This window comes from Hyperolius riggenbachi, chromosome 8, assembly GCF_040937935.1.
Source record: "Hyperolius riggenbachi isolate aHypRig1 chromosome 8, aHypRig1.pri, whole genome shotgun sequence".
NCBI lineage: Eukaryota > Metazoa > Chordata > Amphibia > Anura > Hyperoliidae > Hyperolius > Hyperolius riggenbachi.
Window position 1 is genome coordinate 257965939 of NC_090653.1, and position 72089 is coordinate 258038027.

At 45.2% G+C, this 72089-nt stretch overlaps 2 protein-coding genes across 2 annotated transcripts; one reads left to right on the forward strand and one right to left on the reverse strand.

Annotated features, from left to right (window-relative positions):
• Positions 1–24638: 24638 nt before the first annotated feature.
• LOC137527469 (extracellular calcium-sensing receptor-like) lies at positions 24639–41493 on the forward strand. Its single transcript, XM_068247983.1, has 6 exons — positions 24639–24643; positions 25800–26088; positions 29222–30055; positions 35630–35854; positions 38661–38784; positions 40566–41493. The coding sequence occupies exons 1-6, from the start codon at positions 24639–24641 to the stop codon at positions 41465–41467; spliced, it is 2379 nt and encodes a 792-aa protein (XP_068104084.1). The 3' UTR covers positions 41468–41493.
• A 10440-nt stretch (positions 41494–51933) lies between these two features.
• On the reverse strand, positions 51934–52605 carry LOC137527470 (olfactory receptor 2C3-like). The gene has a single exon (XM_068247984.1). It carries the CDS (start codon positions 52603–52605, stop codon positions 51934–51936), a length of 672 nt encoding a protein of 223 aa, XP_068104085.1.
• Positions 52606–72089: the final 19484 nt, after the last annotated feature.

The window sequence follows — 72089 nt, forward strand, 5'->3', positions numbered from 1 at the left end:
TTTATGGCTAATTTTACTCTGGAAAAAGTGTACTTCTTATTTGTATATGTTTGCACATATTTTAAATTTTACAATTTTTCACCATAGTGCCCCTCGAACTGCACACTTGTTTGGCAGTTAAAGAGAAACCGTAATGTAACGATCGGTGTAACACAGAGAGGATCAGATTACCGGTGATCTGCAGTATCACTGGAAATACAGATATATACCTGATTATTGATGATCTGCAGTATCACCGATAATCAGATATACAAGCTAACCTCTGGACACCTGAGTAGAGTGTTTGGTGCAAACAGTAATAATGAGAGGACTGGGCCTCAGAGCAGTAAGGAGTACTGCTCAATTCCTTCTGGACTCTCCCGGAGGGAGGAGTCAGGCTGAGAGAAGGAGTGACAGAACGAGAGTGACACTCTAGAGGAAGTGTCACTATCAGGACTGGGAAACGCCTCTAACAGTAAGGTCGGTTCTCGAGGTCGGACAGATCAGGTCGAAACCACACGGACAGGCAAGGTACAGATTCAGAAGGCAAAGGCGGAGTCTAAAGCACAGGCAGGATTTGGCAACAGGGTATCAGAAATATCGAGGTACAAAATCAGAAGGCAGATGCAGAGTCTATGGACGAGCCGGGGTTCGGCAACAGAGTGTCAGAATGACAAGGTACAGGATCAGAGTTCAGGAGAATGGTCAGGCAGGCAGAAGGTCATAACAGATAATCACAATCAAACTAGTACTTTAAACTATCAACAGAATCTAGCTAAGTGTAGGATTACAGCTCCAGCTGGTCCCGGCAAACTTTCGGATCTGACTCAGGTCTGCGTGCTACCACGTAGTGATCACAACGCCAGACAACCAGCAACTGAACAGCCAGCAGTATATATACCAGAACACTCTCCAGGCCCCTCCCAAGTGCCGGACCAATGAGAGGTGTAACAACTGTCAGCTGACCGACCTGGTCAGCTGACTCACTTCTGGCTGTTATATAAGCTCTGCCTCTGTGCGCGCGCGCGTGTCACTCTGAATGTTGGTGGACTATCAGTCCCAGCCACACCAGTACTGTCTTGCAAAGTATCCATTAGACCGGGCGTGAGAGTCGCCGCACCGCTCACTACACCAGCGGCGGCTTCCCCACGCTCGGCCCCCTTGTCAGGGACACTGCCATGCGGCAAGTCCGCCGCCTCCAATGCGGATTCCGCCGCTGCCAATGCGGATTCCGCCGCTCTGCCTATGCGGCATGCAGCGGTTTTTCCGCGTTGTGACGCCATGCTGGACGCGGAAACAGCCGCCTCACCCTGAGAAGCGGCGGCTTTTCCGCGTTTCTTCACAGTACCCCCCCCCCCCTTCCCCCTGAGGAGTGGACTCCGGACAACTCCTCCCAGGCTTCTTGGGATGCAAGGCATGAAACTCCTTCCTTAACTCGTCCGCATGAATGCGAGTCCCCGGTACCCATTGTCTCTCCTCAATGCCATACCCTCTCCAATGCACCAGATATTGCACCGAATCCTGGACCATACGTGAGTCTAATATTTTCTCTACCTCATACTCAGGTCTCTCATCCACCATCACAGGAGGAGGAGGAGCGGGGCCCACATGGACTGCAGGTTTCAGCAGGGACACATGGAAAGATCTTACGCCCTGCATGCTGGCCGGAAGATCTATGGCATAAGTGACGTCGTTGATCTTCTTGGTCACTGAAAATGGACCCACAAACCTGGAGCCTAATTTGGCTGAGGGCTGCTTCAGGGTCAAATGACGTGTGGAAACCCAAACTAAGTCCCCTGGTTGAAACTTCCATTCCAGAGAACGTTTCTTGTCAGCTTGACCCTTTTGACTTAAAAACGCCTTCTCAAATTACTCTTAACAATTCCCCAATTGTCTCTGAGTGACTTCTGCCAAGCCTCCAGTGCTGGAAACGGAGTGGAGGCCACTGGCAATAGGGAAAACTTAGGCAACCTCCCGGTCACTACCTGAAACGGAGAGAATCCCGAAGAGGAACTTCTCAAATTATTGTGCGCAAATTCCGCGAACGGTAAAAACCTAACCCAATCGTTCTGCGCCTCAGCAACATAGCATCTCAAAAACTGCTCCAGTGATTGATTGACCCTCTCCGTCTGCCCATTGGTCTGTGGGTGGTAGCCCGACGAGAATGACAGCTCCATGCCCATTTGATTACAAAATGCCCCCCAAAATCCTGACACAAATTGGACTCCCCTATCTGACACAATGTTCTCCGGGATGCCATGCAGCCGGAAAACGTGATTGATGAACAATTCGGCCAGTTCCTGAGCTGAGGGTAGTCCTTTTAGGGGCACAAAATGGGCCATTTTGCTAAAACGGTCGACTACCACCCAAATGACCGACATGCCTTCAGACCTGGGCAGTTCCCCTACAAAATCCATGGACAGGTGGGTCCATGGCTCACTCGGGGTGGGCAAAGGCTGCAACCTTCCCACAGGTGCCAGCCGGGAGGGTTTACTTTTAGCACATACCGCACATACTCTGACATATTCCTTGCACTCTGTTGCCATAGAAGGCCACCAAGCACACCTGGCAACCAGATCCTGCGTTCTGGCAGCTCCAGGGTGACCAGCATTCTTATGGGCGTGAAACATCTGTAGAACCTGCAGACGAAACGGCAATGGGATAAACGTAACCCCCTCAGGTTTTCCCTCAGGGACATCCCGCTGAAAGGGACCCAAAACCTCTGTCCAATCCTCCCAGGTCTCTGTGGCTGCTAACACTAACCTCTGCGGGATGATGGACTCAGGAGCGGGCGGCTGTGCTGTCTCTGGTTCGAAACATCTGGACAGGGCATCTGCCTTGATGTTTTTGCTGCCTGGAGTGTACGTGATTATAAATCTGAACCTAGTAAAAAATAAAGACCAACGGGCCTGACGGGGACTCAGTCTCTTTGCCCCCTCGATGTATTCTAAGTTCTTGTGATCAGTGTAAACCGTGATAGTATGTTCCGCCCCTTCTAACCAATGGCGCCATTCTTCAAATGCCAATTTAATGGCCAGCAGTTCCCGATTGCCTATATCGTAGTTTTTCTATGCCGGTGAAAACCTACGGTAGAAATAAGCGCATGGGTGTAATATGCCCTGCAATCCTGACCGTTGAGACAGCACCGCCCCCACCCCAACCTCCGAGGCATCAACCTCCACAATAAAGGGGTAAGACGTGTCTACGTGTCTCAAAATGGGTGCTGAGCAAAACAATTTTTTCAGATGCGAAAAGGCTGCAACAGCCTCAGAGGACCAGTGGCCTCAGAGGAAGTGGCGAAAATCTCAGAATTCAAAAGATAAACACACCCTTGTCTCTCACCGGGAAAGCTACCAAAATGCGATCACCAAGAAAAAATCCTCCTACCTATCACAGGAGATCGCAAAGGCCGCCAACAGACCAGCCCAACTATTCCGCACAGTTGATAGACTATGTAATCCATCCTGTCTAAAACCCACTATAACTCCCTCAAAGGAGCTATGTGAGAAATTTGCCTGCTACTTTGCTGACAAAGTATCTTCTATTCGGTCTCTCATTCAGTCCACAGCACCCAAGACTCATGCAACTAATGGAAATAGCTGCAAAAACAACCTAACACCCTGGACTGATTTCAAAAGTATTAGTGAGGAAGAGATCTCAGACACCCTCTGTCGTCTCCACCAGACAACCTGTGACCTGGACCCTGGACCAACTAAACATATGCTGAAATGCCCTGACCTGCTTGGTCCAGCATTTCACAAAATAGTAAATTGCTCTCTGCAAGCAGGGAGGTTTCCTACCTCTTTAAAAGAAGGAATCATCAAGCCCCTTCTCAAAAAACCTTCCATGGATCCAGATGCTATGAGCAGCTACAGACCTGTCTCCAACCTCCCCTTCTTAGGTAAAGTTATTGAAAAGGCTGTCTATCTGCAACTTGAAACCAGGCTGTCAGTAAACAACATCCTGGACCCTCTACAATCTGGCTTTAAGAAACACCACAGCTGTGAAACAGCCCTCATCCAAGTCTGCAACGATCTGCTCATGGCAAGGGACAGAGGGGAATGCTCCATCCTAATCCTGTTGGATCTCTCAGCTGCTTTTGATACAGTTGACCATGAAATCCTGCTTGACAGACTGCAGGAGTACTGTGGCATCAGTGGATCAGTCCTCCAGTGGTTCAGATCATTCCTGACTGACAGAACACAGAGAGTATCCCTAGGACCTATAATGTCCAAACCTGCACCTCTACAATTCGGAGTGCCACAAGGATCAATCCTATCCCCTCTGCTGTTTGCAATCTACATGTTGCCACTCGGTACACTTATCCAACGACATGGCCTGACGTACCACTGCTACGCCGATGACACACAGCTATACCTGTCCTTCAAACCTGGTGGAACAGACCCTACCCCAAAAATAAACTCTTGCTTAGCTGAGCTTCAGGCATGGATGAATGATAACTGGTTGAAACTGAATGCTGACAAAACTGAGGTCCTGTTTGTCCAAAGCCAGTGCTCGCCATCAAAACAGCTCTATCCTAAAGCAACACCAATCAGGATTGGGAATTCAGACATAAACAGCTCCAACCTTGTGCGCAGCCTTGGCGTACTAATCGATGGGGAATTGAGTTTCAGAAACCAAATTTCATCTGTAGTTAAATCTTCCTTCTTTCATCTGAAGAACATTGCAAAGATTAAACATCTGATTCCCCCAGAGGATCTTCAAACCCTAGTCCACGCCTTCATCACATCACGGCTGGACTACTGCAATGCCCTTTATGCTGGCCTCCCCAAAAAAGACTTGCGTCGCCTGCAATTAGTGCAGAATGCTGCTGCCAGATTGCTAACAAACCAGCCTCGCCACTGTCACATTACACCGATCCTTCGCTCACTGCACTGGCTACCAGTAGAATGGAGAATACTCTTCAAGATTGGACTGCTGACATTCAAATCCCTGCACAATCTGGGCCCTGGATACATGAAGGACTTGCTGAAGCTGCACCACACCTCTCACAACCTCAGATCAGCAAGTTCTATAAACTTGGTCACTCCCAGAGTGCACCTCAAAAAATCTGGAGACAGAGCCTTCTGTCATGCTGCCCCTACTCTTTGGAACTCCCTACCACACCCAGTAAAGACAGCACCATCCCTGGAGCTATTCAAATCCAGACTGAAAAGCCACCTGTTTAGCCTGGCATTTCCAGATTTATAAAATTCTTCCCCTGTACCACGATGGTCGGAGCCATGCTTATGCGCTTTGAGTCCCACGGGAGAAAAGCGCTTTACAAATGTTATTTGTTGTTGTTGTTGTTGTTGTTGGTATCTGCCCCCTTTTTTGTGAGACTGGTAAGGGGGGCAATTATTGTGGAATACCCCTTTATAAACCTCCTATAATAGTTCGCAAAACCCAAAAATCTCTGCAAAGCCTTCAACCCCACTGGCTGTGGCCATTCCAAGACAGCTGTGACTTTGGCAGGATCCATCGACAGGCCAGAGGTGGAAATCACATACCCTAAAAACGTGACGGTGGTTACCTCAAAAATACACTTCTCCACTTTGGCATAAAGCATATTTTGTCTCAATTTGTCCAACACAAATTTAACATGCATCCTGTGCTCAGAGAGGTTGTTGGAATAGATCAGTATATCGTCGAGGTACACTAGTACAAATCTACCCAGCACCTCCCTGAAAACCTCATTGATTAATTCTTGGAAGATGGCTGGCGCATTGCACAACCCGAAGGGCATCACTAAGTACTCGTAATGCCCGTCGGGTGTGTTGAAGGCCGTCTTCCATTCATCGCCCTTTCTAATGCGGATCAGGTTGTATGCACCCCTCAGATCTAATTTAGAGAAGATCTTGGCATCTGTGACCATGCGTGAACAAATCGTCTATCAATGGTAACGGATAACGATTCTTTACCGTGATTTTATTCAGGCCACGGTAATCGATGCAAGGTCGGAGACCCCCGTCTTTTTTCTTAACAAAAAAGAAACCGGCCCCAGCAGGCGACCGGGAGGGGCGGATGAACCCTTTAGCTATATTGTCGCGGATGTACTCCTGCATGGCTATTTTCTCTGGTCCAGACAAGTTATACAGGTGACCCCGGGGGGGCATACAACCGGCACGGAGATCGATGGGGCAATCGAAGGGCGATGAGGAGGTAACTTATCTGCCGCCTTGGGACAGAATACGTCTGAAAATTCTGAATATTGCTCGGGAACACCCTCCACATGAATTTTAGTCTGCCCTAGTGTCACTTTCCCTAAACACTGCTGGGAACAGAAATCGGACCAACTGGTTAATTGTCCTGCAGCCCAACTGATCTGTGGTGAATGGAGCTGCAGCCAGGGCAGACCTAAGACAATCGTGAAGGTAGTCATGTGTAATACAAAAAAGCTTAAACTTTCCTTATGCAGGACCCCAATAGTGATTTCCACCTCTGATGTCTGAGACAGCGGACGGTCCCTTTGTAACGGGGAGTCGTCCACGGCAGTAACCTGAATAGGTGGTTTTACTGGGGTGAGTGGAACGCCCAACTTCTCTGCAAACTCGGAACTCATAAAATTAGCCGCTGAGCCTGAATCAATAAAGGGCTCTGTGGCTTCAGATTTGTTCCCCCATGTAATCGTACATGGAAGGAGCAAACGTTTTTCTTTTAAGGGTATGAGTTGGGCGCCTAGGGTGCTACCCTCCACAACTCCTAGGCGGTAGCGTTTCCCGGCTTATTAGGGCAGTTTCGTAACCTATGCCCTCCTTCAGCACAGTACAGACAGAGTTGCTCCGTCATTCTCCGTCTTCGCTCCACCTGGGTCAAATTTGACCGACCGATCTGCATCGGCTCAGGAGGAGGCAAGACCGGAGAAGATGAGGCAGAGGAGGATGGTGTTACCAAGGGTGCAGCGGGAGGTGCCGCGTAAGATGTGTACCTGACACGGTGACTACCCCTGGTCTGTCTCTGATGGCGCAGCCTGCGGTCGATACGAATGGCCGACGAAATGGCCTCATCGACCGTCTTGGGCTCGGGCTGGCTCAACATTAAGTTGGAAACCTCGTCCGACAACCCAGACAAAAAACAGTCCAAGAGGGCATAGGTGTCCCACCTGGCAGTGACTGACCACCTCCTAAATTCCGCCGCATAATCTTCGACTGGACCCTTGCCCTGCCGTAAAAGAAAGAGTTTCCATTCAGAGGTCGCGGCAAGGTCTGGGTCGTCGTAGATTACTGCCATGGCTTTAAAGAATTCCTCTACAGAGGTAAGAGCTGTGTCTCCGCGAGGTAGGCTATACGCCCAGGTCTGGGAATCACCTGATAATAAAGTATTAATAAATGTGATTCTCTGGGTCTCAGTACCAGAGGATCGGGGTCTCAATTCAAAATAGGATAACACTCTACTCCTAAAATTGCGGAAGTCAGATCTGTGGCCTGAAAACCTCTCGGGTACGGGCATCCGTATATCAACGCTAGGAGGGGATCGCACCTCATCCACTGAGTTCTGGAGGGTTTGTACAGAGCCTGACAAAGCCTCAATCAATGCTTTGTGTTCACCCAGTACTCGATTAACGTTATCCACCGAAGTGGCAAGTTCCCCCAGAGGACCAGTGCGTGCGTCCATTTTGGTTATGGTCTGGCATTCTGTAACGATCGGTGTAACACAGAGAGGATCGGATTACCGGTGATCTGCAGTATCACTGGAAATACAGATATATACCTGATTATTGATGATCTGCAGTATCACCGATAATCAGATATACAAGCTAACCTCTGGACACCTGAGTAGAGTGTTTGGTGCAAACAGTAATAATGAGAGGACTGGGCCTCAGAGCAGTAAGGAGTACTGCTCAATTCCTTCTGGACTCTCCCGGAGGGAGGAGTCAGGCTGAGAGAAGGAGTGACAGAACGAGAGTGACACTCTAGAGGAAGTGTCACTATCAGGACTGGGAACCGCCTCTAACAGTAAGGTCGGTTCTCGAGGTCGGACAGATCAGGTCGAAACCACACGGACAGGCAAGGTACAGATTCAAAAGGCAAAGGCGGAGTCTAAAGCACAGGCAGGGTTCGGGCAACAGGGTATCAGAAATATCGAGGTACAAAATCAGAAGGCAGATGCAGAGTCTATGGACGAGCCGGGGTTCGGCAACAGAGTGTCAGAATGACAAGGTACAGGATCAGAGTTCAGGAGAATGGTCAGGCAGGCAGAAGGTCATAACAGATAATCACAATCAAACTAGTACTTTAAACTATCAACAGAATCTAGCTAAGTGTAGGATTACAGCTCCAGCTGGTCCCGGCACACTTTCGGATCTGACTCAGGTCTGCGTGCTACCACGTAGTGATCACAACGACAGACAACCAGCAACTGAACAGCCAGCAGTATATATACCAGAACACTCTCCAGGCCCCTCCCAAGTGCCGGACCAATGAGAGGTGTAACAACTGTCAGCTGACCGGCCTGGTCAGCTGACTCACTTCTGGCTGTTATATAAGCTCTGCCTCTGTGCGCGCGCGTGTGTCACTCTGAATCTTGGTGGACTATCAGTCCCAGCCACACCAGTACTGTCTTGCAAAGTATCCATTAGACCGGGCGTGAGAGTCGCCACACCGCTCACTACACCAGCGGCGGCTTCCCCACGCTCAGCTCCCTTGTCAGGGACACTGCCATGCGGCAAGTCCGCCGCCTCCAATGCGGATTCCGCCGCTGCCAATGCGGATTCTGCCGCTCTGCCTATGCGGCATGCGGCGTTTTTTCCGCGTTGTGATGCCATGCTGGACGCGGAAACAGCCGCCTCACCCCGAGAAGCGGCGGCTTTTCCGCGTTTCTTCACACGTAAGGGCCTGTTTCCACTACACACAAATTGGATGCAGAATAAATGCAGATAAACTGACTCCAATGAATGTCTATGAGCCTGTTTCCACGATTTTTCTGATGCAGATTTTCCCATAGGCATTCATTGAAGTCAGTCTTTTTGCATCCATTCTGCATCCAAACTGCGTCCAATCTGCGTGTAGTGGAAACAGGCCCTAACCAAGAATTGAACTTAATCCCTTTGCCATGAGAAATCTTTTCCTTTTCACAAACGGATCATCAAGGGGCTCTACAGTATATGGCTGATATTGTGGGGAAACCCCTCCCACAGTGTGATAACTAGGACCATGGTCCTGACAGTTTCCTGTCTGTGAACCTCATTGCATTGTGGGAAATAGCCGTTTACAGCTGTTTCCAACTGCCAAAAAAGCAAGCAGCATCTCCTTCCACTGACATCACCTGCCAGCAGTAAAAATGTCACCATGTAATAAATGTCAGAATGTAAATCAGGGAGAGGAATGATTTTACAATGGGCAAACACTGACTAAATCATTTATACCTAATTATTGTAAAAATGAATCACTTTTTTTTATTACATTATTTTCACTGGAGTTCCTCTTTAAGCTCACGAGGGCCATTCATGTGTGATTAAAATGCAGCTGAATGGCAGCGTTTGCAACATCAGACAGTGGCAGTACCCGGTGGCGTAAAACCACAACTTGTCACGTCTGAGCATGGCTGTGGCCACACTCAGATGTGACTCAGAAGAGGCCTTAGTTCATTCGGATTTCAGGTCTGCTTTGGGTGCAATATTTCTGTGACTCCATCTTCTTCTATAAACCAGCAGAATTCAGTCTTCTAGAATTAAGATACATGCTTTAGTTTAGGATTTCTGCTGATGGCAGCCGTCTGTACCTGGTGTTTGCCGTTGGGATGAGAATCTAAGAACACCTGCTCATGTCTTGCATGCCACGCAGCCCATGTGTATTCAAAATAATTATATCTTCTTGTCAGAGACTCTCAGAGTAATAATTCAGTATGAAATAATTATAGGTCAGAATTGATAATGATGCATGTGGAGAGTTCAGGGCCGTCGAGGGAGGAAAAGATAACGGCACGAAAATGTATATTGCAGGAAATAGTGTAAGTAATAGAGAGATATCCCTGATGGCCGTAGTATAAATATCAGTCACATCAGGACCTCAGTCTGCTCCTCATACCTTGACCACATTGGGTGCTGCATGTCCTGTGGGGCTGTGACATCCAAGGCAAGTATTTTAAAAATATTATACATTTATTTTTACGACAACATTTTTAATATTATTGTGACTTATTACTGTGCTGCATGATCTGGTCTTTCTTGTATTCCTGTGTTGTCATTTTGCTGTATGTCACCCCTAAATATTGTCTGTAACCTAAACTATTGTCTAGCGCCGCGTAATATGTTGGCGTTTTACAAATACAATAAATAAATAATAAATAAATATTATATGAATCGCCTGGATGGATGCCTGTACTAACTTTAAGAACATTAAAGCGGACCTGAACTCAGAACTTCCTCTCTGCTCTAAGAGATACGCAACATCATAATAACATTTAAAGAAAAACATTTCTTTGTTACAGCTGATACAAATCCTGCAAAAAAAACTGCAGTGTGTCTACTTCCTGCTTTCATGTAAGCAGACATATTGTTGTTCCAATGAGTCAGCACCGTCCTTAGTAAAATTAGCTCTTTTATTGAATATCAAAAAATCCATGATGTACAGGCAAACAGCAGCGGCAGCTCCGCTGTTTCGGGCTATCCGCCCTTTCTCAAGCTCCAAAGCATGACATCCACTTTTAGTATTGACACACCATCAGTTTAAATTGCCAGCTAATCCTCAACAGCAAGGTCAAGTGACCAGCAGACATATTGTTAACAACCTGTGTTTACAAATTATCTGCTCTGCCGTGGCAGAGAAGATTCCTGAGCTGACACAGCTGAGAGATCAAATTACCAGTGGTGTAGCAATAGGGGAAGCAGAGGTTGCAACAGCAATGGGCCCCTGGACCAGAGGGGTCCCCCAGGAGCCCTCCTTCATCCATTTTATTAGCTGTCCATTGGAGCTTTGCTGGTAATGAACACTTCCATTTGTGCATTGCATGGCGGTAATCCTCAACAAACCATTTTCTTATCCTAAATACACCTCTCTGACACTGCAGCTGTCCTTGGTAGGTTTTGGGGCTCGATATCAATACAGTAGTTAAGGCCCCATGTAAAACTCGCACTGGGGCCCAAAGCTCCTTAGTTACGCCACTGCAAATTACAGTGATGATTAGTCACAGGCAAGGGGGACTTAAACAGGCTAAAGTCTCTAAATACATACAGGTTGCATTTTTCTAGGTTTTCCTTCTGTCCCGTGAAAGAGTTCAGGTCCCCTTTAAGTCTTGCTCCCCTTTTTTGGTAAAGTTGTGAGAGCTGTGCGTAGTGTGTAATATTCAGCTCCTGATATCTCGTAGGCTGGGCACCCACTTGCGATTGCAAAATCACTCTCAAAAGGATGAGAGCGATTTTGCAACTTAAAATGAAGTGATTTAGAGGAAATCGAATTTGGGCCCTGGCATTCCTCTATGAGATTGCTCCAAATTATGCTCCAGGACCAGGACCAGTGGTTGCAACTGCGGCAAATTGCAGTCGTTCCATTGACTTCCATTGGTTATTGCTGGTGATTCCAAAGCACAGCTAAAAGCACTGAGTGGGCCACAGCATTTAGATATGGATAACTTACACCCCCCCCCCGCCTCACTTTTTCTGGTTACTCACTCCTTCTGTCGTCACACCCATGTATGCAGACTGTCAAACCTTCTTCAGGTGTTGACCTTGCTTCCGTATAGTATATTCAAAAAGAGCAATGGACAAGCAACATACATGTATAGATCAAACAATTTGCTGAGGGTAATCGTCCAAAAAACAGGCATCCCTAATAACTGGGCACCTATTGTATAACAACCTCAAAGTACCAAAATGTGCTACGGGTAGAGCAGCAGATGATTTGCAAAAAGTACCTAAAACAGCACCAATCTGGTATAAAATATATATGAATTTTATTGAGAATAATAGTACACAATATTACAAGCAATTATAAACCACCACCAGGTGATAGGAATGATGACCTCAATATCAAAATATAAAAATATATATATATATGAAGTATATGAGATCCTCCCATTCCAAACTCACTAGGCCAGTATTACATCAACACACTTATCAAAAATTACCAATCCACTGTGAATAAATATTAAACAGTAATAACCTGAAAACAATTGTTTATACAAGATATACTGTATATGAAGTAATAGCTAAGACCAATACCTAGAACTTACTAGTAAAAAGCAATTAGCAGTTCTTAGGGTCCATAGAGGAGTCCAACAAGGCTGAAAGTTAAAGTGCAATAGAGTGCTGGGAACAAGTCCCACAATATAAAGAAGTCTTTTACATGCAATGTGCAAAACAGAGGAATGAGGGAGGACCAAGGGTCACCAGACCACCACAGCCTATAGGGGTGAGATACCGGTCAGTCATAACAAAAACTTTCAGGCACAGGAACAGCTCCTTCCCATTCGGCAGTAGCCATGCTTAAAGGACACCCAAGGTGAAAATAAACCAATGAAATAAACGATTGTATCTATCTTCCTTCTCCTAAAAATGACTTTTTAAGATATTCCACCGTTTTATTTTACGTTTAAATCTACTTTTTAAGTTTTAACTGTTTGATTATTTTTGCTCAATGACACATTCATTGAAGTATGCTAGAGCTAAAATCTATGAACTATTGACCCTTTTTATCTTTTTTTCCTGCTCTCAGAAGCCATTTTCTGCTAGGAAAATGTTTCATAGCTCCCAACTGTCCCGCTTTCGGAGCCCTGTCCCTCTGTCCCTGTTTCCTACTCATTTGTCCCTCTTTCAGGACTTTGTCCCTCTTTCTATGTAAACATATACATTTATCTACTAAAAATGTGTTTGATTGACTCTAAACTTTATTCCCATCCTTTAAATTGATATATTACTTCAATTTAAAATATTAAAATAAAGGAAAATGAACCAGGAGAGAAAGAACCAGTGTGGTTTGAATTATAAAACAACATATTTTTCTTATGAAATCTTTCTCGTATGGGTGACTAGGGGTGTGACGGGGGCATGATTGGGGGTGTGGCAGGTGTGTGGCTTAAGTGTCCCTCTTTCTCATCTCAAAAAGTTGGGAGATATGGTGTTTTATAGTTGGAATTTCTTATCAGTGAGGGTCACTCTGTAGTCACTTCCTGTCAGGTCTAAGTCAGCCACTTACATACCTGATATTTAACTCTTTCAGGCAGAGAAAGAAAAAAAGGAACACAGCATAGTTATTCGTGTGCTAGGCACTGTACATACCCATGTCTATCTCATCATGTCACTTGTCACTTCAGGTATCCTTTAATGCAGAACCACGATGGAACTGCTAGGACTCAAAATGATTACAGCACAGAATTGAAAATGAATGCTTCTCACTCTGCTTGCTACCACTTTAAAGGAATCCTGTTATTATTACTAAAACAAAAGCAATTATATTTACCTTGGGCTTCCTCCAGGCCCCTTCAGGTCCCTCGCCATCTCCCCGGGCTTCCCCGATCCTCCTCTGGCTGTCCTGGTATGTTAGCTCAGTCACGCTCTCTCAAGCAAACAGTACTACAGAGTAGGTGCAGATTGCTCCTGGCCACAGAAGCGCAATGGGGTGTGTGGGAACCTGGGCTGTACATGCGCAACAGAGCACGGCTGAGCTAATATACCGGAATGGCCAGAGAAGGCTTGGGGTGGGTGGGGGAGAAGGCTTGGGGTGGGTGGGGGAGAGGGCGAGGGAGCCCACTGCCTGAATGGGGCTGGAGGAAGCCAAAGGTGAGTATGAATGCTGTAATAGTATTCGTCTCAGGTACACGTTAACTCATATACTAGCCTTGAGTTGTAATATCTAGACTACACGGTATGCCCTTGTATCGTATTGTCTGCGAGGTCAAATGGCTGTAAGGAAATCCCTATGGGGCAAGGCCATGGGGACTGTTAGGAAATCTTTATCTACGATCTATCAGTTCCTGTCTTCTGATACATCTTGGGCAGATTCTCTAAAATTAAAATGGGAAATTGACCTTGGGGCTATGTGTCCCGATGCCCAATGGCAAAAGATAATGATACTAAACTAGAAAGCTTCCCTCTCATCCAGGATTCTGGAATCTAACATCAAAATTCTTTTGAGATGGTGCCTGACCCCCTGCAGCGAACACACACAGGGAGTAACTTAGGTGCAGTCAGAAGCAATTGCTGGAAGCCGAATTATTTCATTCCCCCCACTATCCATGCCGGCCTGGAGGGGGAATAGTAATTAACACGGCCGGGACTTGTGCAGCAGCAGGATCAGCCATATACCGCTGTATCCTACGCCCAAGTCTACCGGCGCCGATTCCTCTTGTACGCCCCAGCAGGATTCATAGAATCTATCCCGCAGCTGATCCCTTGTGATGATGGTGTGCCCAACAGGTGGGCCCGCTGCTACACATTTTCTGGAGCTACCCTCGAATTACAAGTTTCTGGGGTGAGGCTCAAAAATATACAGAGATTCTAGAGGTTTCCAGCTAGTGATGAGCACACATTTTGCGTAATTGTAATTTTGCATCATATTCGCAACTATGATGCAAAATCATAATGCAAATCATAATGCAAAATTTTTGGTAAAATTGAGTAATTAATTTTGCATGTAAACGTAATAAATCCATAAAAAATGTGCCTAATTTTGTGTCGATTTTAGTGGTTAACCACTTAAGGACCACAGGCTCCACTCCCACCCCAGTGACCAGGCTATTTTTTTACAACTCAGTGCTCTGCAGCTTACTGCAGAGCCATACAACTTAGCACACAAATGGATCCCCTCCTTTTCTGCCCACCAACAGAGCTTTCTGTTGGTGGGCTTTGATCGCTGCTGCTATTAGTATTTTTTTATATAAATTTAATTGTTATTTATTTTTTAATAAAAAAAAATTCTTTAAAATGTCTTCCTCCCCCACAATGTCTTCCTCCCCCCTGCTCTTTGGGCTACTCCAGGGGACAGCCAAGTGACAGGGCTGTCCCCAGTACAGCACTGCGGTAGATCGCAGCGCTGTACAAAGAAAACAAGCAGCCGTTTGCTTTCGCCTCAGTCTGCTAGCGGTCATTGCCGCTGGCAGACTGTTGGCGGAGCTCCGTTCCATCACTCAACTGGGGAGGCGTGCGCAGATGACCACGCGATCCCCTGCACAACACTCCCCCAGCGCCAATCGGCATTAGGCAGTCCTGGGGGAGCCACCTTCCTGGCGTCTATCAGCGGCGTTAGGTGGTCGGGAAGGGGTTAATAGCAAATCCCCTATACATGCTATCATCACCAAAATTGCTACTTATGTCCAGGGGAATACTGGGAACAAGTCAAAAATATTTTTTCAAAAAGACCTCGTGGTTTTTGAGATAATTAATTTTTGAAAATGCAAAGAAAAATGTTCTTTAAACTAAAAAATGGTTTTTAAACTCAGAAAAATTAGTCTAAAAATCCTTTTTTCCTTTGCATTTTCAAAATCTATTATCTCAAAAACTACAAGGGCTTTTTGAAAAAATATTTTTTGACTTGTTCCCAATATTCCCCCCAACAAACATAGCAATTTTGGTGTTGATAGCATGTATGGGTGCTTTGTTATTAACCACTAAATTTGGCACTAAATTACGCAAAATTACAGATGTATTACGCTAAATCAATTGCATGTCCAAACTGTAATTAAGTATGGTCGCGATGGCGAAAGATTAAACAAAATGAAACGTAATCGTAATTGGCAGATCACTATTGCCAACCCAAAAACAGATCCTGCCCATTATTTGCTACACCACACAGACAAGCCCATTCAAAAGTTTAAACGCACCCTAAAAAAACATTTTATTCAAGCCATGCACGTCTTCATTGCTAGACACTGGAAATCCTCACACACTTCTATAATTCTAGAATGGATAGCGGAACTAAAGTGTATCTATGACATGGCATGGAATCATGGAGTGATGGAGGGGGAGCCGCGGCCACACTGATATACACTTTTCTACTTCCTGTTAAGAAGGAATTAGAGTGAATATCAGCGGCTATGCGGAGATCAGTGGCGGAGATGAGAGACGGTGATTGGAACGATCAGGGAGGTGAGTTATTAATACAGGCTTCCCTCTTGCGCTATCTCTACATAGGAGGGGGGAGCACGGAGCGGAGGGGAGCCCCAGGGAGAGGAAGAGGGGGGAAGTCTGGTTCCCCTCCATCACGGCGCTCCCCCTTCCCTCAGCGCTCAGTGCGTCAGCAAGCCTCGCACGCCCCTAGAAACAGGGCTGGCATGTGCCATGGGTGCCTCTCACTGGGGGCGCTGCTCTATAGCATCCCTGGTGTTCTCCATACAGATTCTAGTTTTTATCTGAGGGACATTCTGCTGCCTGGTTACATTTTTGGGGGGACAAGCTGTTTGTTATTTTGGGGATATGTATTGACTGACCTATTACGCTACTCCATTCTTACAGGCCATGCTTCACCTCAACTCAGACACAGCCAATTCAACCGAGACTAAATATTTGGAGGGCGCGTCGCCTTCCCTGAGTGGCAGAGTTCAGTGTTTGCCATAGGCGCTGTTTTCCCTAGATGCGCCTCGATCTGTGATGACATGTTATTATACTTTGATTACTTTCTTATACAGTCAAATTTTTGCTATCTCACTAATAATATAAATGTGAAAGTTTGGATGTTTGGATGTTTGTTACTCAATCATGCAACAATGGCTGAACGGATTTGAATGAAATTTGGCACACCCATAGCACATTACCTGGAATAACGCATAGGATACTTTTAATCCATATAACCAAAAAGTGGGCGGAGACAAATACAAATTTCACTAGGAAAATGTACTGGAGCCATTCACTGTTAATGGCAGGGTTCTCAAACTTTGCACAGCTGGTCAATGGGTGACTGGGATTAATATTCAGAAAAGTGGGTGGAGCCTACAAAAGCCAATCAAAATTCACCTATTGATTTTCAAGGGGAATTGCTGCCATTCTTGCACTGTTAATGGAACAAGCCTCAAACCTGGTTCAGTTGGTCATTTGGTGACTGTTGCTCAAATTCAGAAAAGGGGGTGGAGCCACAAACAGTCAATCAAATTTGTTTTATTTCAATGCAAGTGCCGAAGACCGCAAAGCTTACAAACTTGATCATTGAATAGTTGAGTAATTGTGTGTTAGGGTTAGAAAAAATGGGTGCAGCCAACACCAGCCAAATACATAATCGGGCAACGCCAGGCCAAAAAATTCCTGTAAATGCAAACTTATTTGGTCAAAGTAAAATTCATCCTGATTCTGGTTTCTCTAGTTTTTTATACCCTTGCCACATTTACTTTCTCAACACGCTTTCCTACATAGACTGGTTCTCTTTCCTAATAAACTAATTTTTACTCTTACCAGGCAGATCAGATTTTATTATTGCTCCTGACAATAATATAATGGTTCTCTTGTTTTGGCTGATAATAATGATCACGCTCTTGTGCCGTGTGGGAGTCCGAGCCTCCAGCTGTATTCTGTCATCTTCCTCAATGCCCAACTACACCGAAGAGGGGGACATCTCATTGGGATTGATTGGGCCCATAAATACAGTTTCAGTACAGCCGGTCATTAACTTCTCAGCTCAGCCATCGCCCCCTATGTGTGACATGTGAGTACTGCTAATTATATTCTGACAGCTGAATTTTTGTGTTAGATCTGTCATATCCTTTTTAGACATAGTTGGCCTAGTGAATTTAGCCCTTTCCTCCATAAGTCCAATGCAGGGGTGCAGCTAAGGTTTTGGTGGCCCCAAGCAGTCCATAACTTGAGGCCCCCCATCCACGAAAAGCGCCGCTTCTAAAAAAAATGGATATCCACACCCAAAACACGCGCCGCAGTGAAAAATGGGCGCGGCCAAAACATGATGTGGGTGGAGCCAAATACTAGCAGTTACAAGGCTAAATTGCACCCAGGGCGAGGGCGTAAAATGCGCCCCCAATTTGGAGACCGGTATAGGTGCCCGCAGTATAGGTAGCCAGCTATAGGTCCCCCCCCCATATAGGTAGCTCATATAGTTGCCCCCAGTATAGGTAAGATAGGTAGGTGCCCCCATATAGGTTAGATAGGTTGGTGCCCCACAGTATAGGTTAGATAGGTAGGTGCCTCCAATATAGGTAGCCAGTATATTTGCCCCAGTATAGGTTAGATAGGTATATGCCCCCAGTACAGATTAGATTGTTATATGCCCCCAGTATAGGTTAGATAGGTATTTGCCCCAGGTATAGGGTAGATAGGTATATGTCCGCCAGTATAAGTTAGATAGGTATATGTCCCCCATTATAGGTTAGATAGGTATATGCCCCCAGTATAGATTAGATAGGTATATGTCCCCCAGTATAGATTCGATAGGTATATGTTCACCAGTATAAGTTAGATAGGTGTATGCCCCCAGTATAGGTTAGATAGGTATATGTCCCCAGTATAAGTTAGATAGGTATATGTCCCCCAGTATAAGTTAGATAGGTATATGTCCCCCAGTATAGATTAGATAGGTATATGCCCCCCAGCATAGGTTAGATAGGTATATGCCCCCAGTATAAGTTAGATAGGTATATGTCCCCCAGTATAGGTTAGATAGGTATATGTCCCCCAGTATAGGTTAGATAGGTATATGTCCCCCAGTATAGGTTAGATAGGTTTATGCCCCCAGTATAGGTTAGATAGGTATATGTCCCCCAGTATAGGTTAGATAGGTATATGTCTCCCAGTATAGGATAGATAGGTATATGTCCCCCAGTATAGGTTAGATAGGTATATGTCCCCCAGTATAGGTTAATTAGGTATATGCCCCCAGTATCGGTTAGATAGGTATATGTCCCCCAGTAAAGATTAGATAGGTATATGTCCCCTAGTATAGGTTAGATAGGTATATGTCCCCCAGTATAGGTTAGATAGGTATATGTCCCCCAGTATAGGTTAGATAGGTATATGCCCCCAGTATCGGTTAGATAGGTATATGTCCCCCAGTATAGGTTAGATTGGTATATGCTCCCAGTATCGGTTAGATAGGTATATGTCCCCCAGTATAAGTTAGATATGTATATGTCCCGCAGTATAGGTTAGGTAGATATATGTCCCCCAGTATAGGTTAGATAGGTATATGTCCCCCAGTATAGGTTAATTAGGTATATGCCCCCAGTATCGGTTAGATAGGTATATGTCCCCCAGTAAAGATTAGATAGGTATATGTCCCCTAGTATAGGTTAGATAGGTATATGTCCCCCAGTATAGGTTAGATAGGTATATGTCCCCCAGTATAGGTTAGATAGGTATATGCCCCCAGTATCGGTTAGATAGGTATATGTCCCCCAGTATAGGTTAGATTGGTATATGCTCCCAGTATCGGTTAGATAGGTATATGTCCCCCAGTATAAGTTAGATATGTATATGTCCCCCAGTATAGGTTAGGTAGATATATGTCCCCCAGTATAGGTTAGATAGGTATATGTCCCCCAGTATAGGTCAGGTAGGTATATGTCCCCCAGTATAGGTTAGATAGCTATATGTCCCCCAGTTTAGGTTAGATAGGTATATGCCCCCAGTATCGGTTAGATAGGTATATGTCCCCCAGTATAGGTTAGATTGGTATATGCTCCCAGTATAGGCAGGAGGTTGTGCGCAGCGGCGGGAGAGAGAAGTTTCCACTTACCTGCCTTCATCCTGCACGCAGCTTCTATCTTCAGCCTCTCCCAGCGCACATCGCATCGGTAAGAGCTCCCCCTGTGATGACATGCGGTACGTCATCACAGGGGGCGCTGTTACCATAGCGACAGATGCCGGGACAGGAAGTAGATAGAACCTGTCAGGATAGAGGTAGGCAAGTTGAAACTTCTCTCTCCCTGCCGCTCCGCCTGGTGTCCGCACGCCCGCCAGCAGCAGAGCAAGGCCCCCCGCACTGTGAGGCCCCAAGCGGGAGCTTGGCTTGCTTGTATGCTGGCGGCGCCCCTGGTCCAATGTCAGAGATAGTCAGAAGTTGCCTTTTTCCTAAGCCACGTAAATTCAGATTTCCGCCAATGCAAATGTCAGAGTCCCATTTTTCCGATTTCTGATTTTCCGCTTTCCATTTTTTTGTTTTTCCGATTTTCCTTTTTTCCAATTTAAGATTTTCCAATTTTCGAGTAGTATTTCATTAGTCATTTTGTGCAATAGACAATGCAAAAAAATGACCAAAAAAATCGTAAATTGGGAAAATGGAATCCTGTGATTGGTCTAATATGACTGCAGTAATCCAATTTTTTTTTCCAACTCAGCTCTTGTATCATAAGCCCAACCATTTAATACAAGCTTCACCGCAGCCCTCTTGGGTCCGGTAATTGTTTTGCATCATTGTTGGTCTATCGCTTTAATCAATGAAATCTTTATTTTTCTTCTTCCTTCCATCCCTCCCTCCAACTTTAAAAGAGAAAGTTGTAGTAAGGCAAAAAAGCAAAACCACAACAACAACAAAACACAAAGGAAAAAAAAAAGAAGAAGAAAAAAACCAAAGGCAAAATAATCACCAGAGCTATAAACCATTCCGCCAATATAATATTCCCAAGCCTAGTGAGTACACAAGTCTTAGGCTATTCCCTAAGTCCTACAAATACGCTTCATATGATACAAAATTTAAGCTAGAACCATCTATTCTCTGCCTCTTCATACTTCACATACATATTTGACTTAAAAACACACTGTACTGAATATACATACTCGCTCTTCCATTCGTTATACTCCAAACATTCCATTCGTTTATTTTCATTCTCCCCTATCAATCACTCTCCGAATCACATCATCGTGCTTAGTATATTGTCCCAAGAGGATCTAATTACATTCAGTTTATTAGATAATGACCCTTCTTCCATAAGTCCAGTGCAGTCCTCAATGGTACAGGATAACCCATCAATCCAGTCCTCCAAGGTTGGAGTAACAACTTCTCTCCATCTCTGCACAATCAGTCTTTTGACCACCAAAACCACTATTTCTTTTAATGAGGTGCTACCGTTTTCATCCCCTAACCCAAGAATTTGCTTTACTGTCCAGGTCTTTAAAAGGTTTATTGTCATCCCTGCCGAAAGATATTATGACAGTCCACAGCTTTTTTATTTTGGGGCATGCCCAGAATATATGAGTTTGAGCAGTGTTTCTCAACATTTTATTGGTATGTACCCCTTTTAAAACCCTGTACTCACCAAGTACCCCCTAGCATAGTAAACATTATCACAAGTACCCCGTGACAAATATATATTTAATCGTAGTACATGATAATTTGTTCCAAACAGTCTTCAAGCATTTACTATTGCTTTTAATTGGCTAAAATACTAATTAGGTGTTGTTTAAATAAGAGTTATCATTTTGTAAATCTCTAAATTTGTTTTTCTTGGTTAAGTATATCGCGTCTGAGTACCCCCTAGGGGAGGCAGGAAATTTGAGCGCATGAGGCAGGTGGACAAAAAGGGTGCCGCCATTCAATCCCATAATAAATATCGTTTAATGGGCGCCCAACAGGAAAAAAGGGCGCCGGAGAAAAATAACGTTTTACAAGCGGCGCCCGGAGACTTTTAATGTTTCATAACTGCTTCTCATGATTACACATTATTTAATGATTTATAATTTTTTAAACATTATTTTTAAATGAAAAACAGTACAATATTTTTTAAATCATTATTTTTAAACGAAAAACAGCATAATATTTTTTTAAACCGTTATTAATGCTTATCACAAGGGGGTCTTAGGTTTAGGCACCACCAGGGGGGTCTTAGGTTTAGGCACCACCAGGGGGGTCTTAGGTTTAGGCCCCACCAGGGGGTCTCAGGTTTAGGCACCACCAGGGGGGTCTTAGGTTTAGGCACCACCAGGGGAATCTTAGGTTTAGGCACCACTAGGGGGGGTCTTAGGTTTAGGCACCACCAGGGGAGTCTTAGGTTTAGGCACCACCAGGGGGGTCTTAGGTTTAGGCACCACCAGGGGGGTCTTAGGTTTAGGCACCACCAGGGGAGTCTTAGGTTTAGGCATCACCAGGGGGGTCTAGGGGTTAGGGGTAGGTACAGGGAGGGTTCTGTGTGAGAGTAGGGTTAAGTATAGTTTTAGTAACATTCTTATTAATCTTTTATAAAACGTTATTATACATTTCACTTTTTAAACAGGGAAGATTAATGTTTTTACAATTGCCGATTTCATACACATTATTTAATGATTTATAACTTTATAAAACATTATTTTTAAACGAAATATAGCACAATTTGTTTTAAACGTTATTCATGCTTATCGTTTAAAAATGCGCCCTTTTTTCCCGGTGCCCTTTTTTAACGTACGCCCCCCCTGGAACCATCAGAAGTACCCCCTGGGGTACGCGTACCACATGTTGAGAACCTAGGAGTTAGAGTACCGTCATCTGCCCCACATCTCCAACATTCGTTAGAATGGCGTCCCTTTATTCTAGCTTCCCGGGGGGGAGAGGTACCATCTTTTCAGTAGCTTGTATTGAATTAACTGGAGTTTATAGGTATTTGCCAGATGTTTTTAAAAGCTCTGGTCAATTTTTGCAGAGAAATTCTGCATTCTTTGATTGGTCCAATGCTTCCGAGTTCTGTGATTTGGATAAAATTACAGAGTTGTAATAAATCGGTTTTCTGCAGAATTCCGATTTTTTTCTGACCCAGTGGGTCAACTAATCTCAGAGAAGCTCTTTTCCATAGATAACTGAGTTTTTTTTTTTAAATCTTCCTGTACTGGAAAACAACCAGGGCCAGTTATCTCATAAAGCAAGGTGAAACATTTGCATCAGGCACAGAGATTACAAGGGCAGCATGTTTGTACTTTAGTTACACTTACAGCTTCAAGTCAGAGTAAAAGAGGAGAAGCGAGAGGAGAGAAAAGGTGAAGAGGTCATAATTTGGGACAAGCAGCTTGTTGTGCTGTGTGAGGAATCTGACAGTGAGTGAGGAGGGGGGGGGGGGGAGGCAGGAAAGCAGCAGTCTTTCATATGACTTGCACAGCAGAAGGGAGGAACTGGCACTGCTGTCCTGGAGGAATGGAGGACGGCCAACTGGCTGAGGGTGAGCAGTTTGTTTGTCACAGATTTAGAGCCAGCCAGCCAGTGTGTTTTTGTGTTGAGCTGCAGCATCAGTGCAGTTTCTAGGTTAAAATGCACCCAGGGCGAGGGTGTAAAAATTGCGCCCCCCCCCGGAGCAAGGTATGGGTGCCCGCAGTATAGGTGTGCCAGGTCTAGTTGCACTTAGTATAGGTCCCCCCAGTATAGGTAGCCAAGAATAGGTACCCCAGTATAGGTAGCCAGCTATAGGTCCCCCCAGTATAGGTAGCCAGGCATAGGTGAGCCAGTATAGTTGCCCCCGCTATAGGTTAGCCAGGTAGGTGCCTCCAGTATAGGTAGCCAGTATAGTTGCCCACAGTATAGGTTAGATAGGCAGGCGCCCCGGTATAAGTTAGATAGGTAGGTGCCCCAGTACAGGTTAGCTAGGTGGGTGCCTCTAATATAGGTAGCCAGAATAGTTGCCTCCAGCATAGGTTAGATAGGTAGGTGCCCCCAGTATAGGTTATTTAGGTAGGTGTCTCCAATATAGGTAGCCAGTATAGTTGCCACCTGTATAGGCTAGCTAGGTAGGTAGGTGCCCCCAATACAGGTTAGATAAGTGCCCCCAGTATAGGTTAGATAGGTAGCTGCCCCCCAGTATACGTTAGATAGGTAGCTGCCCCCCACTGTAGGTTAGATAGGTAGCTGCCCCCCAGTGTAGGTTAGATAGGTAGCTGCCCCCCAGTGTAGGTTAGATTAGGTAGGTGCCCCCCAGTATAGGTTAGATAGGTAGCTGCTCCCAGTGTAGGTTAGATTAGGTAGCTGCCCCCCAGCATAGGTTAGATAGGTAGCTGCCCCCCAGCGTAGGTTAGATAGGTAGCTGCCCCCCAGCGTAGGTTGGATAGGTAGCTGCCCCCCAGTGTAGGTTAATTAGGTAGATGCCCCCCAGTATAGGTTAGATAGGTAGCTGCCCCCCAGTGTAGGTTAGATTAGGTAGGTGCCCCCCAGTATAGGTTAGATAGGTAGCTGCCCCCCAGCGTAGGTTAGATTAGGTAGCTGCCCCCCAGCGTAGGTTAAATAGGTAGCTGCCCCCCAGTGTAGGTTAGATAGGTAGCTGCCCCCCAGTGTAGGTTAGATTAGGTAGGTGCCCCCTAGTATAGGTTAGATAAGGTAGGTGCCCCCCAGTATAGGTTAGATAGGTAGCTGCCCCCCAGTGTAGGTTAGATAGGTAGCTGCCCCCCAGTGTAGGTTAATTAGGTAGGTGCCCCCCAGTGTAGGTTAGATAGGTAGCTGCCCCCCAGTGTAGGTTAGATTAGGTAGGTGCCCCCCAGTATAGGTTAGATTAGGTAGCTGCCCCCCAGCGTAGGTTAGATTAGGTAGGTGCCCCCCAGCGTAGGTTAGATAGGTAGCTGTCCTCCCTAATGGAGGGGGGAGCCGGAGCCGCGGGGAGGGCAGCCCGACCTCTCCCTCCCTCTCCTGGGCCGCCCTCCGTGCCCCCCCCCCCCCTCTCAGATGCATACTCAGGCAGGAAGCGCCGCTGTTTGCAACTCACCTCCCTGGCTCCAAGCGCTGCTCTCTCGCCGATGGTCTTTTCCTCTCTGCCTACACGCTGATACACACGCTGCTTCAGGCAGCGTGTGTATCAGCGTGTAAACAGAGAGGAGACCTGCGGCGAGAGAGCAGCGCTTGGAGCCAATGAGGTGAGTTGTAAACAGTGGCGCTTCCTGCCTGAGTATGCATCTGAGAGGGGGGGGGGGGCACGGAGGGCGGCCCAGGAGAGGGAGGGAGAGGGAGGGCTGCCCTCCCCGCGGCTCCGGCTCCCCCCTCCATTACAGCGCCCCCCTCCCAACAGCTCCCCGGGCGGCGGCTCGCCCCGCACGGCCCTAGAAACGGGCATGTGCAGCATGTCATGTCTCAGGTTGTTGCATATGCTCCCTTGCTGACTGAGAACATTAACTGAAGCAGAAATATTACATGGCACAATAGCATTACATAACAAAACTCGCACTGCAGCTACTGTATAACGTGCCGTGCAAACCAGGGGGGCATAACAATAGACCCTGCAAGGGATGCAGCTGCATGGGGGCCCAGAAGCCACAGGGGGCCCTGTCCTGAGAGACTGACAACTCAGAGCAAGGAGAGAAAAAACTTTCTGCTCTCTGAACAATTGTTCTAATGACTACATCCGCTCAGCCACTGATAACGAATCATACAAAGTTTTGTAGAAGCAAATGAAGGGTGGTCCGGTGTTAGTCGAGAGCAGAAATGCAGACATCAAACAAACAAACGTTGGTTCCGGTGATTCTTTTAATGACTAACTGTAAATAATGTATTGCAAGCTTGCAATAACCATGTACAATTAGTCATTAAAGGTATCACTGGAATCAACGTTTGTTGGTTTGATGTCTGCAAAGTTTTGTAGACAAAGATTTGTAGACAGTCCCTAATCAGTGTGCAGGGGAAGGGGGCCCCAACCAAAGTTTTGCAGGGGGGCCGAGTGATTTCTAGTTACCCCCTGGTGCAAATTGTTGGGTGCTGTACGATTATTCTAAATCCGGAAGGGGGGTGCATCACAAGTTTGCCTCAGGTACTAAAAAGTCTAGAACTTGCCCTGAAAACAACATGAGACTCTTTTCCTTTAATGTTTCTTTACTACTTATCTTCTATTTATTATCCGTACTACACATATAATTCAATATCTCATAAGTTTATGTTTGCTTCAGGTTTGCTTTAATTATCATTTTACAACTTCACATGCTAAAGGCATCCATAATTCTCAGGACTGTCTCCTATAACTCTCTATGTATCGATTCATAAGTCTGCAGAAAAAGCAGATACATTTTCCATTTATTCCAGGTTTCGGAGAGACCTCTACAAGTCCATCCTTGCCTTGCTATTCGCTACAAACGAGATCAACCAGAATTCTTTCCTTCCAAACATCACCCTGGGGTTCCAAATGTACGATTCCTGTTTCTCTGAGGCGTATTCTCTCCAGGCTACACTTCAGGCGGTCACAGGAAGACGAAACCCAGTTCCTAACTACAGGTGCGGTCAACGACGAAAGATACCCGCTATTATTGGAGATCCTTTATCGACCTCTGTGGTGGCCATGTCAAGGGTTCTTGGACTGTGGCGGATACCAGAGGTGAGCCCATGAAGAAGAATTTAAAAGCATAACTATTATAAACTCATTTTAAAATCCTCCTGAGTTACAGAGTACCCACCCAGCAAGTATATGGTGAACCAGAACTCCTAGGAGTGTGTAAGGGGCTACAATGGACCAAAAAGCCTTCTTACTAAAATGCAATTGAAAAAAAAGTTTTCCTTTTTAAAACAGAAAGGATTTGTAATTATTCTGGTTGGAATGAGCTCTGATATGTCGCCCAGCACATCACTGCTGAAATATGCAAATGATCCATTGTTGTCCCTGTAAGCTAGCCACACCTTCAGATCCGCTGGAATGCAATGACATGTCAGCTTCTATAATATTAAAGTGTACCAGAGACGAAGCACCCTCATGTATTGTACCATATATATCAGTGGGAACATTAGAGAAAACACCTACTCTGCTCTCTGTTTCATTCTTCACTGCTCAGCCTGCTTGTTATCAGCCCTGAAAAAAAATGACACCATTTAAAAAATAAATAAAAAACATAAATAGTTACCTTTTGGACTTTTTAATATGTATGTCATGAGGGTATATTACTGTTATTACTGTTATTTTGCAAATACAGACTAATTATTATTAGGGCAAATAAAATGGGCAAATAAAATGTGTGGGTTTTATCCACAGCGGCAAGTTTTATTTTAAAACTATAATGGGCAAAAACTGAGAAATAAGGATTTTTTTTCTTTTTATTCCCTATAAAATGTATATAAAATAAAATAATTCCTAACAAAAAGTACACCCCAAAGAAAGCCTAATTTGTAGCAAAAAAACAATGTATAGATCATTTCTGTGTGATTAGTAACAATAAAAGTAATGCAAATGAATGGGAGGGAAATGATGGGAAAATTGTTCTGGTTTTTAAGAGGGAAAAACTGTGGTTGGGAAGTGGTTAAATTCCTTCTAGAATACAAAAAGTTGATGAAGAATTCTTAATTTTATTAATAGGGTAAACTTGGGCGTATGTATACCTCTGCCGCCAGTGAGCTGGGAGCAGGGTGAGTCGAATGATGGCGTACCCCGGGGGTCGGCTCCCCAAATTACTCTTGTGCAGGGCGTGCAGGAGAGCACTAGTGCTATGACAGAGCCGAGCTTCAGCACTCAGCACTGAGTGCTAGCCACCAAAATGACCTGCTTCGAAACTTGAGTCCCGGAAATAACCACAAGTAGATTTACCAATATTCTACAATTCTACAATGGTAATTCTGATATTTTACTATCGCTGAACCAATCCCTATTCTCATACAGAGCCCTACCTCTATGCTTAACTCTAACCTATCCCCCACTGATAACTAACCTTAACCAACCCCTTCCCCAACTATTTTTAACCCTAACCGATCCCCCAACTATGCCTAACCCTAGCTGCCTGCCACATCGATGCCTAACCTTAATGAAACCCCTCCCCTATTATGCCTAACCCTAACTGATCCCCCTAAACTATGCCTAATCCTTCACCAATGCCTAATGTTAACCGAGTCCCCCACTGATGCCTATCCCCAACCAACCTCCACTATGCCTAACCGTATCTGCCCACCCCCTAGGATTCCTAATTAACTGCCCTGCCAAAAACCTGCTGATTGCTGTAAGACAAAAAATATCTTAGGTGCCAATTCGGGTGCCGGGGCTGCTTGCTATGCAGACTACGGTTTCAAATAGATGGTACCTCTGGTGCCCAAATTTTCTGCTTCCACGCTGGAGCCTAAATGAGAAGTACTGTATATGCATGAGATGTAAGTTAAGTACATCCTCTTCAGCTTATCTGATGGACTCATGCTCAGCTTGGTAAGGAGGTAATCTGTAACAGATATTTTCTCATTCAGGTTTGGGTTGATATATGAACAGAAGTTCCCACCAGTCGGTTAGGCCTGACTTTTTTTTTTCTCACAAAATGCACATAGATACAACATAAGAGTGATTAAAACATATATCTATCTGTGTTAGCACTGCTAGGCACAATTTTCCAAAAACATTGTTGAAAGTGGGCGTTACTCGGCATATATGAAAAATAAAGGCACTTGAAAAAAAGGGTCCAGGGGATTGCCGCTAGTAGATTATCGCTAAAAATACCGATATTCTACTACTGGATTTTGATAGTAAAATATTGGTTAATATATATCGAAATTTTACTATGGATAAACCTCACCCTACTGTCACACAAAACCGTTCCCTGGTGGTGCCTAGCCCTGAGACCCCCCTGGTGGTGCCTTACCCTAACACACCTCTGGTGGTGCGGCCTAACCATAAGAACCCCTGGTGGTGCCTAAACCACCAGGTGCTTAACCCTAAGACCTTAACCCCCCCCCCCCCCCCCCGAGGTGTCTAATCAAAAGACACCCCAAGTGGTGCCTAACCCTAAATCCCCCCCCCCCCCGGTGGTGCCTAAACCTACCCCAACCCCCCTCTCAGCCTCCCCCCCATCCCCCGTGGCGTCTAAACATGAAGCTTTACCTGCCCTCTGCTGCAAAGCCGCAATAGAATTGCTGCAAAGAAGGTCAACTTTAGCCGCAAGAGAGTGAAATTTTGGTGGCCGCACCTGCTAGGCAATGCCCTAATTTGGTTTTCTGCAAGCTCAAGCACCCACAAATCTATCAGATGCTTCTCTCAACACCAAAACTTCACCCTCTTGCCTCTAATCAAGCACCTCCAGGCACCCACATTTACCTTCTTTGCTGCATTTTGCGGCCATTCAAAAAGCCGCAGGTTGCTGCACCCTGAGGTGCCCGATATTGGCTGCCGCGAAATGTGGCTTTTATTTTAGGCACCCATGGCGGTGCCATTTTTACCAAAAGGGCTCCTGCACCCTTATTTCCTGTTGTTCTGTTACTTGAACTCTGTGGCCCAGATGCAATTCACTTTTTCACCTAAGTTTTGTCCTGGGTGATATTTTCATAACTTGTCAATAAAATGCATTTTTAACCACCGACAAGCAAGAAAATACTTAAAATAATTTTGATAGTAGTTTTTCTACTACTTTTTGGTGTTTTTTAAATTCCAAATTGCTCAAAAGTTATTTTAAATACAAGATGAAAAATTATCTCCTAGGAGAAAACTCAGGAGAAAAGGTGAATTGCATTTGGGCCTGTATATGCTACATTACCCCTTTCTTCCACAGGTGAACTATGCTGCATCTCTTCCATCTCTAAGCAACAAGTGGGAATTCCCATCCATCATGAGAACAGTGGTCAGCGTTGACAGCCAACCACAAGCTCTCATTGACCTCTGCCAGACATTTGGATGGACTTGGATTGGTATACTTGTCTCCTCATCAGACTATGGCACACATGGTGGGATAGCTCTTAAGAATGAGGCTGCCAAAAAACAGGTCTGTATTTCCTTTTATGAAACCATTGCCTTAGATTCCAAAACAAAGACAGTGGCAAAGATCATAGAGACAGTTCGGAAGTCAACAGCTTCTGTGGTTTTTCTGTACACCACTCCCCCAGAAACCAACGGCATATTCATCGAGGTCCTCCTTCAAAATGTTGCTGGAAAAATTTGGGTTGGAATTGAAGCTTGGTACTCTTCACCTGTGTTTTTGGTGACAGAGTATTGGAATTTGCTTAACAATACCATTGGGGTTGCTAAAAGCAGGAAGGTCTTACCAAACTGGTCCAGTTTTCTCCAAAATATTAAACCATCTGCCTATCCAAGAATGCTGTCCATCCAACAGTTTTGGGAAAGGACATTTAGCTGTAAGTGGCCTAAAGACATGGGCAACACCAATGTATCTAGTGCTGCTACCAGTGTACAGACATGCACTGGTTTAGAGAAGATAGTAACTGATGACATCACCGAATTCAATGACCCAACATCTCAAGTTGTGTACATGTCCCACAATGCTCTCTACGCTACTGCACACGCTCTCCATGACCTGCTGTCCTGCAAACCTGGACAAGGTCCATTCATGGGAAAATGTGCTGAGAAAGAAGAAATAATGCCATGGCAGGTAATAATGTCAAAAATCATAAACATCTGAAAGTATATAAGCAGTAATAGAAGAGGGCAATTAAAAGTAAAACTTGATCAGGCTAGCATTGAGCTTTAGGTTAGCTTGGCTGGTTAGTCTTGGTCTATCTAGGGTGTGTGTAGGTTAAATCACAGTAGTAAGTCTGAACTTAAAAAAAAAAAAACAACAGATACTTACATGAGGAAAGGGAAGTGTATGGGTCCTGTAGAGCTTTCCCATTCTCCTGCCGGTCTTCTCGTTCCCCCGCAGGCTTCTCCATTTGAATCTCCTGCTGCAGTAGACTTCAGAAGTCTTCGGAAGAACTTGGGCTCCCGAAAACCGGCAGCTCTGTACTGCGCATGCATGAGTGTGTGAGAGAGGGTGCTTGCGCATGCGCAGTACAGAGCATCCCGTATTCGGAAACCCAATCGCTTCCAAAGACTCCCAAAGCCAGTCCAACGTGGAAGAGAGCAGTCTACAACCCATGGGTCATAGATTACTAATGGGGAGCCTGCGGGGGAATGTGAGGAGACCAGGAAGGCTCTATAGGACCCAGAGCCTTCCCTCTCCATAGGTGAGTATTGACACCTGCTTCCTCAGAGACCGCGCTACACCATTGTGTGGTCTCTGAGGAAGTGGGTGTCCCGTGATGCACGTGTAAATCCCGGGAGCAGCTACAACATTGCAGAGTGGGGTGATTGCGGGTAAAGTTGTGGCTGCCCTTCACAGTCTTGTTTATGTTCAGTGCTTAGATCTGGGTAAATTGTGAGGTTGGTTGGAGATGAGCTTTGGTATGATACCGCATGTTACCGCTCTTTGTACAGCAGATTGAATTCTATCCTAGCTTATGATATCTTGGCACTATGCACTTTGATCATTGACATTGGTGTGCACTGTTCACTTTATACTGCTCGGATACCCCTTTTTAAAATCCGAATTGATTCAGATCCGGATACCCAGGTATCCGGATTCGAATCGTATATCCGAATCCGAACGTTCAGATATCCACATACATGCGGATATCCGAATGCATTATCCGGGCGGATTCGGATATCCGGATAGAAAAAACAGAAGTGGCCTATAAATAGCTTCCAAAACGTTTTTTTGAGGTAAATGATGCATGTAGCATCATGTTTTTTTTTTAAAGGGAAACACTAATTTATTATGTGGGGAGTTAAAAATACACAAAAAAAATGGCTGTAAATTAACATCAGGACTAGGTTCCAGACAGCGGTCGTGCAGCCCACATTGGGCTTGATTCACAAAGCGGTGCTAACTGTTAGCACGCCTGTGAAAACCCCCTTAGCACGTCTAAACGAGTTTTCGCACGTAAAACTTTACACGCGCAAAACTTTATGCGTGTAAAACTTTACGCGCGCACTGCACAGAGCGCAGGGCGCTCCGCGTGAAGTGCCCATTGAAGCCTATGGGACTTAGCGCGCATAAGACTTTGCGCGCGTAAAACTTTGCACGTGCAAACTTAGCGCGCAATCTGATTGAGAAATCCGGTGCTAACCTACTTAGCACCCTGGTTAGCACGTCTAAAGACTTTAGACGTGCTAAGTAGGTTAGCACCGCTTTGTGAATCAAGCCCAATGTGTCCAAAGTCCAACCGCACATCTGGGACATGACAGTTTTCAGCTCAGACACCTCCAAAAAAATTACACACCAATTGTGTTTAGATAGACCATGGCACCTAGTGTGTTGGCACAACGGCTGTTAAAATTTTTTGAACCAGGCTTATTGACTCAAGACGGAGCCTGGAGGTTGTGGTGGTAAAGGGTGGTAAGGCAGGCATAGTGATTTACAGCCACTTAATTTCCCCATCTTGCCAACAACAGTGGCCAGGAATTCACCAACCACCCCAGCTTGGTTTATTTTGAGAAACGGCAGTCTGTCCACCCAGACGAGAGCGCTTCTCGGTGACCACGCCACCGGCCGCACTGAAGCACCTTTCGAGCAGCACGCTGGAAGGGGGGCAAGCAAGGACTTCCAGGGTGTACTGCGCCAGCTCGCTCCAAATATCCAGGTGCTTGACCCAGTAATCCAAGGGGTCCACAGGGGTGTCGTTGTCAAGCCAACTGTAGGACCCCATGTAGTCTGCCACCATCCGGGTCAGGCGCTGGTCCTGGCTTTGATAGCCACATGCTGCTGCAGGCACCTCCTCAGTCAACAGCTGTACCAGCATGGTGTAGAGTGCCTTTGTGAGAGACAGCAGGTTTGATGGGTGCCTGCTGATGATGGACGCAGGCACCTGCTGCTGTGCTGGCTGGACTGTGACAGCAGGGGGGCGGGGGAAGTTTGGAGGAAGGCTTCCTTCAAGCGCCGGACCAGGGACTGCTGCAAGTCCCTCATTCGGCGCACAGGGTCTCTTCCTGCAGGCAGGAACTGATGCAGCTTCCCCTTCAGCCGTGGGTCCAGCATCAGGGTGATCCAGATGTCCTTCCGAGCACACATCTGCTTCACCCTTGGGTCACTGCGCAGGCACTGCAGCATGTGCGCTACCATGGGGAAGAGGGCTGCCATCTCTGCTGACACATACTCTTCATCACCCCCAGTGCTGTCCTCCTCCTCTGATTCCTGAGCCTCCCCCTGCTCTCTCCACCCCCGCACCACGGCAGCTGCACTCGGCTGTGCCCCCTCATCTTCAAGGTCAGGGACCCCCAATTCCTCCAAGTCCTCCAATTACACGTCCTCAAACTCCGCCTCCTGACGCACAGAGGTGGACTGTGAAGGTTGCTGCTGCTGCTCCTGCTGGATCAAGGCTGCCTCTCCCACTTCCAGTAGAGCATTGAGGACCTTGTCAAGCATGCACACCATGGTCACCCACTCACACAGTGACGCACGGTTCCGGCTGACCATGTTGGTGGCCTCCAAGAAGGGTGCCAGCACCAAGCACATCAGCTGCATTTTTTCCCACTCTGCATTGAAGATGATGTCCGAACACGGTGGCGTCCGCGGTGGCTCTGGCCAGGTATTGGTTGACAGCCTGCCTCTGTTCAACCAGACGCTCCAACATGGCCAGGGTGGAGTTCCATCGTGTTGCAACATCAATTATAAGCCGGTGCCGTGGGAGGTTCAACTCCAGCTGCACGGCTTCCAGGGCCACAGAGGCACTGCCCGAGCGATGGAAATAACCCACCATTTTTCGAGCCACTTTCAAAAGTGGGTCCATAGCCTAGGTAGTTGCTCAGAAATGTCTGCACCACCAGGTTTAGGACGTGGGCCAGACAGGGGATGTGGGTGAGATCTCCCCGGTGGATGGCAGCAACCAGGTTGGCCCCATTGTCGGACACCGCCTCTCCGACTTTGAGGCCTCTGGGGGTCAGCCAACTCCTCTCCTGGTCTCGGAGTTTGGCCAGGACATGGTCTGCCGTCAGTCTGTGCTTCCCCAGGCTGACCATCTCCAGCAGCGCTTGGCAAACCCCGCCACGGGCCTTCACATTGCTGCTGAGGCGGGGGTGTTTGGCGGCGGTGGGTTTGCCGGAGGCTGGAACCAGATCTGAGCCTGCTGCACTTCCCCTGACCCTGCTGCGGGGTGGCACCACCCACTGGATTGCTGCTGTGCCTGATGCTGCTGTCCCCTCTTCACCCCCTTCCACCAAACTGACCCAGTGTGTCATGAACAACAGATAGCAGCCTGTCCCGAACCTGCTGCTCCAGGAGTCCATGGTCACATGGACCCGCTCACCTACCACATGATCCAGCCCACACTCCACATTGGCCATCGCGAAGCGGTGCATGTGCTGGGATGTCGCTCCCCTCCTGCACAAAGGAGTACGGGAGGAGCTGGGAGGACATGGCTCGTGCAAGCAGGCCGTTCAGCTGGCGAATGCGACGGCTGCTGGGAGGCTGAGCCCTGAACACAAAGGACTTGCTCAAAAGGGTCTGTTGGCATTTTTTGGATGCATGGGAAGAGGAGGAGGGAGCAGTGGTTGCAGAGGAGACCACTGAGGAGGAGGACTGGCTGCCTGAACAGGCCTCAGTGTCAGCAGGAGTGGCACTGGCAAAGGGGGTTCTGGCGGTGCTTTTGGTCAGCACACTGCCAGGGGCAGCTTCCTTCAGCCTCTTGAACTCCTCATGCTTATGATGATGTTTTTTGGCCCAGGTGGTTGATAAAGCTGTAGCTAAGGCAATATAGCACAGGCCTGGCCTGTGTGCACAAACAGCACACACACAAACACAGACAGGACCTAGAGAGCTGCTGCAGCAGAGACTGTCACACACACACTAACTAAAATCACAACAATACAACAAGCTAGCTAAACAACAATAAAAGAGTGGTATAGTACAGGTGTTAATGTACAAAAACGCTGGGTTTAACACAGTAGAAAGCACTTGATTTAGCCAAACAGCACTGGAGATGTCTCTCAGTGAGCAGTCACAAAGCGAGGACGAGTTCCCTCAAAATGGCCGCTGCTTTATTTAGAGGAGGGGCTGGCCAGAGTTCCCCTCTGTGATTGGTTGCTAGGGCTTCTGCTGGGAGCCCTCTGATTGGCTCAATGACATCACCTCCTTAGTTACAGTATTCGTATTCGGATATCCGACGGATATCCGGAATCCGATTCCAACTGGATAGCTGAAAAAGTTTGGATTATCCGGGTAATCCGGATATCCAGAATCTGGATGAGCTCCACTACTGCTCATTGCTGATATCTGTATTTGGGATGTTATTTTATATTATGTATATTTTTGGTATTGCACTATCACTTTTCACTGTAATCATCAATCAATAATGTTTACTGTAATGTTATTGTTTTTTGATTTCCTGTATTGATCACACATGGAGATTGTTTCACTGGTATTAAAATTGGGTCATCATCAATGTGCCCCTCATTTTCCTCTTAATGGGACCACCATCCATTACTTATTATTGTCTTGACATTATCTATATTTATTGTATATTACGAGTACCTGCATTCAGATCGTTCAGACCATAGCCCTCACTGTACACTGCTCTGATTGCCAATTTATCACCTCCAGTCGTCGTCCCCCTGTCCCCATCCCCCCTTGTCTCCTCCATTCCCTATGTTTTGTTTTCACTGGATATTAAAGCGATTAATAAGGATTTTTTTCAGATTTTGGCAACTAGTGCATTTTCAGGCTCTTTTTTGTTAGTGATACAATTGTTCACCAGACAGACACAACTGAATGTCAATGATTTTGTGGACACATTGCCCAGTGGACACACTGCCTAATTACCGGTATGTGTTTGGGGGTACATGCTGCCAAATTGTACATGTGGAGCACTTTGCATAATTCTCTTTTTAGTGGGTGCATGTTGTCTAATTATGTTGTTTGTGGTGTGCACAATACCTATTTATGTTTTTTGGGGGTACACTGTCTTATTATAGTATTTGGGGTGTACATGCTACCGAGCGCTGCATTCATTTATGGGGGGATTATGCACATACTTTGTAATTATGTTTTTTGAGAGTTCTGTTTGAAGGTACGCACTGCCTAAATATGTTTTTCGAGAGAGGTGCTGCCTAGTTATTTTATCTGGGGGGTGAGAGAGAGAGATAGACAGAGATAATATGATACTATTTTCCCATGTTTTTTTTCTTTCACCAGCTATTGTATTATCTGAAAAGAGTTTACTTTATCAACACTGCTGGGGAAGAGGTGTCATTCGATGCTGCTGGAGATTTCTACGGATACTTTGATATACTGAGCTGGAATGTGAAAGGAAACAAAGGACGGTATACAAAAGTAGGAACCTACAATAACTACATTAACAATGGACCAAAACTGTTCATCAATACTAGCGCCATCCAGTGGCCGGGAGGACTACACAAGGTGACTACCTTTACAGCCCCAGTTTCATTATAAGTAGAGCTGATTATCCCATTACTCATACATTTTTCATATCCGATTGAGCCGTGTAACGATTGGTGTCAGCACGCAGAGAGAATCTGATTATCGGTGATCTGCAGTATCACCAAGAATGCAGGTATATACCCGATCATTGATGATCTGCAGTATCACCAACAATCAGATATATTGCTAACCTCTGGACACCTATGGTAAGTGAGTGTTTGGTGTAACAGTAATACTTTGAGTAATGCACCTGCTGAGCAGGTGATCAGAAGCAGCCTGGAATACTGCTTATGCTGACACAGGAACCTTCCAACAGCCTGAGATTCTCCAAGGGGTGGAGTCAGGCTGAAGGTAGGAGGAACCTGCGCGGGAGTGACACCTGAAGGGTGGATGTCACTAGCAGGTCAGGAGACTATCTCTTAAGGGAGAGAGATAGTTCCCAAGGTAGTAACAGATATCAAACAATGCCTAGTCTGGGTGTGAGGTCCGTGTTCTCTACATCCTGGAACTAGCCTGAAGTATAACACAAATGATAATACAGTTCCCTAGTCTTGGGTGTGAGGTCCTTGGTCTCTACACCCTGGAACTAGTCTGGAGCATAACACAAATGATAATACAGTTCCCTAGTCTTGGGTGTGAGGTCCTTGGTCTCTACACCCTGGAACTAGTCTGGAGCATGGCACAAATGATAATACAGTTCCCTAGTCTTGGGTGTGAGGTCCTTAGTCACAACACCCTGGAACTGGTCTAAAGCATAACATAGAATAAGCAAGAGAGAGTATTCTAGCTCAGTGTGGATTCCCAGGTCCTTCCTGGTTCAACCACACTGTAGGATCTGACTAAGGTCTGAATGCTTCCACGTAAGTGTTTGCAATGGCAGACAACCAGCAACTGACAAGCAAGCAGAATATATAGTAGCGGATCACTGCTGCCCCGCCTGAGCCACTCAGCCAATCATGAGTCAAGCAGGAATCAGCTGATCGTCCTGATCAGCTGACACTTCTCTTGCTGGTATAAAGGTCCTGACTTCTGGCCCGCGCTCGCATAGCTCTCCATCTGCCTCTGTGCACTAACAGACCCAGCCACACCAAGCGCACGCCGCTGCATGCAAATCACCGCGTTGGACGCAGAAACAGCTGCTTTGCTGTTAAAACATGCTGCGGCTTTTCCGCGTTCTGCCACACTACCAGACGCATGCCTATGCGTGCAAACTGCCGCGTTGGACGCGGAATCAGCCGCCTTGCTTTCAGCACACTCGGCGGCTTTTCCGCGTTTTCTCACAAGACGTTCCTGAGAAATTCCCCTTTAGAGAAGTCAGTCATGTAACTAAGGGATCCCTCTAGAAATGGATGATGTGGCAGTAGGATAGGTGTCCTTCAGCTTATAAACAGCTTACAATCTCCAGTTGATCGCTATGCTTAACCCTCAGTAGCCAGCACTGCAGCTCACCAGATTCATATCATTGTGACAGGCAGTGATGAGCAGGAATTTAGAGATGGCCCGAACAGTTCGCCAGCCAGCAGTATTCTGCGTACATCGGCTGTTTGCATTTGCGGTGAACAGCAAACATTTGGCGTGTTCGATTCACCCCCATAAATCATCATTGAGCTAAACTTTGACCCCTTACCTCACAGTCAGCAGATACATGGCAGCCAATCAGCTAGCACCCCTTCCTGAACCCCCGCCCCCTATTAAAAAGCAGTTGCGGACGGTGGCCATATTGGATTAATTCTCTGCTGGCTGCTGACTGTTAATGAGAGAGGGGTCAGACTTGCTGCAGATAACTTTTGGTGGGACTTTTGGCATGTATCCCTCTCCAGCATGCCACAGTCCAGGTGTTAGACCCTTTGAAACAAATTTTCCATCACTTTTGTGGCCAGAAACAGTCCCTGTAGGTTTTAAAATCCGCCTGCCCATTGAAGTCTACGGCGGTTTGCCAGATTTGCCTGTTCGCGAACATTTACGGAAGTTCTCGTTCGCCGTTCGCGAGAATTCAATATTCGCGACAACTCTACAGGAATTTCGCATAATCGTAATTTTTTTTTTTGTTATTACGATGCAGAACCTGATCCCCTTGGGCAATATCGCCGGCGGCATTCCAATAGGTCTGCGCCTCTTCACATACAGCGTTTGATACACGCCCCTGGGATTTCTGATTGGGTGGCAGACCTTTCCCATCATTCCTTGCCAGTGGGGTCTGTTTGTTTATAGGATTTTCGATCCCCATGTGAGTGTTTATTACTATTCTTGACACCCGTTCTTGCTTATGAACTTACATGATGATGTATATGGTTGTTTATATGGATTATGGGAGATCTGATTACTGTGAGATATGCTGATAACGATCTTTATTGTATTTACATTGTACTGGGAATTTGAAACTCGGTTCTAGCCAATCAGCTCACTTTGTGGCCTTATAGGTGTGGTCAGTATATGCAAGTGATCAGTTCTCCATCAGGTTTTCTAATTTGTATACCTTCCACGATTGGATAAGATGTATATATATGTGTGCATTGATATGTGTTTTAATCAATCAATCAAACTGGGCAACTTGAAGATGGGCAGGTAGCCCGAAACAGCGGACTGTTTTGCCCTGCAGTTCTTTTTAATATGTTTGTCTTTTTCTACCAATAAATGAAGATACATGCATGAAGGTGGTGCGGACTACTACGTTTTTGTATCTTCCATCATAGACAGACCATTAATCTAACTCTAACTAAAGCAGTAAAGTTACCACCTGTTCACCACCATGTTTGTCATACTGTATCTCTTTCGTACCCGCAAGGTTCCACGCTCTGTCTGCAGTGATGACTGCCAGCCTGGCTATAGGAAAGCCCCTCAGACAGGCCAGCCCTTTTGCTGCTTTGACTGTGTTTTCTGCCCAGAAGGCATGATCTCAAATAAAACAAGTAAGTTACAGCACTTTGAATGACAAATTACGCCTTTATCATTCCAGGTCTTCTAGAGCACAAAAAAGTTTCCCATTGTGGTCAAAAGGTGTCCAATAATGAGAACCAGTTCCCAGCAAAACACTTGTAACAATACCTTCAATCTGAAATTCCTTTTTCAGATTTTCTGTTTCCTGCAGTCACCATTGCACAGAAAGACTTACAGTCGACTGACCACCACCACATCAATAATGAAAAAGTGTCTAAAAATGTATTCTCAATAAAAATGTTTATTCCACAGATAAAAACATTGAGGAACACAGGTCCCTCACATTGTGGATCCTTATAACTAGGACCCTTTAACAAAAACTCACATCCAGGATAATCCATATAAAGAGCAAATTAAAAACAGTCAGTCAATGTGAAACTCGTCCACTCTCCAAACCCAACAGTTTCAGCTTTCCTTCTGGTGATCATCACTCCTTACAACAGCAGAAGGCCAAAACTCGCCGGGTTTCGAGACAGGCCAATTTTTATGTTGACTGATTGGTCTGCATTTGCACTTTGGAATAAACATTTTCTTGAGAATACATTATCTGACACCATGATCTGGTGTAAGTCATAGTCAGTCACCTGTAAGTCTTTTTGTGCACGTGTTGACTTCAGGAAACAGATGATCTAAATTAGGAATTATATATGGTAGAGAGCATCTGTCACATCTAATTTAAAAAAGGCTTGGAGTAATTTGCCATCTTAAAACAGAATAAAACTTGCAATAATTCAGCTATAAGTGAACATTTTGTGGTTACCCACAATACACCACTACTGAATATGCAAATTATCTCTTTTCACCCCCTGCAAGCCAGGCAAGCATTCAGAACCGCTGGTGTATAGCACGCCTATAGCTTTATATTTTATACAACCACATCAACCCCACATGTAGACAGCCTGTTTGGGACTTTTGGTCCTCATCAGTACATGGCATGGATTGAGATGGCTGTATGGGATAGGGCTTGGACTAGTACAACAGAGTAACCAAGCAGCTCGGGGTGACCCAAATCACTAGTAATGTACAGGGGGATAAAATAGACCGAAAAGCCATCCTACTGACAAGCAATGCTTGGAAACCTGCAATAATTAAGCTTTAAGTGAACATTTGTGGTTACCCATAATGCACCACTACTGAATATGCAAATTATCTCTTTTCACCCCTGTAAGCCAGGCAAGCATCCAGAAACACTGGTGTATAGTAAGCCTACAGCATTTTAAAAAAAATTGGAAACTCTACAGAAATACGGTACATGTGATATCTGATATGTGTCTGGCCAAAAAAATGAGATTAACTCACTTGGGGCTTCCCTCAGCCCCCTGCAGCCGATCGGTGCCCTCGCAGCCCCGCTCTGATGGTCCAGGACCCGCTGGCGAACACTTCCGGTTTGGCCGTCACCGGCCGACAGGCATGGGAACGCCAGTGATTCTTCACGTTCCCAGCCTGTATATCGCCCCCTATGCTGCTATTGCATAAGCCTCTAACTATTGTACAAATAATAAATTATAATAATGGGATAAGTAATGTATTAGCATATTGGAAGACCAGATTGAATTAAAGCCTTACACATTCAGATAATGCTATCACATCAAGGAAGTTTGTTGATGATAAATACGTTTCCATAGTTTTTACTGCACACGAAAAATAATTACCTCTTAAACGGATTTAGTTATTTGGTAACAGACACATTAACCTTCTAAAACCAAGCTGATGTATGGTTATCATAGTTTAATTGCTTTTTTTTGCACTGCAGATGCTCTTGATTGCCAAGCATGTCCAGAGGACCAGTGGGCCAACAGCAAGAGGACCAAATGCATTCCCAAAGTCATTGAGTTCCTCTCTTATGAAGAGCCACTTGGTCTAGTGATGGCCTCATGCTCAATTTCATTCTTTATCATCACTCTAATGGTTTTGTACATATTTCTCCACTTTCGAGACACAGTGGTGGTGAAAGCCAATAATCGGAACCTTAGTTACCTTCTCCTGTTTTTCTTGAAGTCCTGCTTTCTCTGCTCCCTGATGTTCATCGGCCACCCCACTAGACTTACCTGTACTGTCAGACAATCTCTCTTTGCAATCACATTTTCATTTTGTGTCTCCTGCATCTTGGCCAAAACCATCATAGTTGTCCTTGCCTTTAATGCTACTAAGCCAGGAAGCAATTTGAGGCTGTGGCTTGGATTTAAGACAGCCGCCCTCATTATTGCTAGCTCCGTCTCCATTCAAATGGTCATTATCTCAGTGTGGCTGATTAGATCTCCACCTTTTCCAGAACCTAAATATCAGCTCTTAGTCGGGACTATCCTGCTAGAATGCAATGAGGGTTCAGTAGCCATGTTCTATTGCACAATAGGGTACTTGGGTGTCTTGGCCACCATAAGTTTCATGGTTGCTTTTCTAGCCAGGAACTTACCGGATAGTTTTAATGAGGCTAAATACATTACTTTTAGCATGCTGATCTTCCTTAGCGTCTGGTCAACATTTATCCCAGCTTATCTCAGCACAAAGGGAAAATACATTGTCGCTGTGGAGATTTTTGCCATTTTGCTGTCCAGTTTTGGCCTTCTCTGCTGTATATTTGCTCCTAAGTGTTACATAATCCTTTTGAAGCCATCAATGAATACAAAAGTGGGTTTAATGGGTAAGACTAGATAGAATGACACCTTGCTCAACCGGCAGAAGAAGGTATGGTCAATTAGATGAAAGTTGATAATTCAAATTGTGAATGCAAATGTATTCGGCTTGAAAATGGACCAATCAAATCCCACTGAGGACTTTGTCCCTCTTTCTATGTAAATATATATATTGCTCTACTAAAAAAATGTGTTTTATTGACTCTAAACTTTATTCCCATCCTTTAAATTGATATATTACTAATTTTAAAATGTTGATATGAAGGAAAATGAACCAGGATAGAAAGGACCAGTGTGGTTTGAGTTATAAAACAACGTATTTTTGCATGACCAGAGGTGTGACGGGGGCGTGATCATAGGTGTGTCAGGGGCGTGGCTTAAGTGTCCCTCTTTCTCATCTCAAAAAGTTGGGAGGCATGGAGAAGTAGATGGGAATACTCTTGCAGGGAAGTCGCGAGTTGCCGGCAAGGGATCCAGCATGCCAGCGATGCTGCAGGTGAGTAATTGTAATCACTGGGTGAGCCTGTGAAACTTCATAGATTACATAACGCCCGGTATACATAATGTGTGCTCTCCGTGTACGTAAAGTTTACAGATGTTTTGTTAACGCAACCCTATGATACTTGTTTACCCCGTGGCAGAAAGATTGTTTCTTGATGGGAAAAATGCCAGTAAAAAAATGCCAAGACTTTTGTGTGAAAGCGTTCTGGAAGATAAACAGAAAAAAAATTATAGAAGTTAATAGCCACAGCAGCGAATTCTGATGTCAATGTCTGAATTTGTTCTCCTGCCTTTAGGTGCCATCCAGTCTTATCATTGCCTTTAAAGTGAACAGAGCACCATTTTTAGCACCCAGGGCTCAAAAATAGCACATGAAAAATGCATGCCAACAATATGTCTCATTATTAAAAGAAACTTCCATTTTACCTTCTACATTAAAAGTAGTTTAACAGCCTACTTCAGCAGGTCTGCTCGTCAGTCCCTGGCTGCAGAGATTTCAGGAAGCTAATTGTTTTATTGAGGTCATTACCAATAAGTAAACAATACCTTTTCATCAACAGAGAGGGGTGGGTAATTAGGATAGCTACTTCAAAGAGATTATTTAGAGTGAATTTGTCAAGATAGCATCTCTATAAATAAGGACTGTAGGGGAACATGGCAGCTTCTATGCCAGGAAAAATTTCAGTGAAAGAAAGGGTGCGTAGTTCCCTTTAAAGTACACTGAGTATCCGGGTGTTCCTATGTGGAGCAAAGGGAAAAAGGGAAGCTTGTAAACTGTGTGAAGTTCCAGCGCTGATGTAGCACTTTTCTGGCTGCCACGAAGGAATCTCCTGGGCCATGTGATGTAATCACTAATCAATAGAAAGTACATCCCCCAGAATGCATCAGATGGGCCATTGCATTGTGAAGGATGGGAACATGCTACATCATTGTATTAAAACAATAAAACCTCCCAACAAAGGTGTTAGTAAAGATATTGGTGGGTAGAGGCACCCAAAATAATAAAATGGTTAAAAAGCAATAAAGTTAAAAATACCTGGACTTAAAGGACAGCTGAAGTGAGAGGGCTATGGAGGCTGCAATATTTATTTCCGTTTAAACAATACCAGTTGCCTAGCTGTCCTGCTGGTCCTCTGCCTCTAATACTTTTAGCCAACCCTGAAGAAGCATGCAGCAAATCAGGTGTTTCTGACAGTATTGTCAGGTCTGACAAGATTTTCTGCCTGCTTAATTCTGGTGTGATTCAGACACGAGTGCTGACAAATAACTGGTATTGTTTAAAAGGAAATAAATATGGCAGTCTCCATAGTCTTCTCACTACAGGTGTTCTTTAAAAAATACAGACAACACTTTGGTGGCTGCTATTTGACCTGAGGAAGCGGAAAATACCTGTTAAACATGTTGTCACATCTGACTTACTGTGTGTAATAAACTACTGAAAGAACACAGAGTCATATTGGCTGTTGTTGAGATCTTCAGGAGAGGTAAGCCAACCCTATTGCTCCTTCTTAAACTGTTTTTAAATAATTGTATTATTTTGGGTGCCACCAGTGACCAATATCTTAACCTGACATGACTTAATTATTATATTATTGTTATATTTTATTTTCTTTGGGAAAGTGAAGATGGGCTTTATCTTTTTTAGAACGCTACGATAAATCTATGTAATCTATTCACTAGCAAGGTAATAAAACATTTAACATTTATTTTCAAGAGAGCCAGTGGTGGGCTCATAAGATGAAAAGAAAACATAGGCTGCCTGATCTGGGGGGCTGAGCGGATCAGGTAGTCGCAAAAAACGTCGCTTCCCGCCGCTCCTGTGGGCCACACTCGACCACTTTCACAACCTCTGGGTCATGATGCTGGAATCAGAGACTGTCTCTCATTCACAGCGTGCAGGGAGGCGGGGGATCGGCAGGGGGTGTGGCCAGGGAGAGAGAGCTGCCCAATGGCAGCTCTGGAAACCCTGCAGGAACACCCCTGGTGGGTGTTTTAAACAGGAAATCCCTCTCCCCTATGTTTACCTCCGATAGCAACACATATCGGGCCAGATTTATCAAAGCATTACCGACAGTTTTTTCTTCTAAAACTGTTCTAACCAGCAGAAGAACAGCATGATAGTAAGAAACTTCCCAAAGCCTATGTAATAGCGGCAGTTTAGCATGGATTTCTAGAGCTACCGCACAGTTAAAGTGAACCGAGCATCATTTTTAACACCCAGGGCAGCTCTATAGCAAATTAAAAATGCATTCTAAAAATGTGGTTTATTATTAAAAAAAACCTTTCATTTTACCTCATTTTTTTACATCTAAGGGTTAAAATAGCCAGTTTGTCAGTCCGTAAGGACCTGCGGTCCCTGAGCAGGAGATGGTGGAAGGCAAATAAGAAATCACCTCATTAGACTAAATTGACCACAAACAAACCCCCATTGTACTTCAAACAGAAAACATCAGTTACAGTTGAAGAATTTCACACCTAGCCTGGATAATGCTAGTTGTAAAATAGCATGGGGTTCTACTTCTGAACAATGGCAGCCCTTGCAGCTATTTGAAGCCAGGAACTACTTAGTTCCCTTTAAGAAAGTGCAAATTCACTGGTCGATTTGCCATTAGATCAACCAACTGACAGATCCCTATCTGATCGAATCTGATCAGAGAGGGATCGTATGGCTGCCTTTACTGCAAACAGATTGTGAATCGATTTCAGCCTGAAACCGATCACAATCTGTTGAGCTGCTCCTGCCGCCTGTCCCCCCCCCCCCGTATACATTACCAGAAGCTGGCTCCGGGTCCTCTTCTCCGCGCGGCACCGCATCCCAGCATCCCGCACCGCATCCCAGCGTACACTGTGTCACTCCGTGACCAGGAAGATCAAATAGAGCGCCCTCTATTTGAACTTTCTGGTCACTGGAGTGACATAGGAAGTTAATGTACGCTGGGATGGAAGCAGGAACAGAGCGGTGCAGCGTGGAGAAGATGCCCGGGAGCCAGCGTCAGGTAATGTATACCTGTATTGGATTGGCCGCCGCTAGCGACGCGCTCCCTACCCGCAGGCGATCGACGGTAATTTTACGCACGGCGCGATCGACGGACCGATCCGATTTCGGGAGGAAATCGGATCGGCGGGTGCGTTTAGCGTGAACGATTGGCAGCAGATTCGATCCCAGTGATCGAATCTGCTGTTGAAATGGCGGCAAATCGGGCCAGTGTATGGCCAGCTTAACTGCTGCAGATTAGGAAGTGCTCATTAGTAGAGATGGCCCGAACCGTTCGCCGGGCGAATCTCTATGGGCCTTGTACTACCTTCGGGTCGCTATGACCCGGAGTAGTACGCCTGCGCTGGCCCGGCGGTGCACATCCTAGATCGCGCTTCTGTTGCCGGGCACTCTCTGCGCATGAGCGTGACGTCACTCATGACGTCATGCGCAGAAAGTGCCCGGCAACAGGAGCGCGATCTAGGACGCGCACCGCCGGGCCAGCACAGGCGTATTACTCTGGGTCATAGCGACCCGGAAGTAGTACAAGGCCCATAGCTTCAGAGATGTTCGCGGGCGAATGGTTCGGTAACCGTTCGCAACATCTCTACTCATTAGCAGTGCTACAGATAGTGTAGGCTAGATGTGATTTGTGAAGGGCTTCTCCCCCTCACTCAGAGCTTGCTGACAGCAGGTGTGTTGGTTACCTCAGCAACAGCAATTCCCCTCACACACTGCACTGCCTGAGAGACCTTCCTAGCTCCTCCTATTCCTTACAGTTTAAGAAGGAATCTGCACTATCTAGTGATTTCTTAGGATGTCTGAGACAGTTCTGCACGGATTACTAAAAACCTACTAATATTTTGTCTCAGACACTCTTGATAAATCTGGCCCATTGTTGCTAATCTCGGGGGGTGGGGGGGGGGGTGGGCATTGTGCAGCGGTGGGGGGGCAGAGAGCAGCGGTGTGGGGGCATAGAGCCATGTCATGAGGCAGAGAACATGCCTCTGTGTCCCATCTTCCCCCCATGGAAATTTCTCGGGTTCTTTTTAAGAGTTAAATATTTTTTTTTTTGTTACATTTTGTTTTGTTTTTTTAAATACTTTGTGGGACATTAAGCATTCTCATTTATAGAAGTATTTTAAGAGTATGATTTTCAGCTGAACAAATATAAAATTAAACTATGAAACATATACATTATATATTAAACATTCAAATTTATTTTACAAACTCAATATTCTTAAAAAAAAGGTATAACATATTTTAAAAAAATAAATACTGAGATGTTAAGCAAGCTCAGTTGCAGGAAAAATATTTGAAGAGCATGATTTGCAGCTGGAGAGAAGTTACATTTTATAATCTGAAGCAAAACCATCAGCATCTGTCAGTGTTCCTATTTTGGAAGTCTGTGTTCAATCAACCATATAAAAAAACACACGGGTAATGTTTGAACTTGAGAGGAGGGGGAGAGAGTTTGAAGGTCATATAAATACACATTCACAACAATTCTGTTAACTGTTTTTTTCTTTATTTTTAATAATTTTGTGTTTCTTCTTATGAAATACTGGATATTGTTAGATTAAAATTTATATACAGACCAAAAAAGTATACAACTAATAGTGACTTTTCCTTTTCTTTTTTCTCTTTAATTTCTCTTTAATTTAAAGAACTTTAAACGATGAATATTAGTTTTATTTTGAAGCATAAAAGGTTAGACAGAACAAAACAATAAACTGAATTTTATACGGTATACCTTAAAAGGACACTGAGTGAGCACCTTTTAAAATCAGAATTTGCACTTCCCCTAGCCCACCGTAGACCGCGAGGTCGACCGAAGTCCTCCTGGCTCCTCTCCCGGTCCCGCTGGCAGCTTCGTTAATCGGCGACTTTGACCTGAAGTCACCAGTACACGTCCCCGCCACGCATGCTACGTGTCATCACGTCGGCTGCTACGTATTATCAAGCCGTCCAGCGTGAGAGTCCTGCGCATGCGTGGTTCAGAGTTAGAGAGCCCCCATGCGCAGGACTCTCATGCCAGCCAGCATGGGGACGAGTACTGGCGACTTCGGGCCAAAGTCTCTGATTAACGGAGCCGCCAGTGAGACCAGAGCTAGAAGGACGCCCGGGGGACCTCACAGCCTACGGTGGGCTGGAGGAAGCACCAGGTAAGTGCAAATTGTGTTTTTAAAATGTGCCCCTTTTAAAGCACGCCTGAACTAAACTTATTTTCGCATTATCTATTTTTTTCCATACCTCCTTGTTGGATAGAGTGTATCATGGGGAAGGCCATCTTGCTTTTTGAAAATTTGGGAATTGACACTACCTGTAGATAGTGATAATTGTAATCTGATCATTAAAATCACGCAAAATTACACGTACATTTTTGCAATTATGAATACACGTAATTACAAAGCCCCCATACCTGCTATTGCTACCAAAATTGCTACATATGTTAAGGAGAATATTGGGTACAAGTCAAAAACAATATTTTTCCCAAAAAAAAAGTTTTTGAGAAAATTGTTGTTAAACATGCAAAGAAAAATGGTTTTTAAATCAGAAAAAATACAATTTTAACAACTTTTTTTGTATTTTCTAAAATCGATTTTCTCAAAAACTACAGGGTCTTTTTGAACAATTCTTTCTGTAACTTGTACCCTCCATTCTTCTTAACATATGTAGCAATTTTGGTAGCAATGGCATGTATGGGAGCTTTGCTATTTACCGCCAAATTCAGCACAAAATTACATGTAATTTACGCGTAAATGCATGCGTAATTACGACTGGGAACAATTAACTACGAAATTGATTATGCTATTCCCCTGAAATTTTACATTACGATTACAATGCATAATTGCATATTACGATGTGTAATTACCCATGGGCGAGATTTCTGCTCATCACTACCTGCATATGACCCTGACTTTAAACAATTAATTATGCATTATATGCATATAATAGTGCATTATTTTAAATTAATTACATAGAATTTTTTTAAAAAAATATTTTTTTATGAAATGTTAAGAAAAATACCTTCCATGTCAACTCATAGATCTTCATTCAAGGTGACCTTGATTTATGACTTGCCATTTAAATTTCCCTAAAAAATTAAACTGAGGCAGATAATCCAGTAGCTTCTAATCAATTAGCTGGTAGAAGGTTAATTAGACCTGAGGACGCTGGGAGGCGAAACCAGTCGGGTAAAGAATGGGCATACCTTGTTGCTGTTAATACCACTATTTGTGGGAAAAGATTATATGCTGGCGGTCCAATTTGGTTTTAGGACCCTTTATGTGAGTACCAGGATCCTTGTGTTGAAGTTTGACAATTTAGACAACTTATCACTTTATCTTTTTCTATATTGGGTGCCTCTACCTTTATCGAAAGAAAGGACATGGCACTCGGGCGGCTGTATGCAACATCACACTGTATTGGAGCTTAGCGGACACATTACATGTTTTGGGCGGAGCCCTTTATCATCAGATGAAACCTTGGATTACAGGGGAGGTGTACCTGTTGGATGCTGGTTACCGGCTGGCCGGATATTTACCGGTTTCCTACTTAAAGTGAACCTCCGGACTAAAAATCTACTCAGCAGATCTGAAAAGGCTTGGTGTTTCTTTAACAGTTTCACAGCATCAGAACTTTGTTTTTCTTACCAAAGCATCATTTTTAGCTGCATTTTTAGCTAAGCTCTACCCATCAAAGAAAAAAAGCCGGGACTTTTTTTCCCTGATGCTGTGCAGAGCATGATGGGATTTCCTATGTTGTTATTCACGTTGCCTAGCAACTGGGAGAGGTGCTCAGGACACAGGACAGTTGGAACTGTGTCTCATGCTCCCTGTCACCTCCTTTCAACCAAAAATATTGCTGCTATCATGAAATCAAACATTTGCCTGTTCTTTTAAAACATGGTGGGTAAGAGATTATATTACCTATATATTTTAATTAACATAACTAATGTAACTTAATGACAGTATGTTTGTTTAGGCTGAAGTTCCTCTTTAAGGTTGAAAGCTTTCTTCAAGCGTGCCTTCATCTTTGTTGTTGTTTACATTTTAGACCTCTCATAGTTTTTAGTATAAACCTGAAGAACCCTAGCAATGCAATCAACCAGTTCCTGTTTCACAAGACCTGGAAAACCGAGTGGGGGCAGCAATTTCCCCTTAGGCTGTAATGGTATTTGCATAATTTTTATAAACACACTGAAAAAGAGGGTTAAACAAGGTGTAAATACTTTATTTCACACTGAGAAGGCAAGGAATGGGCAAAAAGATGAGAAAACTGCTGAGCTGCAGTGCAGGTCACAAAGAGTAACAATCTAGGGAGAAGTTGAGTGGGTCAGATGATCTGCTCTGTGTTGGAGAAACAACTGCCACTCTCCTGTTTATTACCAACATACCATCAATTAAAAGCTAATAAAATGGACGAAGCAGGGCCTCTAATGAGCCCCTCTGGTCCAGCGGCCCCGGTGCGGTCACAACCTCTGCACCCCCTATTGCTTTGCCACTGTCTTTTACTATAGATTACTTTTTTTCCTAAAATAAACCATCCCTTTATTTAACTTTAACAATGGCTAAGAATATCGGCAAACATTTTTCAATATGCTTACCTTATTACCTTATTTTCTAAGCAATGAGAAAGTTCAAGACGCTCTACCCCCTCAGATCATACCAGCAGGTGCAGGACCAGGACAGCCAAACCAATTTTCAGATGTGCAAGGAAGGATCCGCAGACCAGATGCTGGTAGAAAAATGCTGTAATTCTTTATTCAAAAAATTCCACATGACATGGCAATAAAACCACAGGGTTCAACTGACGCGTGTCGGGCCTACAATCTGCCCTTAGTCATAGTTAAAAGTGAACCTGAAAGGGGAAGGCTTTATGTAGGTGGGGGAAGAAACAGGCTCCACCCCATACCTCAAACAGCCATCACCTTAAAGGGGACATATACAAATATATTTTATACATGGATACATAAGAAAATGTTCAAACAAGCTAAGATAATAGAACAAATGAAGAAGTTAGTTGTATAAAAAGGTTTGTGTGTCTAAAAAATCATCCCTGGAAAGAAGCAAAGTGCCTCAAATTGCCCACAACATAAGAGGTTCGTATACAGGATACAAACCTCTTATGTTGTGGGCAATTTGAGGCACTTTGCTTCTTTCCAGGGATGATTTTTTAGACACACAAACCTTTTTATACAACTAACTTCTTCATTTGTTCTATTATCTTAGCTTGTTTGAACATTTTCTTATGTATCCATGTATAAAATATATTTGTATATGTCCCCTTTAAGGTGATGGCTGTTTGAGGTATGGGGTGGAGCCTGTTTCTTCCCCCACCTACATAAAGCCTTCCCCTTTCAGGTTCACTTTTAACTATGACTAAGGGCAGATTGTAGGCCCGACACGCGTCAGTTGAACCCTGTGGTTTTATTGCCATGTCATGTGGAATTTTTTGAATAAAGAATTACAGCATTTTTCTACCAGCATCTGGTCTACTTATTTTCTAAGCATATGAATATGCCAAGACTGTAACAAAGGCTGTTAGATCGGAAGTATCAGCGCTGTTGTCACTCAGTTAGTGCAGTTGGGTAAAACAAGTAAAGTAATTCATTCAGGAATTTAAACTATCTGGAGAGTATGTAGTGAAAATAAAATACTGCTAATAGGCTTAAAAATGTTTAGAAGTGAAATTTGTGCTCAACTTAGAAAATTCCTAGCCGATAGCAAAGGAAAATCTATTTTTTAAAATATTAAATTACAAAGAGATTTGTATATTACTCATATACATCAAGTTATAAAAACATTTAATTTAATGTGAAATATGGAATTTGAAAGCCTACTTTAACTGTGCTTAAAAAAATAAATTATATATATATATATATATATATATATATATATATATATATATATATATACACACACATATATATGCAGGGTGGGCCATTTATATAGATACACCTTAAAACAGGAATGGTTGGTGATATTAACTTTTTGTTTGTGGCACATTAGTGTATGTGAGGGGGAAAACTTTTCAAGATGGGTGGTGACCACGGTGGCCATTTTGAAGTCGGCCGTTTTGAATCCAACTTTTGTTTTTTCAATAGGAAGAGTGTGCTTAGTTTTAACATAACTTTATTCTAAATGCTTGCTCTACCTACATAACATATGTATTGCACTGTCCACATGATGATTTGTGTTTTTGTGATCATTCTATAGTAAAGAAAGAGAAAATCCTTCTTATGATTCTCCATTTTAACTGTGTCTATCTTGAAACCAATCCTGATGTCATTTCCTCCCTTACTCTCCTCTGCCTGATTGTGTATGCATTGCCCGCCCTCCTCCCAGTCTTCAGGCACTCCCACCCAGCTCTGCAATAAAAAGCGCATTGTCTCAGCATGAGAAATATTGGCCAATCAAAGAGGAACAGAGGTGTGAGAGGGGAAAACAGGAGGGAAAGAGGCTTCAACCAATCAGGCTGCATTAGTTAAGTATGACGGGAAAGTAAAGAAGTAAAAAAAGACAACCCAGCATGCCCTGCAACTTCCTTTGTGTGGCAATGTACCAAATGAGAGTCAGGTAATCTGGGGAATGATGACTTATCAACAAGAAATGTGATAGTGATTTTTTACTTTTGGATTGCCAGGTTAGCATACTTATTGTTTACTAGATAAAAATAAAGAATTGATTTATGATTTTATTTGGGACAGTTACACTTTCACTCTGAGCTGGGTTGGGAAAAAAAAAGAAAAGGGCAGATGTGATATCATTTTTGACATCACAGAGAAGCAGTAAATATGGAAACAGCAGAAATATGGTTTTATTTTTTCATATCAGATTTCTCTTAAATCTGACAGTGAACACTAAAAATAACAGGATAGTTAAGTTAAATAAGTAATTTCTTATTGGATAACTTTTTTTATTTTTTTCAGTTAACGTGGAGCTTTTACCCAACTTTAAGTGTCCTTAATGAGAAAGTTGCTGGGTGGCTTGTCCTTAGAGAAGCAAATGCTACACATTTTTTTGCAACATATGTATAATTAGACTTTTCAAAGCTCCAAGAACCTGCTGGTTCCTAAGGCTGTAAATTATAGGGTTTAGCATGGGTGTGATAATGGAGTACATTATAGAAACTATGGAGTTCAGCCTATGAGATGAACTATTACTTGGCAGAAGGTACATGAAGATAAGAGCTCCAAAGTAAAGGGCAACCACTGTAACATGCGAAGCACAAGTGGAGAAGGTCTTCTCCCTGCTGGACCTGCACGAGATCTTGAGGATAGCTAATATGATGAAAATATAGGACGTGAGGATGAAGGCCAGGCAGCCAATTCCAAACACAGCAGCTGCAAGCGTGGCCATGATGTCACTCAGGTGTGTGTCAGAACAGGAGAGTCGAATGAGAGGTTCTATCTCACAGTAGAGGCGATCTATTGAGTTTACCCCACAAAACTGAAGATGTGCTGTGATCACAGTGTTGATAGTTGAGTTTAGAACACCAATGAACCAAGCAATTGTTGCCAGGCAAAGACTCACCAGTCTGTTGATAATGACCGTGTAGTGCAAGGGTCGGCAGATAGCCACATAGCGGTCACAAGCCATGGAGGCCAAAAGGATACATTCAGTGGTAACACACATGGTGAAGATGTAGATCTGGGCCATGCAACCAGTGAAGGAAATCATGTTGGTTCCTCCTGCAATTCCTGATAATATATTGGGTATCGTAACAGATGTATAGCACATCTCCAGGAACGATAGATTCGATAAGAAAAAATACATGGGCGTTTGAAGTTGAACGTTCATTCCCACCAACAAAATAATCAGACTGTTTCCTATGATGGTCATAAGAAAGATGACCAAAAAGACAGCAAACATCAGCAGCTTACATTGGGAGAAGTATGAAAAGCCAAGAAGTGTGAAATCAACTACAGTGGTTAAATTGCTTACCCCTGTTGGTTGACCATGTACTGTTTCCATCCTAAAAATATTTAATACATGAAAATTTGAAAATATGCTTTGCTAGTCTCCACAGGCAAGCACTTTGAACACACTTTGGGGGATACTTTGGTTTTGACCTTGGTGGCTAGTTCTGAATCTGATTGCTTCAGTGGACAGATGTCTTTTATATAGGTCCTGTAACAAGCCTAGATTAGGAATTCTTCCTTGCAAAAGATGTTCCTAATCTTAGCCTATTAAAGTGTGTGGACCAATTTATACTTACCTGGGGTTTCCTCCAGCCCCATGAGGTTCTTGGGGTCCGTTGACATCCTCCCATGCCACTCTGTTCTCTCAGTAAACCTCTTGGCAATCAGGCTGGCTGTGCTTTCCTTGCAGGTGCAGAACGCTCCTAGGCATGGGAGTGCAACAGGGGCGCGAGAGTGGTTGAGCCACGCATGTGCTGAAGATCACAACTGCCAGCAACTGACCCGATTACCGGGAGGATTGCTGCAAAAACAGAGAGGCCGGGGAGGATGTCGAGGGACTCCAAGCGCATCATGGGGCTGGAGGAAGACCCAGGCATGTATAAATTGGCCCACATTCATCATCTCTGGTAAACTTTAACTGCAGAGAAGACACCTGGGAGCCTTAAATTTTGCTGGTTGATAAGGGAACAAAAACTTATTTCACGCATTACAATGCACATCAAGCTCTGTTTTTGGGGCATTGGGATTTTAAGGGTTTTATTGCTGTTATTCTGTGTCTCACAACTAGAGTGAACCTACCATTACAATAATAGATCACCCATTTCTTGGGCAGAGGGCAAACAAGCTAAATCAGTAGGGGATCAAATATTTCTTTCCCTCACTGTAAGAGCAGTGAACTCCAATTTTTTACCAATTTGGATGGGGTGAGGTCCTTCACCTATAACTCAAATGCCTACAAGAGGTACAATGCTACAATGATATCTATGTAACGATTGGGGAATTATTTCCGTGGTCAGCGCACAGGACGCGCGCTGACACTGCGGAAATCCTCCACGAGCGTGTAATTTATCAGAACCCAGCTTGGGTGCTATGCACTTGTAGAAGGCAATTCCCACCGGCAGATGGAGCTGTGGAGTGCAGATGAACACAGCCGCTGCACTGCCACAGATGTCAGATGGGAATTGTACGAGTTGAAGCAATGCAGGGCAAGATAGCCCTTAAAGAGAGAGAGCACAGAGACAGAATGTATGTTTGTCCACCAATCTAGTCGCCACCCAGCGATGGTGAACACACAACAACGGAACCGAAGTGGGAACGCAATCGCAAGAGTGGCGGTTGCCAAAAGTGACACAAGACTGAATTAGACAGAGCACAAGTGTAGCAAGAAAGACATAGCAAATAACAACGATCAGAACATCAAGGAAAATAACAAACGCTAGCTAAAAGCAAACACCGCACTCATTCGCAACAGCGAACGCGTTTAAAACATGATCACCGCGGGTTAGGCGCCCAGTGATAAGCGTGCCACCCTAACTAACCAATGTAACACACACATGAAATAGAGAACACGAACGCTTGCTAAACAGTTACCTCACCGAGCCTACAGCAAGCGTTCATACCAGACAAGACAGACAGAAGGAGCAGCCAGCAGCAACCGCAGCTCTGGCCTACACTCCCAGATATAGCACAGAACGACCCATCGCTACTGCCGCTAGAGCAGATGTGATCCAGACAGACAAACAGACGGGGCTACCAGTAGCAACCGCTGCTCTGGTTAGCACCCCTAAGACAGGGTACAGGCAGAACGATTTCCTGTCGACCGCCACTAGTGACAAGACAATCTCAACAGATACACAGAACAAGGCAAGGCAGATATTACAACCTGACTGCGCTAGAAGGGATGCCTAGTGCAGGCCCAAGGAATTACTCTAAGATAATCTTAGCAAACAATAGCAAGGCTGATACTCCAGGAGAGTTAGCAGGAACAAACCATCATGACCAGCAAGGAATTCTGGGAAGAAATGGCTTTTATACTGCAAGCCATCAGAAGAAGCAGCTAAGCAATTTGCATGACAAGTATATGCAAATTCCTCACCAGCAGAGCAACTCTGAAACTTGCAAAGCAAAGACAGGTCTCTTTTCCAGAGACCTGTAGCACTCAGACCTAAAGAATGGACAAACAGCTGTCTGCCTGTGCAGACAGCTGAGCAGATCATTACAATATAATGGATGGTAAGACAAATTCATCTGGACCCTTTAACCTGTAGAGGAGCGCACCACACCAATTGGCATGGAAGCGGTGGCAGCCACAGGACCGCCTAACGCCAATCAGCTTAAGGTCCTGTGGGGGTGTTTTGCAGGAGATTGTGCGCTGCTGCGCGCACATCTCCGCTTGAATGACGAAGCTCCGCAATCAGTCTGTCACACGGCTGTCCCCCTGGCAGGCTCAGGGGTGCCTATGACAGCTGATCATGGTGATTGGCTGGTGGGCCTGCCACAATCAAAAAAATAGTGCTTTGTAGTTGAAAAATAAAGATAAATAAATACATAAAAAATGTAATAAACATTCCGGTGGGGATCAGACCCCGCCAACAGATAGCTCTGTTGGTGGGCAGAAAAGTGACGGGGGGGGGGGGGGGGGGGGGTAACCTGTGTGCTGAGTTGTATGGCCCTGCAGCGAGCCCTTAAAGCTGCAGTGGCCTAATTTGTGAAAAATAGCCTGGTCTTTGGGGGGGGGGGAGGGGGTTAAGCCCGTGGTCCTTAAGTGGTTGACTCTCTTAATTTACAGAACTCTTCAGTAGGCTTTTTTAAGCTCAGAAACATCTTTATTTAAAGAGGAACTTTAATCAAGGATTGAACTTGAAGGATTGAACTACATCTTAATCAGTAGCTGAAATCCCAATTCCAACATGAAATCTTTACTTGTTCTCGAATAGATCCTCAGGGCGGTCTGTATGGCTGATAATGTGGTGAAAGCCCTCCCATAGTGTGATTTCATGACCATGGTCCTGAGCTGTCTGTGAACCTCATTGCATTGTGGGAAGTAACGGCTTTTTCCAACTGTCAAGCAAGCAATATCTCCCTCTGCACATAGAACTCTCAGTAACAAACATTCCATACAAATCACCTGGCAGAACTAAAGATGTCACCACCAAGGATACATTGCAGAATGTAAATCAGGGAGAGGAAAGATTTTCCAATGGGCAAACACTGTCTAAATAATTTATAAATAAATATATTATAATAAATAAGCAATTTTATTCATTATGCTATTTTCACGACAGTTCCTCTTTAAAGTGAACCAGAGAGAAGCACCCTCATATATTTTACCATGTATATCAGTGGGAACATTAGAGAAAACACCTACCCTGCTCTCTGCTTCATTCTTCACTGCTCAGCCTGCTTGTTACCAGCCCTGATAAAAAACACTTTGTTCCCATTCATTTATCTCCGGGCTAACAGGCGGCAGCACGGGAGCATGCGGCAACACGGAAGCAGCCTTTTGGACGTAGCAGATACGTACATAAGATTAAAGTAGTTAAGGGTACTGTCATATTGACACTGCATTGTCGCAGACACTGTTTTGCACACTGTAACACTGTGTGGTTCAAAGTCACACAACAGTTCACACCACATCAGATCCGATGCGACTGATTCCGTTGTTACAATGCAGAACACACAGTGCATTGGAACCATAGACGGGTTATTGTGAAATGGCACCATAGGCAAGTGACAATTTTGGGCCCAACCTTTATGCCTATCTGGCTTTTTTGGCAAGATTTATTAACCCCCTTGCCGTTCCAATTACTGCGGCAAGGGGGCAGCGCAGCACTTCTTTTTTTTATTTTTATTTTTTTAAATCATGTAGCTAGCTACAGTACATGTTAGCCGCTGACAAGCGGCATCCCCCTATCTACTTCGATCGCTGCCGGCGATCTGCACAAGCAGGAAATCCCGTTGAGAACGGGATTTCCTGCAGGGATTCCCCCATCCTCATGGCGACGGGGCGGGATGACGTCACCGACGTCATGGACTTCGGGACGTCAGAGGGAATCCCGATCCACCCCTCAGTGCTGTCTGGCACTGATTGGCCAGGCAGCGCAAGGGGTCTGGTGCGGGGGCGGCGCGACTGGTAGCAGCGAATCGCCGGCGAGCGGCGGCGATCGACTTATGCACGCAGCTAGCAAAGTGCTACCTGTGTATAATTTAAAAAAAATTGTGAAAATCGGCCCAGCGGGGCCTGAGCAATCCTCCTGCACAGGTTACCCAGAGCTCAGCTCAGGATAACCGGCAAGGAGGTTAAGGGAGGGTTAGCATAAACCAGGCCCTTAAACTCTCTCCATGCCCTACGCACCTGCCTAAGTTGCCTTATGGATGATCCGGCTCTTAAAATCACACACATTGACGTGTACAACGTTTGTCAATGAAGGTACACATTAGTCAGTTGCTTATTTGCTTGCATTACATTGCATGCATCTGCAAATGTTATTTGTGGTTGTGTTATTTATGTGTATGTTGTAAAGCAATGCAGTGTGACGCCTCAGTGTTAAACTAGCCTAAGCTAGTTAAAGTGTACATGTGGCATGATGAGATAAACACATGTATGTACAGTGCAAAACCTATTAACAACCATGCTGTTTTACTTGCTTTATGTTGGTGCCTGAAAGAGTTAATTTCTAGGCATGGAAGTGACAGCCTCTGTCTTACTGTACAATATTCTACTGCTACTACTTCTGTCTTGTGGAAACCTTGCAAGGAATACAGTAAACATCACTGATAAACAAATCACAGCCATAAAAGCTTTCCTGGAATAATACAACTTCTGAGAGCAGAGGGAGATAAAATACATGGACTATTGGACTTTTTCTAACTCTGGAACATTTAATAGACTGCCACTGAGCAGAAGCAACAAAACATTCAACCTACTTTGTAAATGTTTAAATAGAAAATAAAACCATGGGATATCTAAAAAAAAGTTATTTTTAGCAGTAGGAAGATAAATACAATTGTTTATCTCATTAGTTTATTGTCACCTCTCGCTCACTTTAAACCTGATTGGCAGAGTAAACCCTCATACAGCTGACTGCATTCTCTGTGCCGTACACTGTAGACTTCAGGTACAGAAGAAACGATTTACAATGGTCTTTCCGTAGTTTTGTGATGCCGTTCACTGTGATATTTTTTACAAATAAGATAAACTGACAGAGATTTTAGGAGAAAAACTGTGCTTTGTGCACTAGAAGCCTGAGACATTGATTTTGTTTTTGTTTTGTTTTTCTCTCTGACCAGTTTAGGAAATCTCTAATAAGCAAGAAGCCTGCTTTAGTCATTTTGTCGCACTGGGCTCCTGTTTTGCATTTCTAGAGACTAGAACATATTTTATAGAGGGAATATTAAATGCATCTTCCCAGTGAGATTAGAAGCTGCCGAGTCCCCGTTGGTATTAATATTCTTTGTGAATCATACTGCATGACTCTGTGGTCTTAATTTACTGGGTGGTTTCTACCGATCCCTTGGACCCTAAGGAGCTAAACAAACTGTAAACCAGGATAAGTAAGACTCCTGCACACTCATCAGTCTACAGCTTTAATTTAAAAAAAATGTTCAATACATTACCATAAAAAAAATCTAATAAATAAGCATATAAAATAAATAATGTTCTAAAAATAATCACCTGATACAATCATTAAGACCAGCAATCAACCTATCGTAGCTCGAATCGTGCCAAAACACAAGCACATCCAGTCCTAGGGCACACTCATGTACCTTAATACACTCTGCGTGATCTCGCCTAGTAAAGATTGACGGTTTATGCATGCATTGGCCGATGCATTCACCTATACAGGGGGCACCTATACCTGGCTACCTATACTGGGGGAACTCCTGGATACTTATATTGGGGGACCTATACTTGGCTACCTATACTGTGGTGACTAGGAATGGACGTAGTCAGCCAACTTCGCTACGATGGAACTACGCGTAGCTTTACACAGTTACACTTCGCCAAACTATGGCTTCAAAATCAAATATTCACTTCGTATGCATTTTGTAGACTGTGTGTTAAAATACGCAATGACGCGTAGTGCGAAGCGTAGTGTATGCGGATGCGTATGCAGAAAATTGTACGCGTTAAATCCCTTTTAAATGCTTATACCGGGAACTCTTCTATGCGTATATTCCCCTTTCCAATGCGTAAAATTAGACGCGAGTAACGCATTCATAGTTCACTATGCAACACACATGTTAACTACGCATAGTGGGCGTAAGCTACGCATAACAGTACTTCGCTACGCGTAAGTTCGTAAGCGTAGTTTTGAAACTTCACCTACGAACTACGATGTGTAGATGCGAACTACAATGCGTAAATTTGCACTGGCGTAGTTTCTGCTCATCCCTGCTGGTGACATCTATACCTGGCTACTTATACTGGGGCACATATACTTGGCTACCTATGTTGGGGCACCTATACTTGGCTACCTATATTGGGGGCACCTATACCTGACTTCCTATACTGGAGGCACTTATACTTGTTCCCAGTAGTAACATATGGATGTGAAAGTTGGACTATAAATAAGGCAATGCGTAGAATAAGTGATGCTCTTGAATTTTGGGTGTAGAGAAAGCTACTGAGAGTTTCCTGGACTACTAGAGGATTTAACCAGTCAATACTCTAACAAACAAGGCCACCGTGTTCACTAGTGTTGGGCGAACAGTGTTCGCCACTGTTCGGGGTTCTGCAGAACATCACCCTGTTCGGGTGATGTTCGCGTTCGGCCGAACACCATCAACTTCTAATGGCCGCCGAACAGGGCCGAACAGGGCCCCTGTTCGGCCGAACAGGGCCCTGTTCGGCGGAATACTGCCCCCCTATGGGGTCGCAGGCATAAGGGGGGAGCATGCCCCGATCGTGGGGGGGGTCGGAAATTCCCCCCACCCCCTCCGCTAGCGCTCCCCCCTCTGCCCGCTTCCCCATACAAAAGTTTAAGCAAAGTACCTGTAGTGGATGGCCTGGCAGTGGGCGGCACTGTGGAGTGAGGAGGAGGAGTCCGGAGAGTGACGCGTTGAGGGAGGCCGGGCAGCGGGCGTGAGGTCAGAGAAAGGGCGGAAGTACCACAAGGGTACTTCCGCTGAACCGCCCGCTGCCCGGCCTCCCTCAACTCGTCACTCTCCGGACTCCTCCTCCTCACTCCACAGTGCCGCCCACTGCCAGGCCATCCACTATACAGGTACTTTGCTTAAACTTTTGTATGGGGAAGCGGGCAGAGGGGGGAGCGCTAGCGGAGGGGGTGGGGGGAATTTCCGACCCCCCCCGCGATCGGGGCATGCTCCCCCCTTATGCCTGCGACCCCATATGGCCCCCAAAAGCTGGATGTTCGGAAAGTTCGGGGTTCGGCCCGAACATGCCGAACATCTCGGCCTGGTTCGGCGAACTTTCCCGAACCCGAACATCCAGGTGTTCGCCCATCACTAGTGTTCACTAGAAGGGTTGATACTACTATTACATATAAAATACTTTGGTCATATAGGTCCATATTCTATTAACTTTCCCCTTGATTTTTCTCCAAGGGGGTATTTTCAGACCTGGCCAATAAAATAACGTTAAGCAGATCCAAGCAGTGTACTTTATTAATATATTATATATATATAATATTAATTTCAAATAACACAAAAGACAAAGAAACTCTGAGAAATCTGCCAATGACTAAAGAGCAGGTCTCAATTTGCTAAGATGCCCAGTTTTGAAACTGTCGCGCCTGCAGCCAGCTGGTCTGAAGATGAAGGGAGCGCAAAAGATTGACGTAAACTTCCCTTTTTCCTCTTTAAAGAAGGAAACAGTTGGCTCTTTCTGGTGTTGTTGGGGGATGTGGTTTGCAGCTAGACAGAAGACTTGAACCTAAAAATTCCCTGAGGGATCCAACGGCATAACCACTTTTCGGAATTATTGTTTGCCTGATCTTTAACCACTTGCCGACCAGTGGCTTTCTGGCTGATCTGTGCTGCGTAGGCTCTCCAGCCCGCAGCACAGATCAGGTTTTAGCCAGGGCGATCAGACTTACCCCCTTTTTTCCCCACTAGGGGGATGTCCTGCTGAGGGGTCTGATCGCCGCCGGCTCTCTGCGCTTTGCGGGGGGGGGGGCTCTTCAAAGCCCCCCTCCGCAGCGTTTTCGGCGCTCCCTGGCTTCCCGTCCCTCCCTCTCCCTCCATGGCCTGCGCAGGACGGTTATCCGTCCTGCGCATTGAAGGATAGGCTTCAGCCTATCATATGCCGGCGATCCCCGGCCAATCAGAGGCCGGGGATCGCCGGTCTGGCTTACGGCGCTGCTGCGCAGCAGCGCCGTATGATGTAAACAGCGGGGATTTCTTCCTCATCGGCGGCTCTCCGGCTGTTCACGGAGACAGCCTCCGTGAATGGACATGGAAAGGCCGCTCGAACGAGCGGCCATTTCCATGGAAACTTGCAGACGACCAGTTTACGCCAATCGGCGTTAGCTGGTCGTCAAGAGGTTAAAGAGAATCTGTAACTAAAAAAAAAACACCCCTCGGGGGGATACCTACCTCAGGAGGGAGAAGCCGCTGGATCATAATTAGCCTTCCCAGTTCCCCCATCTTCCTAAGCCTCAGGGATCCAGCGCTGTCTCCCCGAAAATACAGCCAACAAGTATGTCATCTGTGGCGCAGGCGCAACATCGCCTGCAATATTTACCTACCACAATCTTGCGCAGGCGCAGTAGTGGCTTTCTGATTGGGCTCAGGTGTAAATAGCTGAGCTTAATCAGGTTCGCTCTTCTGCGCAGGCACAATTCTCCAACCCGACCCGATCAAAACTCGTCTATTTCTACCTGAGCCAGATCAGAAAGCCGCCTCTGCGCCTGTGCAGAATCGTGGTAGGTACATTTTTACCTCGACAGTGTTTGGGGCCTTCCAAAGCTGCATCGTGGAGGGTAAAGAGGACAGGGAAAGCCTCATTAGGATCCAGAGGCTTCACCCTTACCGAGGTAAGTATCGTCCAGGGGCTGTATTTTTGTTACAGATTTTCTTTAAGGTGTACTGGAGATGAGAAACGTCTCAGGTACCATACTTACCCGGGGCTTCCCAAAGCCCCTTTAAGGCCGCTCGTCCATCGCCGTCTACCTGGGTGGCTCCGGTCCCCCGTAATTCAGCCCAAAAGCCTGGCCGAGTTGCACGTCATTGCGCATGCATGGCCCAGCTAGGCGCGCTCCCGCATTGCGCTCCCGTCCCTCCAGCCACAGGAGCAAGACAGGGGAGTGCGGCTGGCTGGGCCACACATGCGCAACGAAGCTGCGACAAAGGACCCACAGACTTCCATTTCCAGGTCTCAGCGTGACTTTCTGTCATGAGTCACCATTTCAATGCAAGCTAAACTAGGCAAACTGGGCCGCTCAAGGATTTCGAGAGGGACCAGTGAGTGTATACTCATTCCCAATTAGACGTGGGTTTGCTTAACCACTTCAGGATTCTGCGTATATGTAAAAGTACGCCCCTGAATCCCGAAGCGGTTTCCATGGATATGAGCGGCCGTTCCATGTCAGTTCACGGAGGGTGTCTCCGTGAACACCCTGCAAGCCTCCGATCGCAGCTCGCAGGGTAAATGTAAACACGCAGGGAAGATCTTCCCCGCTGTTTACATACATACTGTGCTGCTGCGCAGCAGCGCCATAGAGGAGATCGGCGATCCCCGGCCTCTGATTGGCCGGGGATCGCCGGCTTTGAGGAGCCCCCCCCCCCGCTAGGCACAGCAGCGCGGTGGTGATCAGACCCCCCCAGCAGGACATCCCCCTAGTGGGGAAAAAAGGGGGGAAGTCTGATCGCCTTGCCTGCTATCTGATCTGTGCTGCGGGCTGAAGAGCCGCACCCGCAGAACCGCTACCCGCACCTGACCCGCGACCCGCAGGCCCGCTACCTGACCCGCTACCTGCGACCCGCTTTTTTACATTTTCTTCTAAAGTGCACATTTAAAGAGAATCTGTATTGTTAAGATCGCACAAAAGTAAACATACCAGTGCGTTAGGGGACATCTCCTATTACCCTCTGTCACAATTTCGCCGCTCCTCGCCACATTAAAAGTGGTTAAAAACAGTTTTAAAAAGTTTGTTTATAAACAAACAAAATGGCCACCAAAACAGGAAGTAGGTTGATGTACAGTATGTCCACACATAGAAAACACATCCATACACAATCAGGCTGTATACACCCTTCCTTTTGAATCTCAAGAGATCATTTGTGTGTTTCTTTCCCCCTTCAGCTCTCATCCACTGAAGTGTCAGACTGTTTCTTCCTGCAGAGTACAGACAGCTCTGCCTGTATGTAATTCCTCAGTATGTGAAAGCCCAGCCAGCTCAGAGGAGGATTTATCCAGCTTGTAAAAGATAAGAGAGAAGAGAGAAGCTGCCCTAATCTAAATAATACACAGGCAGTGTGCAGAGAGGGGCTTGGAGGGGGAGATGCATCACAGAACCACAACACTGAAGAACTTGGCAGCCTTCCAGACACAGGCTGACAAGTCTGACAAGAGAGAGATAAGTTGATTTATTACAGAGATGGTGATAGTAGAACGTGCTGCAGTAAGCCAGAACACATTAGAATAGCTTTTGGAACTTGTAGGATGATAAAAGACAGGATGCAATTTTTGTTACGGAGTCTCTTTAACCTTTTCGGGACCATGTGAATGAGATCCTACGCCGCACTTGTGGCTGTTCTAGCCTGATGCGGCGTAGGATCTACGCCGGCCCGCAATTTCCGCTCCCGACGCGATCGTGCGCACCCGGAGGGGGAGATTAAGCTGTCATATGACAGCCGACATCTCCCCCGAGTGATCAGCAGCCATCGCGTATGGCTGCTGATCACACGATCACTACGATCGCCGTCGGATCGTAGTGATCTGTTTGACAGCTGCGGCGGCAGGGGGGGAAAGAAGAGGATCCACTCACCTCCCTGCCGTTCCAGCGACGATCGGCGCCCCCCTCCGCTCTGGCCGGCATCTCCGCTTCATCTGACGTCAGCGCCGGGTCCCGGCTTGATGACGTCATCAAGCCGCGACCCGGAACTGCTCGTCAGACAGAACGGAGATGCCGGCCGGAGAAGAGGGTCCCGTGCGGCTCATCGCTGGAGCCTGGAAGGTAAGTGAAGGCTGCGGGCAGAAGGGGGAGGCACAGGCCACCATGGGGGACACCACTCTAGCCAGCCACACACGGGATCCGGCCGCCTGACCCCCCCAAACGCGCGCACCCCCTTCCCGCGCAAAATGCCTGGTCCTTAAGGGGGGGTAGGTGGCCGGTCCCGAAAAGGTTAAAGTAACATTGGGGAGCTGTAAAGTTAATAAAACCTATTTTTATACACAAACCAAAGCTAAAGAAGGTTTATAGCTTGCTTTCACTAACCGCGACCTGCACTCGCAGACCGCTACCTGCAACCCTACCCGCAACTCGCTACCCGCACCCGACCCGCAGCCGACTCGCACCCACAAACCGCTACCCGCAACACTACCCGCACCCGCAACTCGCTACCCGCACCCGACCCGCACCCGCAGCTTAAATCAATTCGGGTACCCGAACCAGATCCACATTTCGGGTTACCCGCGGGTACCCGACCCGCTGCAGGTCTCTACCATAGGCTATATGGAGAACGCAGCTGCCTGCCCCAGGATTATCGTGGACTGCACAGGAGTGTTACCCGCTTACCGCAACAGATCTCATGGATCTGTTGAAGAGGGACAAGTGTGAATGGCTCCTAAACTGTCAGTTTAAAGGTGCGCACGCACGTCCAACTTTAGGCCTGATTGTTTGAATGACTTGAATGAAGAGCAAACAGCAAGTTGTTTAAAAGTCCTGTACACATTGACCAACAAAGCGACTGACATCCTCATTTACATGTTGTTTAACCAACTTGATAATGGACAATGGACTAGATTCAGGGGCGTAACTAGAAATCACTGGGCCCCCCTGCAAAACTTTGGATGGGGCCCCCTCCCTCCTCGCTTTCTGCACATTAAGCTGAGATCCAATGTTATTCAATTGGCTAGTGCGCACTCTAATGTGTTTTCCCCATGCAGATAAAAACTGACAGCAGTGTAGCACCACATTTTGTCTATGAATTACGTTAACTTCTGTGATAAAACATGCATGTCTCTGCTCTTCTTGATTAGCCTGCTTTCCCCTGCTATTCTCAAATCTGCACACTCACTGCATCCTCCTACTGTCAGCAACACTCTCTACATTTCTCCCTCTCTTTTATCATCTCCACAGGTTGCTTCTAACGAAACCTTCTTATTCATACAACTACACCTAAATCTAAATCCCACCCTATCCTTCGCTCTCTCTGCTTCCTACTTCTCCTTGCTGCAGGTGACATTTCACCAAACCCTGGACCCTCTCTGCCGCGTCGCTCCTCACTCTTGCACACTAATCGCACTGCAAACAGCTAACCACATGCACACAGAAACTGCCACAACCTTATTAATATTCCTCTTCTCCCCCTCCTCCCCCACCTATCTCTGCTGCTCTCTGGAATGCCCGCTCAGTCTGCAACAAACTTCCTTTCATCCATGACCTTTTCAATTCCAACGCCTTCACCTTCTTTGGGGTCACAGAAACATGGCTGACGCCTTCTGACATGGTCTCACCTGCCGCCCTCTCTTATGGGGGATTCCACTTTAGTCACACGCCTAGAAGTGGGAATAAACATGGCGGTGGTGTGGGCATTCTTTTCTCTGATAGATGCTCCTTCAAGTCACTCGCCCCCATTCCTTCTCTTTCTCTACCTTCCTTTGAAGTCCATGCAGTCCGTCTATACTCTCCCTCTAACCTCCAGATCGCAATAATCTACCGCCCTCCTGGCCCTGCTTCCTTCTTCCTAGATCACTTCTCTGCATGGCTCCTCCAGTTCCTGTCCTCTGATATCCCTACCATCATTATGGGCGACTTTAACATTCATGTTGACACCAACAATTCTGCCGCCACTAAACTTCTGTCACTTACTTCCTCCTACGGCCTCTCTCAGTGGTCCACTGCTCCAACTCACTCTAATGGTCATACACTTGACCTCATATTCACTCGTCTCTGTTCTATCACTAACACTCCTCTCCCGCTCTCTGATCATAACTTACTAAACTTCTCTCTCTCCTCCTCTCTTCCTACCACCCTGCCTCAAGCACGCAGGAACTACCGCAACATAGACATGCAATCTGTCTCTGATGCCTTGGCACCTCTCCTCACACAACCATTCGCTGACCCTGACTCAGCAGCTGCACTAGAGATGTTTTGTAAAGAGGAATGGTCCAAAATACCTTCAACCAGAATCCAGACTCTCATTGGAACCTACAGGAAGCGTTTAGAGGCTGTAATTTTTGAAAAAGGAGGATCTACTAAATATTGATTTCATTTCTTTTTTTTTGTGGTGCCCACATTTATGCACCTGCCTAATTTTATTTAAACAATTATTGCACACTTTCTGTAAATCCAATAAACTTCATTTCACTTCTCAAATATCACTGTGTGTGTCTCCTACATGATATATTTAACTGACATTTTTTATCATAACAACCAACGATTTATACAGGAAAATATTGCAGCCACCATATATCTCTCACTTCAGGTTTCCTTTGATTAAAAAAAAAATGGAACGTTTTGGTTGAGTTGTATGTGGCTACCTTTAGTCTGAAAAATGGTTGTGTCTGTGTTTGAATTAAAGGGAACCTAAACTGAGAAGGATATGAATTTTTCCCTTTAAAATAATACCAGTTGCCTGACTTTCCTGCTGATCCTGTGTCGCTAATAATTTTAGCCACAGCCCTTCAACAAGTATGCAGATCAGGTGCTCTGACTGAAGTCAGACGGGATTAGCTGCATGATTGTTCCAGGTGTGTGATTCAGCCTCTACTGCAGCCAAAGAGCAGCCAATTCTGCAGCCAATTCTCCTAGTCAGAGTCTGATTACTGCGCTAGCATTTTCTTCTATTGCTATTTTTCACTTCATATTGTCCTCTCATTTTGATATTTGCACATTGTTTTTCACTATGTTAGTCTATATTATTGAAATTGTATATTGATATTGTTCAAGCACTTTACATCACTACTAGCGCATTGTATAGTACTCTGGGGACCCCCTGTGGCTTATTTGTGTATTGGCAGATATATATTTGATATTATATGCTCTACATTGATTACTTTTTGTTTTCAATTGTTTTTAACTTTTTTGATCAATAAAGATGGATATTAATTCACCTATACCAGTTTGGTGTGGTACTTTAAGGCATTCGTGGTTAATTGTTTAACTATACTCTTTTAAGCCGTTCTGCACATTCTGCACATACTGGTGTAATGATTTAAATATACATTTTGCAGTGTGTTTATTAGTATTATATGATGGTGCTGTCCAAAGTTTTTGTGTGATAATACTGAGCCAAAGAGATCAGCAGGACTGACAAGCAAATAGTATTATATAAAAGGAAACATCCATATCCATATTAGTTAAGGTTCCTGTTAGGCTTGGTGGTGTATTCTCCACAGTCAGCATGCAACGCATGAGCTGACGTGGAGGAGGTACACACACTAGCACACGGAAACAGGCTATCCCTAGTATAGCAGAGGGAAATGGCAGCGCTTCCAAACAGACGCTGCACCTGAATTGACTACCTGCACAGGTATGCAGAGCTCAAATAACGGGCAGGTTACACACCTTGCATTCAAAACAGGTACAGTAAAGGGGGGCGTTAGCTTCAGCATAAGTTGTGCACAAATTATCCCTAATAGACTCTCCAACGGCGGTGACGTGCCCCATAGGAGAGAAACTAACCACTAATCTAGCAGTGAAACATATAAAAAAGTGAAGCATGTTCAAACAATGAAAATTGTCCAAAAAAAGAAAGAAAGAAAGAAAAAAAAAAGGTTAAAACCTCAAACTAATGTAACAGTGAAACATATTAAACAGTGAAACATATCCAACAGTGAACCCTAGCTAGTCTAAAATTAAAATCATAATCCTTACCTGGTGCAGCTAGCCATAAATGGTATACACATTTGTTCAGAAGACAGCAAGCAATGGGCAGCGCTCACAGGCTGCAAGTGAAGTGAAAGCTCCAGAGATATGCCCAGCCCCTTGGGGCTAAATACACACCTTGAATACAAATCAGATGCAAATTATGTGCTAACACTAATCTAAATTCTAAAATTTGAATGCAAGCTGACACCCCTGGAGGCAGCTAGCCTGAAGTATACTTAAGTTTTGTACAGCAGAGGGAAATGGCAGCGCTTCCAAACAGACGCTGCACCTGAATTGACTACCTGCACAGGTATGCAGAGCTCAAATAACGGGCAGGTTACACACCTTGCATTTAAAACAGGTACAGTAAAGGGGGGCGTTAGCTTCAGCATAAGTTGTGCACAAATTATCCCTAATAGACTCTCCAACGGCGGTGACGTGCCCCATAGGAGAGAAACTAACCACTAATCTAGCAGTGAAACATATAGCTGACGTGGAGGAGGTACACACACTAGCACAAGGAAACAGGCTATCCCTAGTATAGTGGAGGGGAGGACTGACTCCAATAGGAGATTGTGGCGCACAGAGCCGGTGCAGATCCGACAGCCAAAAACAATGCTTTCGCTATAACGTCTCAGCGCAAAGTAGCGCTGAGCGCATAAACCAGAACTGAGGAGATCAGGACAGGTAGACAGAATGAACGCTTGCTAGCTAGCCGCTACTTAGTGACAGCAAGCGTCCACAACAAGACAGACTGGAATGAGGCAGCCAAAGCGTAGCGGCGATGGCGTGCCTCACAAAGACAGGACAGGATAGTCAGGAATTAGCAGGATCAAGATAGATGAATGTAACACAGATAAATATACAAACAGTATGATTTCCTAGCGTATTACAATTACAGCTATCAATGAAACTATTTGTAACGTCTGACTAACATATGTATATATCGGCAATGAACCGATATATGACATAAGCAGGAACACTGACTTAGCACTGGAACGATACAGGGAACAGGACTCAGAAGGATTCGCTATCTCTTCGCAGAGATGAACGCAATCCACAAACGGTAACAGGACAGGATTCAGAAGGATTCGTTATCTCCTCGCAGAGATGAACGCAATCCACAAACAGGACCAGGAACAGGATAACTAGCTCAGCACGGGTGATCACGAATACGCGCAAACTACCAAAACGTGCTGGAAAGCTGACTAACTGCACACAGGATATAAACAGTTCGTGTACGTATACATCAGCGACACTGATGTATCAACGTAACACGAATACAAGGAAAATAATAAACGTGCTGGAATGCATATATATTGGCAATGAACCAATATATGATGCAAAGACCAGCAAAGTATCTTTAGAACAAGAAACACGATCGGGGGCTGAAGCAACAGCAAGACAGGGTTAAACTGAAGCTATGAAAACCCGAGGAGTCCTGCAGGAAGCAGATCTTTATACTGAGGTCATCCAATGGGAGCAGACATGCAGATTCCCACACAGGTGAATGATAATCAGTCACAAGCTGACAGCAGGGAAAGGCAGACAAAGCTATGCAGCTTGCATGGAAAGAGATCAGAACTGCCTGAGCTGCAGCACTACTACTTCCAGCAATACCTGCTGCAGCAGCGATCATGACAGTACCCCCGCCCTTAAAAGCGGATTCCAGACGCTTTTCAAAACTGAAATTCCCAACAAAACAGTCTCACTTGCCGGGACAGCCCGGCAAGACCGAATTCCTGAATCAGTCCCCACAAGACTGGACCCATCAGAACCAGAACCTACAGAACCATGCCCATCAGTACTACAAGCCCCAGTGTGACACCCATCAGAACCATGATTTCCAGAAGAAAGCCCTCCGAAACTCCCTGAGCGATACCCACCGCCTTCCAGGAACCGTTCAAAAACGCCAAAGCCTTTGCAATGCCCACCGGGACTGTCTTTACCAACACAAAACCCACTGTTGAACCAGTCCAAGGCACCAGGACAAGTTTTCTCAGAGACCTCCCAGAACACCTTGAAGCTCCAAAGAGATCCCCATAGGTCAGAATGCCCCTTAGGCTCACATGGAGAACTATCAAGAACCCCTATGGAACCTAGGGCAATTCCCGAGTCAGGGCCACAAGGACAAACATCAAGATCAGGGCTTTCAGGGACCAGAACCATCTCTGGGCATGCAGGCAGACTGGCAACATCAGAACATGTTCCCACTAAGGAAGCATCAGAGCACGCTAACACCTTAGACACACTTGGGCATTCTGGCACACAAAGAACATCTGGGCACACTGGCACAAGAGAAACTTCTGGGCATGTCAAGGAACTGTGAACCTCAGGGTCAGCCAAGATAGGACCGAAACCAGGACTGGACAAACATTCATCATGACTAGACTTCGCAACTACTGGACTTTCACACAAGAATGCAGGATCAGACTTAGATGTCGCTGATTCCAGCAAAGTCAGTAACAAATCAGATTCAGGGGCACTAACAAGACAGGACAAATTTTCTGATGTATGCACTGAACCAGATAGGGACTCCACAACTAACTCTGGACTGGACAGAGACTCATCTAATACACTGGATTGGAGCTCATGAGGGGCTGCAGAACAAGTCAGTATTGCAGCAGCCCCCACTGGACTAGGCAAAACTGAGGAATTCCCTGGACAGGAAGGGGACTCTGGAACCTCTGCCACAGCGGCCAGAGAACCAGAATCTTTCAGGATACAGGGCTGGGTTTCAGGAACACTCATCAGACCGGACTGAAATTCTGCGATTTCTATTATTTTGACCAGAGAATCAGAATTATCCATGTTACAGGGCAAGAATTCTGAAACATTCAGAGGACAGGGCTGGAGTTCCTCAGCTGTTACAACACTGGAGAGGGACTCCACAATATTGGTTAAATCAGACTGTGTACAGGGCAAGGTATCTAAGACACTTGCTGACGAGGACAATATTTCAATGGCTTCTGCTTTGCTGGGCAGAAATTCATCAAGTTTTATTAGAGCAGACTGTAATTCCAAAACAGCTGCTAGACAAGTGAATATTACTGCAACACCAACTGAGGTAAGCAGTGCCTCAGACTCCTCTGCTAGAGGGTTTGAAGTATCCAAAGTACTGGGTGAAACATAAGACTCTGCGACCACAGCTTCACTGGACAGGATCACTGAACAGTCCATATTGCAGGGCAAAACCATGGAAGCACCTGCTGGACAGCATAATGATTCTGTGACCTGAGTTTCATTGGAGAGATCTACTGCACAATTCATGGTACAGGGCAAATTTACTGGAACATTTTCTGAACAAGGTAATAATTCTGCGATTTCAGGTTCACATAGCAGATGCTCTGAGCTATTCATGATACAGGGCAAATTTACTGGAACATTTTCTGAACAACGTAATAATTCTGTGATTTCAGGTTCACATAGCAGATGCTCTGAGCTATTCACGATACAGGGCAAATTTACTGAAACATTTTCTGAACAAGGTAATAATTCTGCGACTTCAGGTTCACATAGCAGATGCTCTGAGCTATTCACGAAACTAGAGAGAGGTGTAGAAACAGGAAGATCAAGACACAATGTTTGCGCATCTGAATCAACATTCATTTGTAAAATTGGAAAATTCAGATGCTGGGGTTCTGAGGTTTCTAGACAGGATTGCTGGGACTCGGAAACTGATGTAGTGCATCTATTGGCATCTGCTGGATCAGACAGGAGTTGAACTTTATTAACACAGGTAATTTCTGCAGAAGTGTTTGCAGAGGCAGGCAAGATTTTTCTGGTGTCTGTTTCACTGAACAAAGACTCATGAGTACTGGCTAGACTGGACTCGGAAGTCAGCAGGACCTCTGGATTCTCTGCTGAGAAATTTGTGCAGGGCAAGGTTAAGAAAGTATCAGTGGCTTCTGTTTTACTGTTAAGTAACACTGAGTTATCCATGGTACAGGGTGGAATTGCAGGAACTTCAATTTCACACAAAAAGAGCTCCGAATCACCTGCTGAATCAGCGAAAGGTGCTGAAGCAGGCGGGTCAGAACGCCATATTTGCGAATTCGGAGTCACATAAAAATCATCCAAAATCAGTTCCCACACATCAATCAAAGGAGCCACACAGTCATACCTACACACACCAGTCTCTATTCGGTTATAGGCTGACTTAATGCATGCATTCAATACCATTTCACTTTTTGCACTGTAAAATTGACAAAATGAACTTGAATCATTCTTCCATTCACAGACCAGG

Bases quoted from the DNA above. Each gene is read 5' to 3' on its own strand.
- LOC137527469 (XM_068247983.1), top strand. The intron at 26,089-29,221 runs GTGAGCCCATGA...TTTCTTCCACAG, and splicing joins GACTGTGGCGGATACCAGAG to GTGAACTATGCTGCATCTCT. The intron at 30,056-35,629 runs GTAATAATGTCA...TTCTTTCACCAG, and splicing joins AAGAAATAATGCCATGGCAG to CTATTGTATTATCTGAAAAG.
- LOC137527470 (XM_068247984.1), bottom strand. From the start codon at position 52,605: ATGATTTCCTTCACTGGTTGCATGGCCCAGATCTACATCTTCACCATG.